Source organism: Zea mays, chromosome 3 (genome assembly GCF_902167145.1).
Source record: "Zea mays cultivar B73 chromosome 3, Zm-B73-REFERENCE-NAM-5.0, whole genome shotgun sequence".
NCBI lineage: Eukaryota > Viridiplantae > Streptophyta > Magnoliopsida > Poales > Poaceae > Zea > Zea mays.
In genome coordinates, this window is record NC_050098.1 from 221,019,258 (window position 1) to 221,091,346 (window position 72,089).

General features: G+C 44.0%; 2 protein-coding genes across 5 annotated transcripts; both read right to left on the minus strand.

Moving 5' to 3' along the window:
* Positions 1-16,634: 16,634 nt before the first annotated feature.
* On the minus strand, positions 16,635-19,349 carry LOC103651448 (protein FAR1-RELATED SEQUENCE 5-like). Its single transcript, XM_020551057.1, has 8 exons — positions 18,973-19,349; positions 18,491-18,874; positions 17,945-18,408; positions 17,596-17,863; positions 17,140-17,480; positions 16,990-17,061; positions 16,837-16,899; positions 16,635-16,742 (listed from the first exon to the last, which is right to left on the minus strand). Exons 2-8 carry the CDS (start codon positions 18,717-18,719, stop codon positions 16,635-16,637), a joined length of 1,545 nt encoding a protein of 514 aa, XP_020406646.1. The 5' UTR covers positions 18,720-18,874; positions 18,973-19,349.
* A 9,056-nt stretch (positions 19,350-28,405) lies between these two features.
* LOC100193433 (uncharacterized) lies at positions 28,406-37,854 on the minus strand. Of its 4 annotated transcripts, none has more exons than XR_004856882.1 (13): positions 37,365-37,854; positions 37,200-37,275; positions 35,434-35,639; positions 35,225-35,311; positions 35,043-35,135; positions 33,014-33,168; positions 32,786-32,870; positions 32,625-32,711; positions 32,433-32,552; positions 29,678-29,779; positions 29,419-29,587; positions 29,174-29,263; positions 28,406-29,053 (listed from the first exon to the last, which is right to left on the minus strand). XR_004856882.1 is itself a non-coding variant. In XM_035965644.1 (12 exons), the coding sequence occupies exons 1-11, from the start codon at positions 37,722-37,724 to the stop codon at positions 29,420-29,422; spliced, it is 1,539 nt and encodes a 512-aa protein (XP_035821537.1). In that variant the 5' UTR covers positions 37,725-37,854; the 3' UTR covers positions 28,406-29,053; position 29,419. The 4 variants fall into 4 exon arrangements, 2 of the variants coding, with proteins under 2 accessions (XP_035821537.1, NP_001353958.1); NR_159667.1 differs by having other exon boundaries at positions 28,699-29,053; positions 29,174-29,340; positions 37,365-37,579; XM_035965644.1 differs by lacking the exon at positions 29,174-29,263.
* Between the last annotated feature and the right edge of the window lie 34,235 nt (positions 37,855-72,089).

Consider the following 72,089-nt stretch of genomic DNA (forward strand, 5'->3'; position numbering starts at 1 on the left):
TTCCGGATAACCGTTAAGGTTAGGATGCACGAGTAAGGAAAGAGATCCGGCATTCGGGTCTCGCGACGGTGAGATCGCAGAAACCGGGCTAGTGGGTAAAGTGTACCCCTCTGCGCAGAGTTGAAATCTATTCGAATAGTCCGTGTCCACTGGTATGGATGGGTCTGGTATGGATGGGTCTGGTATGGTATGGCAATTAGAACTTTTTCTCTAAATTTCTTAACAAGGAAAAAGGTGTGTTTAAAAGGGTTTTGAAGAAGAAACAAAGCCACTGGAGCGGGAAGCTCAGTGGTGGTTGAGTTTTTGGTTACCTATAATATCATGGGAAAACCTTCAAGCAACTGCCTCTCTCTAAGAAAATGATGAGTGACTACAACTCCACCAAATTGAGCATGTACATCATAGGTCTCTTTCTCTCTACGGGAGCGGGGTGGGCTTGCGGAATACCTAGTGTATTCACCCAGATTTATTTATGTTTTTCAGCAGCCGAGGACTTCTTTTCTGCTATGCTTGATTAAAGGGGGCTGTGTCTGCACCCAGTTCTGCCTGTGGCTTGGGCTAGTGTATTTTCCTACTACGCTTCTCTATTTGGCTCTCTCTTGAGCTTGTACCCCGGTATTGTAATAAATTTATCTGAACTCTGTACTATTTGAAGTAAGGAATGTGTTTACTAGCCTCCTGGGACTAGTAATTGTATCACATTTGAGTCCCAAAGGATCGGGACGCTTCAGGTGGTATCAGAGCCCATAGGACTGGCCGTAGGTCGCAGCCCTGACCCTAAAACTTACCTTGGAAAGAAAATACCCCTTACCTCAGGAAAAGTTTTCTCTTCCCTTCCCCGGTTTTAACAAGACCCTTCTTTTCCTATTCCAGATGGAAGACTCTCTGGCCATTAAGTCATCCTACTGCTCAGAAGTGGAAGGGTTCCCCCGCCTCTTGCGAAGCTGTGCGCTCCGCATGGGAATCCGCAAGAAGCCGGAATACGTCTGGACGGAACATTTCGAGGGCGGAATGATAAGATGCTCTATGGCAGTCTACCTGGGGGAAAGTCAAAGCTATCCCAACCAACGTTCCTTCCAAGTCACTTTTACCGGAGTCCATTTCCTAGATGCTTGCCAAAATGTCGCCCGAAAAGCCCTCCGACAGCTGTGCCAGAACTACAACAAAGTAATCATTGAAACCCCCCTTCGCTACTTTCCACCCAGCAACAAGAATACCCCCACCTGGAGGAAAAGACTTCAGGCCCTATCAGGAGGAGATCCTATTGAGAATGATCCCACCATTGTCTACATGGCTGGATATCTTCATACCCTCGATAACCAATATGATGACCTCGCCCTCCACTGCACCTCCCTAACCTCCCAGGTGGAAAGCCTGGAACAGAAAGTCAGGGAACTGTCAGAAGAAAAAGCGTCCCTCCAAGAGAGCCTCTCGTTAGCTGAAGGCGAAGAGACCAACACCCGTGAAGCCTACCGCACCCTCAAAATGGACTACGACAAGGTACTGAAGAAGCTCGCCCCCGCAAGGAAAACCCGCAAGAAGACCAAAAGCCAAGGATGTCAGACTGAGCAGCAGGAAGAAAACCCTCCCAGAAACCAGTCCGACACCGAGGACATGTCCCTGGCCAGCCTTGATGACCTTCTCAAGGAATTTGGGGACACTTTAGAGAAAGAGTTCAGGGGTACCCTAGGTAGCACTCGTGTGTGACGAGCTTGTGGTAGTGGTATGCTATGTAATGTAATGGCTTGATGTAATGAATAAAATAACTAGTTAAAAAAAATGGCATGTGCATAATAGTGACTCTCTTCCCATGGCAGATGGCTTCGGATAGAACCACGCCTACCGCCTCCGGGATTGGAGCAAGACTTCCCCTAGGAGCTGAGGGAGAGGCTGGCGGAGAAGGGGGTGAGACCCACCTCCCCGCACCTCCAGAACTACCGCTAGACCTAGCCCAAATTCTGGCCAATCAAACCAGACTCATTGAAGTCCTCACTCGAAGTCTGGAGAACCAGCGCCCAGGCGGTGGAAGGCCCCAGGACAGGATGGGAGAATTCCTGAGACTGAAGCCGCCCACGTTCGCGGGGTCCAGCAATCCCCTCGATGCAGATGACTGGCTTCGCACAATCAAGAGGAAGTTGGACGCCATCGCTTGTCCTGAGAATCAACGTATTCAGCTGGCAGCTCATCAACTTTCAGGAATGGCTTTAGCATGGTGGGATACTTTCAGTGAAGCCATCAGAGACGCTACATGGGCAGAATTTGAAGCAGCCTTCCGTGAGCACCACGTACCCCAGGGGATAGTTCAACTTAAGGAGGATGAGTTCCGGGAGCTAACCCAAGGCGGAAGAACGGTCAGTGAATATGTGCACAAGTTCACAGAGTTGGCCCGCTACGCGCCCGAGGATGTCAGCACCGAGGCCAGAAAGATGGCTCGTTTTCTGAGAGGGTTAAGACCCGAGCTTAAGACCATCCTCGCCAGCCAGGACTTCCACAGCTTCTCTCACCTTTCCAACAAAGCTATTCAAGTGGAGAGAGCAAAAGAGGAAGAAAAAGGGCACATCAAGAGAAAGTTCCAGGTCCTCCGAGCACAACAGCAAGAACGTCACCAGAGAGCTCGACCCTTTGGGCTCCCACCCAGGGGTCCAAGCTTTCATAAACAATCTGGACCCTCTCCATCACGCTTCAGTCAGCAGAGTCAGAGCTCCCATCAGGCACCCTCCGTTGCAAGCAACCAGCCGCCTGCAAATGCCTGTTGGCACTGCGGGGACCCCAATCACTTCAAGAACAACTGCCCCCAGTTGAAGGCACCAGGACCAACTTACTCCAACTCGGTGAATGGCCCCAAGGTTCCATCAGCACCCACCCCCAAGGTGTTTCCTTCCAGCAGCCAGCAGAGCAGGGCTCAGTACCAGGGCAGGGCCCGGGTCAACCACGTCGACGCTCAGGAAGCCCAGCAAGCCCCGGGAGTAGTGCTCGGTGAGTTCCTAGTCGAATTTACTCCCGCTTCTGTGCTTTTTGATTCAGGAGCATCCCATTCATTTATAGCCGCTAAGTTTGTGGAAAAGCATGGCATACCCTCTACACCTCTAGCTATCCCCTTGGTCACCCGAACCCCGGGATCAGACCTCCTGTGCAAACTCAGGTGTTCCCAAGTCAGAATTCTTTTAAGTGGGGTAGTGTTCCTGGCAGACTTAACCATCTTGCCATCCCAAGGAATTGATGTAATTCTAGGAATGGATTGGCTAGCTAGGCACAAGGGTGTTATCAGCTGCGCAAGCAAGACTATTCTTCTCATAGATCACCAAGGAAAGGCAGTTTCCTGTCAAGCCCAACCGCCCGCAAATGATCCAATGATATTTAATCTGGCAGTAGAAAGCATGTCTGTAATCAAGGAGTTTGAAGATGTATTCCCAGAAGAGTTACCCGGGATGCCACCAGAAAGAGAAGTAGAGTTCTATATAGATCTCATTCCCGGCACCGCACCCATCGCAAAGAGACCATACCGCATGGCCCCCCACTGAGTTGACAGAATTGAAGCTTCAGATTTCAGAACTACAACAAAAAGGGTACATCCGTCCCAGTTCGTCTCCCTGGGGAGCACCCGTTCTTTTCGTTACCAAAAAGGATGGGAGTATGAGGATGTGTATTGATTATCGGTCCTTGAACGAGGTTACAATCAAGAATAAGTACCCTCTTCCCTGGATCGATGACCTATTCGACCAACTGCAAGGAGCCAAATACTTCTCCAAGATAGATCTCAGGTCAGGATATCACCAACTCAGGATTAAGGAAGCAGACATTCAGAAAACTGCATTCGTCACCAGATATGGGCAATATGAATTCACAGTAATGCCTTTTGGACTTACCAACGCACCCGCCTTTTTCATGAACCTCATGAATAAGGTATTTATGGAAGAATTGGATAAGTTTGTCGTGGTTTTTATCGACGACATCCTCATCTATTCCAAGAGTCGCAAGGACCATGAGCAGCACCTTCGAACCGTCCTCGGAAGACTCAGAACACATCAACTTTATGCTAAGCTCAGCAAATGTGAGTTCTGGTTAGAAAAGATAGCCTTCCTAGGGCATATCTTGACTGCTGAAGGGATAGAAGTGGACCCATCTAAGGTAGAAGCTGTTTCAAATTGGAAGCAACCATCCAACGTCAGTGAAGTTCGAAGCTTTCTGGGAATGGCAGGGTATTATCGCCGCTTCATCAAGGGATTCTCCAGCATAGCAAAGCCCATGACGGAACTCCTCAAAAGGACAATAAGTTTGTATGGACTCCCAAATGTGAAGAAAGTTTCCAAATCATCAAGGAGAAACTTACAACTGCACCAGTCCTGACCCTACCAGACATACACCAGGATTTCGTCATCTTTTGTGATGCTTCCAAGCAAGGCTTAGGATGTGTCTTAATGCAAAATGAGAAAGTCATTGCTTATGCATCCCGGTTGCTCAAGCCGCACGAGCAGAACTATCCTACCCACGATCTGGAATTGGCAGCCATAGTGCACGCCCTAAAAATTTGGAGGCATTATCTGATTGGGAACAAATGCCACATCTTCACTGATCACAAGAGTCTAAAGTACATCTTCACGCAACCAGACCTCAACCTCCGTCAAAGAAGGTGGCTCGAATTGATCAAAGATTATGACCTCGAAATCCACTACCACCCCGGAAAGGCCAACGTGGTAGCAGACGCCCTCAGCAGAAAACCTTTCGGGGTTAAAGGAGCAAACTTTTTGGAAGATTGGAAGAAAGAATCAGCTCAGCTAAATGCATGTCTGGGAGACAACGGTAGCCTGGAAGTCAAGCCAAATCTAGAAGACCTCATATGCAAGGCCCAACGCCTGGACGCAGAAACAACCAAGCTTATGGAAAGAGCACGAAAGGAGCAACTCCCGGACCTCAGGACAGATAATCAAGGAGCCCTCTGGTTCAAGGATCGCCTGTGCGTGCCAGTGGGAGAAACACGAGAGACCCTGCTCGATGAAGCCCACAACTCAGCTTACTCTATCCACCCAGGGACCACCAAGATGTACTTAGACCTTAAGACCAGGTATTGGTGGAAAGGGATGAAAAGGGAGATAGCACAGTATGTGGCCCGATGTGACACCTGCCAGCGAACAAAGGCCGAACATCAGAAGCCTGCAGGCCTGCTTCAACCCCTCCCAATACCCGAATGGAAGTGGGAAGAAATAGGCATGGATTTCGTCACCGGACTGCCCAGATCACAAAGAGGAAATGACTCCATATGGGTAATCATCGATCGTCTCACCAAGGTGGCCCATTTCATTCCAGTAAAGACCACTTTTGGAGGAGCAGCCCTTGCCCGATTATACCTTAAAGAGATAGTCAGGCTACATGGCATCCCACGGAAGATAGTATCAGATAGAGGAACACAGTTCACTTCAAAATTTTGGAAGGGCCTTCAACAAGCAATGGGCACCAAGCTAGATTTCAGCACTGCTTATCACCCCCAGTCAGATGGTCAAACAGAAAGAGTCAACAAGGTCCTTGAAGATTTACTCAGAGCCTGCGTATTGGCTTTCAACAAAGATTGGGAGTCTAGTTTACCGTACGCCGAATTCTCATACAACAACGGCTATCAGGCCAGCATCAAAATGTCACCATTCGAAGCACTGTATGGAAGAAAATGCCAGACTCCCCTAATGTGGTCCAATGTAGGGGAAAGAACACTAGAAGGACCCGACTTTGTTAAGGAAGCCGAAGAAAAAGTCGCTTTGATCCGCAGAAGGTTACTTGAAGCTCAGAGTCGACAGAAGAGTTACGCAGACAATAGGCGAAGGGAGCTCAGATTTGAGGAAGGAGATTTTGTTTATCTCAAGGTTTCCCCGATGCGTGGTGTCAAAAGGTTTCAGATGAAAGGAAAGCTAGCACCCCGTTTCGTCGGTCCTTACCCTGTCATTTCCCGAATAGGACCTGTGGCATACCGTCTTGAGCTACCAGAATCCATGTCAGATATTCACAATGTGTTCCATGTGTCTCAACTCCGCAAATGTCTAAAAGTACCAGAAACCCGTATCGAGGCAGAAGCAATTCAGATTCAAAAAGATCTCCAGTACCGGGAAAAGCCAGTGAAGATTCTCGACTCAGCAGTCAGAAGGACCCGCAATTCAGAAGTGAAGCTCTGTAAGGTTCAGTGGAGCAGAGATGGGGAAGAGGAAGCCACCTGGGAAAGTGAGGACTCTCTGAGGAAGGAATACCCTTACCTTTTCTCAAGCCCCGTCCGAATCTCGAGGGCGAGATTCCTTTAAGTGGGGTAGGTTTGTAGCATCCCAATTTCTAACCCAGGTTTGAAACCCTAATCTAACCCCCCCCTCTTATTATCTATCCCAAAACTCCCTTAGGTTCTTTCCAACATATGCATACACCTTGTTTGAATATGAGCACCTCACTTAGAAGTTATTTTTCAGCACCTAGATTATCTATTAAATTAATTGTTCAAAAGAAAAGGGTATAAAAAGATTTGGATATAGGAATTAGAAAATAAAAAGGGAAAAAGAGAAACCCCCCTCCTAGCTGGGCTGAATCCAGCCCACGCCGCGGCCGCCCTTTTCCCCCTTCCGCGCCCGCACCCCTCCTCTCGGCCCACTCCCGGCCCGCCTCCGCGCGCGCGCCAGCCCGCTCTGCACTCCGCCGCCCTCTCACTGACAAGCCAGCCCCACCTACCAGCCGCTCTCTCTTACGCGCTCGCTTCCACTGGCAGACCGGCCCCACCGGTCAGCCGCTTCGTCATCCTCCCCGCATACGACGCCCCGCCGTCCCTTCACCGCCGTCCTTCACCGCCGTCTCTTCATCGCCGTCTCCTCGCCGCACAGGGAAGTTTGGCACCGCCCCGTCCTCCTCCCCTTGACCAGCGTCCTCGCCAGTACTGCCCCGCCGTAGCGTCCCCTCGGCGGCGCTGTGCGCCATTAATGGCGGCACCGGGAAGCTCGCCGGAGTCAGGGAGCTCCACCGCTCCCCTCGCCCCCGCGCGCCTATAAAAAGCTCGCCCCGAGCCCCTTCTTCCTCGCACCAGCCTCGACCACCACCCTCCTCCCCTCGTCCGAGCCCAAGCCGCGAAGCGCCGCCGTCTTCCCCCTCTCCGGTGAGTCCCTCCCCCCCTTCTCTCTCCCTCTCGGTTAGCCCAGCAAGCAATTGAGTTAGCCTAGCAGCTTCCTCACCTTGCCGCGAACACAATACACCCCTCCCCCACCTCGACGGCTCGCCCAGAGCTCACCGGCGACAACCCCGCCGCGAAGCTCCGCCACCTCCCCGCGGGCAGCCCCCTCCCGACCTCCTCTGACCAAATTAAGCCCACCTCTAGGTCCGCCATCCCCTCCCCGTGCTAAGACACCTGCGCATTGTCCTAGAACCGGGCCACCGGCGGCGAACCGCCGCCGAGCTCACCGGCGGCCGGTCCTCCCCCGCGGACGGCCGGTTCACCCCCCCGTCAACCGTAACGCCGTTCCTTCTCTCCCCCCCCTCTCGCTGACAAGCGGGCCCCGCGCAACGCCGTCACCCCCTTCCACGGCCGCGCCGTTCTCCCCGCTCGTGGGCCGCCGCTGGGCCAAAAGCGCCTCAGCGCGCGCGCTCGCGCCCGGGGTGGGCCAAAATTCATGCCCCCGGCCCAGATAAGGGGAAATTCCTTCTCCTTTTTCTTTTCCACCCCTTTTTCCATTTAATTAGTATTCTTCAATATTTTATGCACCAAAAATTATCCAAATAATTTCTAAAGATCTCATACAACATTGATGTTAGAAAATGACACACTATAATTTGTAAATCCCTGTTGATGTATTGTTTTATTGCCTGTTTTCCTAGAAGAAGCGGGGATCGTTGATCCGGAACCCGTAGCCCCGGAAGAGGGACCAGAGCCTGAACTTCCGGAAGTAGGACTTCTGTGCCAGGAAAGCTTCGACGAAGGCAAGTCCATCCTTCCCTTGATGCATAAATTACCTATTCTCTCTACTACTGCCTAGGCCGGGAATCACGGGGGAATATTGCATTGTGAGTGAGAGATGGCCCGCATTAATATATACTTTCTGGATACGTAATGTGGTTTGGAAAGAAGGGCAAAGTGTGTCCCCTAATAAAGTCTCTTCTTGAAAAGTTTTGCGATGAAGGGTACTCACCCTCATCACCCTGGGAGTGGGATGATCAGGGACTCCCTGGTTTAGGGGAGGGCCTAAGGTGTTGGCTCAGCTGGTTTAGGCGTGAGCAGAAGGATTGTCCCCTCATATAAGGACCGGTTTGTCATTTTCACTACCTGTACTCCTTTGTCGTACAACCACTCGAGACTGTGTGGGCAGTCACTCAATCCGAACTCGTGCGGTCCAACCCCAGGGTTAAGAAGGCTGGGGAGCACCGGGAGGATAAGGAGGGGGAAAGTTTTGTCCGGTTTGGGCATGGTGGTGGCCTGACTCCTTCCGGATAACCGTTAAGGTTAGGATGCACGAGTAAGGAAAGAGATCCGGCATTCGGGTCTCGCGACGGTGAGATCGCAGAAACCGGGCTAGTGGGTAAAGTGTACCCCTCTGCGCAGAGTTGAAATCTATTCGAATAGTCCGTGTCCACTGGTATGGATGGGTCTGGTATGGATGGGTCTGGTATGGTATGGCAATTAGAACTTTTTCTCTAAATTTCTTAACAAGGAAAAAGGTGTGTTTAAAAGGGTTTTGAAGAAGAAACAAAGCCACTGGAGCGGGAAGCTCAGTGGTGGTTGAGTTTTTGGTTACCTATAATATCATGGGAAAACCTTCAAGCAACTGCCTCTCTCTAAGAAAATGATGAGTGACTACAACTCCACCAAATTGAGCATGTACATCATAGGTCTCTTTCTCTCTACGGGAGCGGGGTGGGCTTGCGGAATACCTAGTGTATTCACCCAGATTTATTTATGTTTTTCAGCAGCCGAGGACTTCTTTTCTGCTATGCTTGATTAAAGGGGGCTGTGTCTGCACCCAGTTCTGCCTGTGGCTTGGGCTAGTGTATTTTCCTACTACGCTTCTCTATTTGGCTCTCTCTTGAGCTTGTACCCCGGTATTGTAATAAATTTATCTGAACTCTGTACTATTTGAAGTAAGGAATGTGTTTACTAGCCTCCTGGGACTAGTAATTGTATCACATTTGAGTCCCAAAGGATCGGGACGCTTCAGGTTCGAACCCCACCTCTTGCACCGTTTTTAACATTTTACGCTGATTTAATCAAATGAGCCGACGGGCTAACGGGCTGGCCCGACACAGTCAGCAGATCGGCATGACGTGCATGGGCCAGAGTTGTGGCCTGTGGGCGTCTGACCCATGCTAGGCCGCCGTTTGGTCATGTATAGGCATGCAACGAATTAATTTGAAATAGCTGTGAGGGGTTATTTGTAAAAAAAATGACGCGAGACGACCGTTGAAACTGGTGCTTTAAGTATAGTATAAATATAGAAAAGGAAGGGTAAAAATGTAATTTCACATAAGATTGTACATGAGTTTGACGCTATATATATATATATAGTTTATATATTAAGAGCCCTGGGCTTCCAATAATAGAGGAAGCCCAGGCTAGTCAATATGGGCATTTTGGTTGAACCACACCGAGTCAACAGGTCCCAGTCACGGTGCCGTTACACCGTTTCCTCCGTCAGCCAGCCACCTCTCCCACGTTTCATGTTTCTAAAACCGTAGTCGCGCATTCAACGGAGACAAACCAGCGCCGATTTGAAAAAAACCCCAGCCGCGCAGATTTTCCTTTCGTCGGAGGCGACTCCCCAGGCGATTTCCGCGCCTCCAAACCAGCGCAGCGCCAATCCACCGCCGCTCCAATCCAGCGCCCTTCCATTCCAGCTTACATCCTTCAATCTCCCATCATTGGAGCCCGATTCAAGAAGTTCCAGGTAATCCAACATTGAAATACACCGAGTTTGCCGTCGATTTTTTGAAGCCTATCGGTCGACTGAAGTGGATTTGATTGTAACCCTTATTCTCCAGCTAAATGTGTGATTTGTATCCGTTTAGACATCACTATAATCGGGTCATTGCATCGTGCATTGCATCTCTTTTTTGTTTAGGAGCCCCGATATTATGGCATGTGTATTTATTCTATATTCCCACTATCGCCCGACATTCATAGATTTAGACAAAGGCTGTGAATTAGGTATTTACTGATGAGTTAGCATAGAGTACTCTTATACAACCCAAGTAACACATATATGCTTTTTGTATGTAATATATATGCATATCTTCAGTACTGTTTATGCACATTCACCTGAGTCATTTGTTTACACATTTGTTTTATTATATATGCATATAGTCAGTACTCTTTATGCACATTTACTTTAATGATTTGTTTTCACATCTATTTTATTATCAAATATGCTTATTTGTATTTGATATATATGCATATCCTCAGTACTGTTTATGCACATTCACTTGAGTCATTTGTTTACACATTTGTTTTATTATACATGCATATAGTCAGTATTCTTTATGCACATTTACTCTAATGATTTGTTTTCACATCTATTTTATTATCTAATATGCTTATTGTATTTCATTTATATGCATATCCTCAGTACTTTTTATGCCCATTCAATTAAATCATTTGTGTACACATCTGTTTTATTATATATAAAATATACTCATTGGATTTGATATATCTGCATATTGGCAGTAATGTGTATGCTCATTCATACACAAGTTTATGAACATTTCGCAATATATTAAGCATATTTGCATTGTTCTATTTACTTGTATAATTAGTTTACACTCATGTTCATTATATATAAATACATACAGATACTGTTATTTAAGCAAATGTTATTTAAATATTCATGTTATTTGAGCTAAATGTTTTTATTACTATGAACCAGTTATTAAAATATGTTGTATAGTTAGTTGATGCAAAAAGGCTCTTATTTTATCCTGATCCATTTACAATTATATGAAATATTAAATCAATTGTATATAACCATTGTTCATTAAATGCTATCGCATAAATGTAAAAGGTAGTTTAAGTTATGTAATTCCACTTAGCATTATATAGTATGCATTTCAGATAGTTATAGTAAAAATTAGTTCTTTTTTTGGCATATATTCATGCATAAATAAATGTATTTAAAAACAACTTCTTTTTCTACAGATCTATTCAGTATTTAATCATGAAGTCTGTTGATCGCCCGCCCAGTAATCCAAAAAGATTAACCATTGAATCCAGTCAGGAGGTTTTTTCAATTGACATTTTCAGACGTACAAGATCCAGCAGCTCAGCTCACCAAGATGATATTCCCCAAAATCAGGAGCAGAATGAGCCACAGCCAGCCCCAATCCATCGTTTTCGCAGAAAGGCTTTAGCTTGTCGTTTAAAAAGAAAACCTCCTGCTCCATCCACACTGTCCGACGACGATTTCATGGATGCTCCATCGTTGAAGCGCCAATTCAGATCTGCCTCACCTTCTCCTTCAGAACAAATCAGTGCAAAGAAGTTAAAAGTACCTTCTCCTCAAGTTCCTTGCGTGAAAAGAAGTCCAAAGTCTAATATCATTACAAAAAAACTCTCCTAAACAGAAGACTCCTAGAAAATCACAGGTAACATGTATATATTTATGTTTATTCATGTGTTAATTTTGGTGCCCAATCAAGTTTGTATTTCCCCCACTTTAAATTTATGTATATTATTATCAACAAATATGGTGTTTACTTTTTTTATTGTTGTAGACTAGTTATTTACAAGCATGTAATAATTATCCCTTGTATGTAAATATTGTATCATTAGTTCTAACTATATATATACTTTGTGTATTAATGCATATTCATTTATGCTTCCAGAAACTGAATATTCACTGCATTCCCTATGATGTTATTGTATCATCTTGGATAATGAGCGATCGACAGCGCGATGCTGTCGCTAGGTTGGGATTTTCAAGCATATTTGATTTGTGAACTGATGCCTTAGAGAGCAGATCACTCATCAGGTGGTTGATGGATAAATTAGATCCACATGACATGACCATACGCCCAGGGGCTGGCAAGGAACTGAAGATAACAAAAGATATGGTTCATCTGATTTTGGGTTTGCCATGTGCTGGAGGAGGCAGGGAGTTTACTGATTGGTATGGTGAAGTGGATGCTGCTGCAAAACTGAGACGTGATCTCAATGTTGGTAAAGAAGAATTTGATGTTGTCAAGCTTCAAGACAAGATAGTGCTTGGCAACGATGATGAGCTATCAATTAGATGCTTTTTTCTGATTCTATTCAATCGGCTTCTTTTTCCTTCTGCTTCTTGGGGCATTACAAACAATGAGGTACTCATGACTTCAAACATGGCCCGAATGTCTGATATTGACTGGTGTCAACTAGTTTACACGGATTTGTGTGATGCTGTCGCACGTTGGCATAAAAGGAACAAAACAAACACCACAGCAACAATATATGGATGCTCACTCATTGTTCTGGTAAGTATTTTTTTTGTTTAATGTGCATATATATGATATGCAAATATTTGTTATGTACTAATTTTATATATTTGTGCATTCCTTTTTTCAGATTTACTATCTTGATCACCTACATCACCATGCATCTCATGTTAACAAATATGGTACTCCACGCATTAAGTTTTTTTGATAATGAGACCATAAAAGAGTTGGCTCGTGGTGACAGACCCCCCCCCCCCCCCCCGTAAAACTGGTGAACCATTCGGATATGCAGAGGTTAGACATAAACAATTTTTGTCCTGTTATGCAGATGTTAAAATATTATTACTGCTAACTGTTCTATATGACTTTATACAGTTTCGTAGCCATTCAGAAACGTGTTACGTCATTGCTCCAGAACGGCCTGTTTCTGCCGTTTTTAACATATATGTGCCACATATCAAGAATTTGATTGGCAACAAGTTGCAATGTTTGCCCTCCCAGCAGCGGCCAATGTTTCAATCATTGTTTGATGCTCATGACAAAGAGGTGGATAAATACTGTGATTCCCTTCAGCTGAGCCATCAGATGATTGTTTCGAAGCAGATTGAACTCTCTGAAACATTTGGTGAAATGATCGATGAAGTACTGAGAGCTGCAACGCAGCGCGATTCACAGCTAGAAGGTTTTAGTATTTATGTTTATTTTTTAAAACTAATCAAGTTCACGAATTATTTCCTGGAAAATAATATATACTTATACGCTCTCAAATAATTTATTATATGCAGTTTTGTATATACAACTTATATATTAATTTATACTCATACAAGCAGCAACATATTTTTTCAGTGTATTTCATTTTTTGAAAACTGTATTTTATTTATGCATCCTGATAGTATACTGATGTAGTTTGCAAATGTGTATGTTTAACCATTTTTTTATAACGATACATTTATATTGCAGTTATATTTCAGTAACAACTACTATATTATTATATGTTCCAAATGTAGATAACCCTCCCACTACCTCAATGCCTCCAACAAATGATCCAGTATCCTCACCAACTGTTCCAACACCTGATAAACAGCAACATGATCAGGAAAGCCATGTTCCTACTGATCATATCAAAGTATCAGATGATGTAAGTTTTCTCATACAAACTATATATACAATGCATATATTCTATTCTGCATACAAGTTACTGTTTACTCAAATCTCAGTTGTTTCCATTATAGATTGTCAGTGGGAACGTCTACAAAAAAGATGAAGTTATGGATGCCCCTATTTTTGACAAGACTCCAAAATCTAATGTTTGACTTCCTTATATCACAATTATTATTATTTCATTTACAATGTATGCAAGTAACATTAATATATATGCATGCTTTATTTTTTTTAAATCCCCAGGCTCCCACAACAGACAAGCCTGCTGCTCCTAAGTTAACACCAGATATAAATAGTGTAAGTATTTACACCTTCATCATATTATGCTAATATTAATTATACCCTATGTTTCATTACGTTTATATTAATAAATTTATTGGTTACAGGAAGGACAAAAATCTGTTACACATGCTACTCCTGTATCTGGTGCACCTCAGTTCGATAAAACCCCACTGACAGATGTAAGACATGTTGTCATTTTCATATTTTTCCTATTTATACACTAAGACATACATATTTATGCAACTGTTTACTAACATATATTCATATATTAGGCAACTACTGACCTGGTTGCAAAGGATAGTTCCTGTAAAGCTGCAGTCGATGAACATCCCCACGTGTCACGTGAAGACTGTGCCCGCAACCTGCTTAAGTTCATTTTGTCAGGAAAACTAGATCCGAGCATGTATGTATTAGTTATTCAAATTCCAATTAAGTATAATTAGATGAATTGTAATCAAAGTTTTTTTCCAGGTTTATCATTAATTTTGGAGGATTTGGAGGGTCTGTCCTTGATGTTGTCCAGTCGTTTGGTCCCAACAAATGTCTTGAGAATACTTTCATGCAGGGATTTATCGACTGTATTCGTCAGGATGATGTATTATACAATCCAGATTCTGTAATCAACACTCTAATACTGAATGTCAACGTTGGGGTAATTTTTTCTCCACAACTTTGTATCTTATTGCAACACTTACTGTATAAATATATAATACTAATCAATTTATTTTTTTTGTCCAGACCATTTTGAATATCGAGGAGTTTGAACAGCACAGTTCAAATCCACAGCCCTTCTCAACATCACTTCTTAAAGAACAACTTGAACCGACCCTTCCTTCAGATGAAGTTCTGAACCAGATTAAATTGGTGAGCTCTAATCAGTTACATTTGTAAAAATGTTATAATGTTCTTTTGGTCACTAGTTTTATGTTGTATTAGTTTTAATTTTTCATATGCATAGTATAAATCATTCATAAATTTACATATATATTTAACAGATCCTGGTTCTTATGCTACGCCGAAGCCACTGGACCCTTTATGCAATCAATTTTGAACGTCGTCGAATAGACATCTTAGATTCAAATCCTTATGGTACATTGTTTGGAGGCACTACATGGAAACAAATCCATAATGATCAAATGATGATAAATGGAACGAAGATACCTTGGTCCAGATTAATAATGAGAAGACTTAGCATTGCCTTACATGAAGCTCGACCTGAGTCAACTGTACCAAAGTTTGGCAACTACAAGATTGAGCTCCTTCCCAATTGTCCAACCATGACACCAGGGTCAAATGATTGTGGTTTTTTTGTCGCAAACTTCCTCCGCTACTACGATTTTGATGATGGCGACTTATCAGAATTTTATACTCCGGTATGTCACTAAATTAGTCTTCTAATCTTGCATATATTACTCCTTCAGATTTAATCCTACCATTAATTTGATATTATGGCTATTTCAGGATGAACCATTGGACCAACGTGCCTTTGTTCTGCATTACCTTACCTTTCATCGCAACAACATGGTTGCCCCCCTTCCTGCAGAACTGCCGCCTTTCAAGTATGCTCCAAGGAGACGCCGCTGTTTGAAAGCCAAGACTTAGATAGCATAGCTGAACATGATTCCCTGTGGGATCCACAAAACTGTTTATGTTACTTGTTAAGTCACTTATGTCAGGCCTCTGATCATGTGTTTGATACTCCGTGTGCCACTTATGTTCAATGTGTCTAATGTCTATGCTACTTCGCATCAGTTTTTATTTGAAGTGTGTCAAACATAAGTGTTACCAGAATGTCTATTTATGTTATCTGTTAACAAATTCTATGCTGTTTTCATCTCCAGTTTGTGAGATGGTTAATCGTTTTGCTTCCAATGTTTGGCTTATTTGTATTATCATATTGTTTCAATATTCAAGTTTTATGCATAATATATACTTCCTTATTTTATATACACTAGGTTCATCTTTTATACATTTTTCACGCTAATTATGCTAATTGTAACAAGTGTTTATGCTATATCATGTTTGTTGTATTTGAAGTGCGAAACCGACGTATGCACTCCCATTTGATTAGTATTGTTAAGTGTATACAGTTTTATATACCATTAATGTCCAGACCTTCCGATTGCTAAACGTTCAATGCCAATTTGTTGTACATATTCAGTTACATAATTTGTGTAATTGTCTATATTTACGCAACATTTTATAGTTTTATATCAACGCATTATATAACCCTTTCATTCAAACTATTGAATTTCCAACAAAATAAAGCATAAGTCATTGTGCTATTACAAGTTTCTACTAAATCGACCACTCTTTAGTCACACTTCAAATTATTCGCCCAAATCCATATGCTCATCGGCTTCTTCATTTTCCACTTCTTCATCAATACGATGTTTTTTTGCAGTCGATGTTTCATTCCACTGTGGAGCAGTTGTTTTATTGTTTAGTCTTGATCCGGCTGGCCGTCCTCTCTTTCGATTAGACAGTTTTGCTAGCCTTGCCCTGTTCTCTTCCACAGACAGACATGTTTTGCTGTTATGCCCATCTGCTATTCCACACAAATGGCATCTCCTATTCTTCTTTTTCTCTCCTTTCGCACCTAGTCTCATAATCCTATCTTCTGAATTTTTGATTGTCCGTCCTTTTGGTCTTGCACGATCCGGCATACTCATATTTATAACATCCACATTAAAATTCAACCTCTGCATAATAATAGAAGTTACTATTTAGTATACGCATATTTACATATATTTATACCAATCAGTAAAATCATTTATCAATGCTCACTTTTTAGCTTCTAAGGATGCAATAATATGTTCCATTTGTTCATGTGCTACGTGACACGGAGAACTTGTATCACCAACCTTATGTGAAATTCTCATGTTGTCCTCCTTTAGAGCCCAACCCAAATACATCAACATTTACATGCAGCATAAATATATATTTTCATTTTAGACAAATGAACAATATTATTTTAATATGTACCTGGTTACCAGTTGTTATTATTGTTAACGCATGTTCACATCCAGTCCTGGTGTTATGCGAATCCTACAAAATATTATTTGCTTATTACATTGATTTTATATATTCATTATGTACAATAATTCATGCAAGCTTATATATCTATCTTTTACATACCTTATTATGACATGTAATTGTATTGTCATCTTCCATCCCATCGCCAGCATTATTTTTATTCAACTCTTCTTCCTGGTACAAAATAACATGTTACTATGCATAATTTATGTTACAAATAGTATAACACTAAAACATCTGGAATATTATTACCTTGTCTTTCTCATTATCACTAACATCTGTTGACTCATTACATCCAATATCTGGCTCTAATCGACTTAGAACGACATCGAGCTCATCCAACACATCCATCGCCTTATCGTACCCTGCTTTTGACATACACGCCTGGCGAACTACTTTCATTGTTTTCGTTAACAACATTTTCTGTCTGTATGATTTAGTAACTCCATCCTCCCCCCTGAAGCTCTTATCAATTCTTTCAAACGGAACATCTTTTCTTGATGAGACAGTGTACCTTTGCAATATATACTTTGAAGGTATCTTTTCAACTTGAAGATGCATGAAGGCTCTTAAAAGATGAACACACAATAGACCTGAAAACATGAAAACGAACGTCATTATTTCAAAGATATACATTAATTTGTACTACAATCATCAAATTCCCTAGTATGCAAATTTTTTATGCTAACCAACATAATACGTACAAACCTGTATGTTCCCACTGTTTGCACTCGCATGTATACTCCCCAGCTTCTATGTCTGTTGTTATCTTGAATTGATGTTGTCCCCACACAATTTTATTAGACCGTTTTGTATGCTGTACGATCCATTCATTATCACATCCGTCTGGGTCCTTTAATATTTTGTATGCAGTGGCGTATTTCATTGATTCCTCAAATCTATTCATAACAGCTCTGGTGTATGCTCTAGAGACTCTCACTTTGAACCTATATAATGTATTTGTTGTCCTTGGTGCCTATAACACATTATTATCATAATTAAACAAATTATTTACATAAATGTATGCAAAACGTTATTGCTAACAAGCACGGCATACCTTGCTCACCAATGCCTCCTTTGATTCTTTCATTTTCCTGCTGTGCAACATTTTCATCATTTGTTTAGCGAACTCATGCAGTGGGGTGTTCGCATCTACATGTGATTGCTTCACTAATCTGTTCATGCTCTCACTTCGTTGTGTAGATACCATTACCCCACAGAAGTCATTTTTAAAAAATGCAGGTATCCATTCTTTTCTTATTTCATATAATTTGCGTAGAGTCATATCTTCATGAAGATTGAACTCCTCTAGCATCATTTCCCAGGCACATTCAAACTCATGAGGAGTTAATGGATGATGTATAATAGACTGGAATGTTGTTTTAAAATCCTTAACAGCAAACCTTGCATATATCTCATTTAGGAATGGCATAAATCTGTTCTGTACATGCCATAAGCACAATCTGTGAACTGTTTTTGGAAATACAGTTCTCAGAGCAATTGGCATTGCAGGATCTTGATCTGCAATTGCTCACAGATTATTCAGTTATTTTCACAATAAATTAATTCACTGTTTTGCATAACAAATTTATATATCACATACCTGTAAGCATAACTCTTGGACCCTCGCATCCCATACATGTTTTGAATGAATTGAAAGCCCATTCAAAAGTATGTACAGTTTCATCTCCCAACAAAACAAACCCAAACACTGTACACTGCAGATGGCTGTTAGCTCCAACAAACATGCCCAGCGGTTTATCATATATATTTGTCTTGTGTGTTGTATCAAATGTCACAGCATCACCATAATCTGCGTATTCCCCCTGCATACTTGCGTGTGACCAAAAAATACTAACTATTTTCCCATCATTGTCTAGCTGGAAATCACAAAAAATATTGTGGATTCTGTTTCTTGCATTCTCTAAAGAAAGCCAAAAGTTTGGCTACATCATTTGAGCAATTTTCTCTTCTCCTGGCTGCCCTCCTACATTTGTTTGCACAAAAAATTATTACACACACATTTACGATAGTAATATTCATGGCTCTTGATATATACACATGTAACAAAAAAGTATTGCTTACATGTTTTCAGATCTTGAGCAGTTACCGGTACGTTCTCCGGCCCATCATGCATTTCTGATATAAAATCAACTATGCAATGCTGCGGCACTCGGCTATCATGCATTGCATCCACAAAATTTATGAACTCAGCATCCCTAATTTTGTTGCAACGTAAATGTTGTTTCTCTGCTTCGTCAGTTATGAACTCATGGTTATGCTCCAAGTTTACCAGTTCAATTTTTGTAGCTACAACCATTTTGTTTTCATCATCATATATATTTTTTAATTTTATTCCAGCTTTGCATTGCGTACGCCCCGATGATATATTCCTCATCCTAGGTGTATCATTTGATTTAGCTGCACTTTTACCTTCACGTGAACAATTTATCCACTTACTGAATGTCTTCTCTCTGTATTTCTTCAGTGGAAATCCAACTTCATATGCATACCTTTTATAGAATTTATATGCATCATCAACATCCTTGAAAGTCATCCCTACCGTTGGCACTATAGTTGGATCAATGTTTTTGCCTGCTATTTCATTGTTATTGTTGTTTGTACCATGGAATATGTTCACAACAATATAATCAATCAATAATCAAATACAGCGATTGGACTTACATGTGAATGCAGTATCTGTGGCGTATCCATCTCCCTGGAGCTAATATTGGACATAGGAGGTCGAACCCTTTGTTCTCCTTCTTCCCCTATGCTCATCTCGGCGATCTCAGGACCCATTAGAGCAGGAGGTGGTGTCACCAGTGAGTTACCACCAACTCCTCCCTCTATCTTTGGATCAAGACGAACGCCATCTCCTTCCATCGCCGGCGACCCTCCAGAGTCGGCCATCTCCAACTCCGATTAGTTATGCAGGCTTAGTGGTCTTTTTTCGAATGAAAGTAAATCTCGGATACTATAAAAGTAACCGCATCCACGTTTACAGGGTCTCCCCATTATTTCCGAAACTGTCCCGATATTATGGTGACGTCTTTGTCAAACTAAAATTCATAATAAAAAATTTACGCACAATGACTCAACGTTTTACGTCAAACGGTATATACTGTTTATGCAACTATTATGCCGTTTCGGTTTTATGCCATATCTTTCAACATCTTATGCTTCATTTTTTTACCTTCCGCACATTACTTCCCATGCAAGATCCATAATTTACGCGCCCACGTATCACAGTAATCACGTTTGCATGTGGAATCTATTCCTTTTAATTCCGCGCAATTCCCTTACCATTCAAACAACCGCGTCACGGCGCCGTCTGTCCTGCATGCCGCCTCTCAGCCCCACGTTAAAACACAGGCGCGCCTGTTCCATCGACCAGACCTCGGGAACCGACCTGGGCTTCCTTTAATATCCGAAGCCCAGGGCTCCCGTTATACCTGCCCTATATATATATATATATATATATATATATATATATATATATATATATATATATATATATATATATATAATGTAGACCAGATTCGTGCCCCCGTACATGCAAGCTCCGTCCTCTGCGTACATGCAAGCCACGCCAGTCGCGCATGCAACTAATGCAACTAAAGCTGTGCATGCAACCGTGCATGCAAATGCCACCACTACATGCAAAAGCCTGCATGTGCACAAGCGTGAATGCAAAGTCTGCTGCTGCGCATGTGTTTAATACTCGGTAGGAATTATATGTTAAAAATAAATGCGCTAATCAGCACATGTGTTTGGACAGTTTCAAGAAACTAAACGGTAAAAATAAGATAAAATATATGTAAATAGGATTTGAACCATGGTTATTTGCTTTAAACTCACGTTCACATCCACCTAGCCACCAGAACACACACATTTTTTTTTATTTTAAACTCTATACTCAAATATAATATAGAGACTTATGAAAAATAGGGGAAAATAAAACCGGGTCATGCTCAGGCCAACCATGAAACTTTTTACGTGAATTTGCTACCTCGATGATCTGTATTATTTTCTTTGCATTTAATATCAGATATAACTATGACAACTAATTTTTAGTCGTTTTGGACCGAAAAATATAGATTGGTCAAGCCGTTTAGTAAAGCAACATATCACACATACTTGCAAATTGTTTTCACATATTAATGAAATATATATCCGTATGCAAATTAGCAAGTCAGTTTTTAGAATAGTTCATAGCCATCGGTTTAGAACTTTATACGAAAGAATGTTGGCTCTACGCCTGCTTATGCGAAAGAATGTTGTCTCTTCCCTTTCCTATAGAAGGGTGAAATAAGTTTTACCAGCAGCGTCGTACCGGAGGTGCCAGTAGCCTTAGTGTACCAGTCGCTCCTCAAAATGGACTCACTGACAGCAAAATGTTCTCTAACGAGTTGACTCGCGTGCTCGACTAGGATTGTACTTTGTCTCTTCTGTCAACTGAGTTATGGTGAATTCTATCGACATCAACGTTAGCATGATGGTTCGCCCAACTGAGCATGTCCCTGGTCCACAAAACTATGTAGTTGAGAATCTCACATGTAGATTCATATTAGTTAACAGTTTGCTTGAACAAACTAACACAGTTGTTTGATCTATATATATGCAAAAGATGGCACTGATTGTTTGATCTAAATGTTGCGAGATGCTCTCCAATAAAAATTACATGGTTACCTCATGGTCTATTTAAGGAAACCTTAAATTTGAATGCGTAAAGCTTCAGTTGCTCTAACTGCTTTTAGAGAATTCGTCTTTAGATAGGTTGAATATTGTTATATTACTTGTCTTTATGTAGTAATGTAGAAATCATGCCACAACACATTTTCCCACAACATAAAAGATAAGAGGTTCATATTTGTGTGCTAAAATAATTTTGATAATTACAACTCACCATCCTCTTTCAATAGACTTAGGATCTCTTTTTTATTTTTCACCTGCAATGCAAAATTGTTATATGGAGGCTATGGTATATCGTTATATCATGTATTATCAGTTTAGGATTTGCCTATTTCAATTAATAGTGGCATTGAGCCAATTTTGGTTGTTTGAAATGACAGATTTCGATGTTTGTTATGATTGCTGAGTTGATTATTGATAGTATCACTAAATAGTGACCTATGCGTGACAAGTGTCCCTGTTACAACGCACAGGTATATACCTAGTCAATATACTAAGATATAACAGAAGGAGGGTCACGGGAACGAGGCCCACATTGCCTCCATCCGCGCCTACTGCACCAAGGTCGAGGCTAAGCTCACACTTTGACCACAATGCCACCATCACACCATGGATGTCACCGCTGCCACCGCAACAGCTTAGCACAGGGAGACTTTTTATTATTTACGACTCCAAATAAGTGGTTTCAGGAAAATAACACAACTATGTCAGATTCGTTAAAATGGCACAAATAATGTTGTGTTCCTTGATATTTTTAGACTTTACTTGTTTCCAAATTAAATTTTATTGTCTTTTACAAATTTGAAAGGTTTCTACTCACTAGTAAAAAGATGAAGAGTTCAACCCCAAGAGCGGTTGACCATTTTCCCCTCTTAAGGCTAATTTGGAAACCCCATTTTCTCAAGTGATTTCTATTTTCCTAAGGAAATTAGTTCTTAGGGCTAGTTTAAAAACTACATTTTCCCAAAGAGATTTCTATTTTCCCAAGGGAAAAATAAACTATGATAAAATTGTAGCAAAATGTATAGGTAACTAACTAGTTAATATTATAATTGTTTCATTCGGTTATTGTTCTTTCATAATTACGATAGACTCCAATAAATAGTTTCTTCTTTCACATTTCAAAGTGGTCTATTTTGCTAGACTAGTACAATGCTCGTGCGTTGTGATGACACCCAACCATATTTGATGGTACAATGCAACTGGTGTACAATACGCGAGGGCCCGGCGGCAAGCCAATGTGATAGACCCTCCCAGGAAAATAAAATTAAAGTGGAAATATTGCCCAAATACCAGATATTAAATTATAGTACATTTTATCTTAGTCAAAAGATCGAGAAAGATATGGGTTGAAACAAGACATGTCCCTTTTATAGCTAACTTGGCCGCTCGTTCTCTTTCAGCTAGTGCGGTGGTACTTTCTGTGAGCGCTACCGCTGTATAAGACTTCGTGTCGTGTTAGGCTTCAGTTTTTTCTTACGGTCTATCTTGATGACACACGATAATGATGATTGATGAACTACATGTTAGATCAAAAAGAAGTATGAAGACTTTTTTTTACAATCAGAACCACGGTACAAACCAGAAAAACTGGTAGTACTCTATATAAGTAGAGAAGGGGAGACAAGCTTCGGTGGACGAATCATTTTAGCGGCAACTCCTTTCGGCTTTGCACGCTTGGGGTCACTCAGGCATTCTTGGTACTCGTCGTGGTTGGTAAAAGCTTTTTGCTTGGAAAGCTATGAAGACCGACGGCTCTTGATATCCTAGCTTGTTGCAATCTGTTGGACACCAAATGTGTCTCGCGGACGGTCCGACCCTGAGGCCGGACGGTCCGCGGTCCGGACTGTCCGCGGTGGTGGCGCGGACGGTCCGCGCGTGCGCAGAATCAGTTAGGGTTCCTAGTTTCTCGCGGGATTGGTTACCTAAAACCACGGGATTAACTCGGAAATCAGTTGGAAGCGGATCCAGACCTCCCCCTTTATATAGATGAAGGGCTACGGCCGATTGAACCCCCCAACAATCGAACAAATCAAGTCTATTACTCGTTTTTACCTTATGCATTAGGAGTAGTTCTAGTCTAGCTCTAGTTTAGCCCTAGTTTAGTATTCCAATCCCCAAATTCTCCGTCTCTCCTCGACTCTACGTCGATTAGAGGAGTCTAGGTCGGCCTGCCCGAGCCTAGACAACTCCTAGGATCTCTCCTCCCCGACGGGGTCCCTCCCGGGAGCGAGATCCAGGCGCCGTCGGCGATCTACCGCCGCCCCTGCGCACGCGCGGACCGTCCGGCCCTAGGGCGCGGACCGTCCGACCGTCAGGCAGAGAATTCTAGCTCCTGCACCAGGTCGCGGACCGTCCGGCCCTGTGCCGCGGATCGTCCGCGTCTGACCAGAGAGCACCGCCGCCTCGCACCAGGCCGTGGACCGTCCGGCCCCTGCGCGCGGACCGTCCGCCCCTGTGCAGAGGGCACCGCCACCGGTTCTTCTTGAGTGATTGGCGCTCCGAAAAAGCGTCAACATACTTTTGGCGACTCCGCTGGGGAAGGTGTTTAGATCTACTAAAAATCAGGCCCTCAAATGGCCGGTTCTAAAGATCACACCGATATCTCCCCGGACAATATCCTGAAGCCGGCTGTTGAAAGTCTGACGGCCGATGAGCAACAGCAATACGAGGACTACATGCGTCAAGCGAGGGAGAAATTCTTATCACAATACACGGTGGATCGCCACCAGAAAGTTGTCAAACATGGAGAGACCGACGTCGCATCTCTTCTATCTTCGCTTCAAGTCCCCAACGTAAGTAAACCCGACGACATCCAATTTATTAAACAGTATGTAGATCAGCAGCAGGATCAAATGAAACAACAGATTGTAGGGTTAGAAGAGTCAATTAGAAAATTAACGTGTACGTTGGAGAAGTCTGTTGCTCCTAGTTTTCCATCATATGCGACTAGTAACAGGATATCTATGTCTAATACATCGGCAATAAATGGGGATTTGCAGCCCCAGCCATTATATGGTATGCCGATGAACTCATATACAGGACAAGTACCACCACCGCCATCCCTGCTTGGTAGATCGGCACCCATGAACACGGTCGGACCGTCCGAGCTTCTGCCCGGACCGTCCGGCCCATATGCAGACCGTCCGGCTTGCTCTGCCGGACAGTCTGGGGCCGCCTTAGGACCACCGCCGTCCCTGCTTGGCAGACCGGTGACCCTGGACGCGGTCGGACCGTCCGAGCTTCTGCCCGGACCGTCCGGCCCTTACGCGGACCGTCCGGCTTTCCCTGCCGGACAGTCCGGACCCGCACCAGGACTACCACATGGCGTCCCAATAATGGCGAACGCAACCGGTCAGTTCGGATTTACCACCGGGCAAGCTGGATATGCATACGCAGAACCTGTTGTTGCACACCATGCACCAAATTATTACACACCACAGCAGCAGTATGTTTCGCCCTCTACATATTTAAACCATAACGTACCATACAACCACAGACCGATCAACACTATCGATCGGTCACGGCAAGAAGGTCGGTATACTAATACCCGACCAAATGAGCCCCATAGCCCAGGATCCGGTGGTCTGCCACCGGGTGCAATGGAAAAAATTAGGGAAGAGATGACTGAACTATTTCGAGATAAGTTCGGAGTTAGTGTAGCCAGAGTAGGGCAATCATACCAAAAGCCGTATAATCACCGGTTTGACAATGTCCCATATCCACAAGGGGCAAGGATACCAGAATTTTCCAAGTTTTCTGGTGAGAATGGGAGGAGCACACACGAACACATAGGCCAGTTCCTAGCACACCTAGGTGAATTGGCCGATGGAGAAGCATTTCGTGTTCGGTTATTTTCTCTATCCCTTACTGGTACCGCTTTTGCATGGTACGCCGCCCTGCCTCCTAATTCCATTAATTCCTGGAATGAGTTAGAAAGTAAATTTCATGAACATTTCTTTGCCGGGGAATATGAATTAGGACTAGCTGACTTAGCTTCAGTTCGACAAGGACGCGAAGAATCGGTTAATGATTATATCCGGAGGTTCCGGGACACTAGAAACCGATGCTTTCGGATCCATGTCGCAGACAAAGAGCTAGCAGGGTTAGCTTTTAATGGGTTGCTATCCTACTTAAGAGACAAATTAGATGGGACCAAGTTCTTTTCGATAGCCCAGCTACATCAGCGGGCTTTAGCCTGTGAAAGCCGATTTAAAGAGACATCAAAATCGGTCGCCCGTACTATACATCTAATAGAGCGTGATAGTTCAGATGATGAATCCGCAGATGTATATACCGCTGAGTTTATTTGGCCAACAAAGGCCAAATCTTCAGCATGTTCTTCTTTACAGCCGATTCAAAAGAATCGGCAAGAAGAGATTAAATTTACCTTTAATGTTGCCAAATGCGATAAGATATTTGATGAGCTACTTAAAAATGGCAACATTAAATTAACTCATACTATCCCTCCTATAGATGAATTAAAGAGACGTGCTTATTGTAAGTGGCATAATTCTTTTTCTCATGCCACCAATGACTGTAATGTTTTTCGTCGACAGGTACAATCGACCATAAATGAGGGCCGATTGACTTTTCAGGAAATGCAAGTGGACACACAACCATTTCCTGTTAATACAATAGATATCGCATGCAAAAAGATCTTAGTTCGGCCTGAAATGGCCGATAAAGGCAAAAGCAAAGACATCATCATTGGTAGTCCTCGCACGTCGAATATATCACAAAAGGAGATTGTTCGAAAGGCTCCGGATGATAAGGCTAAAAAGTCCGGAGGCACCGGGGGGCAGGCACAATTAATAAGTCAAGCACGACAGCCTGTCCTGAGCATCACGGACGATCTGGCACCTACGTGCGGACGGTCCGGTGTTCAGATAGACGGTTCGGCTAACTCTGCCGGAAAGTCCGCCTATGCCCAAAGGTGTCAGCCTCCACACAAAACCTTAAAAGGGAAGGAGACACAACGGCGAAGCACAAATGGTCGGCTGATCAAAGCTGACTCTACTGTTGATCAGTTGCTCTCCAAGAATACTAGCGAGAAGACCGTTCTACGTGATCGGTCAACGAAGAAACCTCGGTCACCTACTAAAACGAAACGGGTAAACAAAACGGCCCGAAAGGCGACACAACAAGCATCGCCTATTCATCCTATAAGACCAGGGTACTTTCCACCCGTTTACTCATCGTCAGTATATTATCCTGTTCAAACATGGAATGGTACGATGATGAATCCATGGTACATGTATAGTCCCTTTGTCTATCCATACTGGGGGGCACCTCCATTCTATTCCTTTTGATTCAGTGATTAAACGGTCATGGCCGAGAAAGGTAAAATCTGAAACGGCTGTTATACATTGATGCTTTATTAAATAATCTCAATATTGAAAAACCGGTGATTTACATCAGGTTTAGTTCATATGCTTTTGGTTCGTCAACCTTCACCAAAAGGCAGGGGGGCATATGTTGGACACCAAATGTGTCTCGCGGACGGTCCGGCCCTGAGGCCGGACGGTCCGCGGTCCGGACTGTCCGCGGTGGTGGCGCGGACGATCCGCGCGTGCGCAGAATCAGTTAGGGTTCCTAGTTTCTCGCGGGATTGGTTACCTAAAACCACGGGATTAACTCGGAAATCAGTTGGAAGCGGATCCAGACCTCCCCCTTTATATAGATGAAGGGCTACGGCCGATTGAACCCCCCAACAATCGAACAAATCAAGTCTATTACTCGTTTTTACCTTATGCATTAGGAGTAGTTCTAGTCTAGCTCTAGTTTAGCCCTAGTTTAGTATTCCAATCCCCAAATTCTCCGTCTCTCCTCGACTCTACGTCGATTAGAGGAGTCTAGGTCGGCCTGCCCGAGCCTAGACAACTCATAGGATCTCTCCTCCCCGACGGGGTCCCTCCCGGGAGCGAGATCCAGGCGCCGTCGGCGATCTACCGCCGCCCCTGCGCACGCGCGGACCGTCCGGCCCTAGGGCGCGGACCGTCCGGCCGTCAGGCAGGGAATTCTAGCTCCTGCACCAGGTCGCGGACCGTCCGGCCCTGTGCCGCGGACCGTCCGCGTCTGACCAGAGAGCACCGCCGCCTCGCACCAGGCCGTGGACCGTCCGCCCCTGTGCAGAGGGCACCGCCACCGGTTCTTCTTGAGTGATTGGCGCTCCGAAAAAGCGTCAACACAATCCATGCATGTTCCCTCTTCCGGTTGCCAAATTATGTCCTCGGATTTCGTCGAAGGATTACTGCAGCCCGAAGCATCAACTATGTTGTAGCGGTTTTCGAACAACCCCTCCAAATACAACCATTCTTACCCCTAAGGGCTAGTTTGGGAACCTCAATTTTTCAAGAAATTTCTATTTTCCCAAAGAAAATTAATGAAAAAATAGAAATCCCTTGGAAAATTGAGGTTACCAAACTAGCCCTAAATAACAATTTCACTGTAGCTAAATTGACCAGGGTCTTTTTCTTTGATATACATACCAATTGCATCAGTTGCCCAATATCATCTCGAACAAAGATAAGATATTTAAGCCAATTGGGGCAGGAACTCTTTCTTCTCGCTGGAGTCACTCTCAAGGACATGTCCAATGGAGATATACTAAAACAGTTCTCCAAGTATAAAAAACAACTAAAGTCTAGTTTGGGAACACCATTTTTCTAAAGGATTCTAATTTTTTCCGAGGAAAATTAGTTTATTTTCCCTTGGAAAAATAAAAATCCCTTAGAAAAATAGGGTTCTCAAACTAGCCCCAAAGGACTCTATTATATAATAGTGTATATAAATATAGTCTACTAATAAATATAGAAGTAAATGTGTCTATAAAGCATCGAATCAATATAGCAGACGATGTATTAGTAAGAGAAGTGAAGACATCTGTGATCTGTTACTACTTGACTACTTGAGTTACGAGCTAGAGATGTCTCTTTACGACAAGACGACTCCACAATTTTTTTACAAATACCTATTTAGACACCTCAAAAGCCTCTAACAGATCGGGTAAATCAATGCTAAGAAACTTCTCTACGCTACTTTGTATTCGCTTCCAAGTTCCAACCCGAAATAGCTGTAGCCATACAATGCCTCAGAAGGAGTAGTGCCCAATCTAGAATGAAAACTGGCATAGCAGCATGGCCGATTGAATCCAGTTCTGCCCAAATTCGGTTTCTGTAAGTAATCCTAAAGACAACTACAACAATAACTACTGACCATCTCGTGAAAAAAAAAGTGATCAGTCAGCAATCATGTACATGAATCATGATTGTTGATTGGCATTCCTGCCCAAGATTATCAGCAAAAGGAGGTTGTTAATACAACACCAACTAGATTAACAAAAGTGATACCTTCTGTGCATCGCAACTAACTACAACATGACCACATCCCTTTCGAGACCATAGCCATATCCCGCTGGAGACCAATCATATCCTTATTAACTTGAACGAACAGCAAGAAATGCGATTTCCTGGAACACGCAAGTTGTAACCATAAGCACGTTCGGATCAATGAACAGTAAATTTGTATTATATGTAGCAGGCTTTTTGGCATGATATAATTTAATACAACTTCGGTCTGCCTCATTTACCTTCTAGCATGCAATTAAGATCTGTAATCTCTAAAGGAAACAAGCAGCAGATTCTTTCAAATAGTATATCCACCTTGCAGCATATATGGTCTTCATATAGATATGCAAATTGATCAAATTTTGACATTCTTAATGGTATGACCATCTGGGAAAAGAAAACATGCAATCTGCCAGAAAAATGGAAATTACATGCTACAGCATTATAATTGATAAACTGATAAAATGTAGATCATCGCCAGTGGTACCTCATTTCAATTCAGGGGCATATGGAGCAGGGCAAGGTGACACTGTGTGGTCTGGCAAGTCGTTTATAAACTCATTTGTGGCCTGCAGACAGGCATGGAGCATCTTCTTCTCCAACCTTACAAGCCTAGTAGCAACTTCCTTCTTTGGTTCCAAATTGCCATCTGCCAACTGGCAATGACCAAAGCAATGATATACCATTCAGCATGTCCATAGAGTGACCAAGAAACAACTTAAAAACACACACACAAAGCTCATTACCATAGCTTCATCTTCATCCAAAGTTGTTGGATATCCAGCCAATCGAGATTCCAGGTAACCAACAAGTTGATCAAGTACAGCTCGCTCTGTACATGGACTAACCTAGAGAAGTACAGCAGATGTAAGCAAAATGCTAAACCTATACCTAATATTGAAGAGGCAAAAATTCTTTCCACCAATTTTTTCGTCCACTTCCACATACTAACCGGGCAGTGGAGAGTTTCTCCCATCCCGCTTTTTTTACTTCACAAACTGCGCTTACGCCCTATGTCTCAGATGTCCCAAACTCATCACTCATACTACTATGGGTTAGAATAACTCGCGACTAGTGATGATAAATAAGGAGCCCGATTTCAATATATATCAAGTTGCGCCATAAGGGCTTGTTTGGGAGCAAGTGGAATGGACGGGGTTGAAGGGCTAGAATCCCTACATCAATATAGCCTTTTAGTCCCAAGCAAGCAATGTTTTCAAGTCGTCTAATTAATCGTGATTCGTCCAAGTCGGTTTGGACCAATCACGATTAATCGCCCAAGTCGTCCGACTAATCGCGATTAATCGCCCTAGTCGGTCAGTTAAAACGACCAGCAAGTTGTCCGACTTGAAAACATTGCAAGCAAGTTGGGGTGAGCTAGAGTTGAAACCCAACAAGAAGTCACCCAAAAAGAGAAAGAGAGAGAAATGGGAGGGGAAAAGGCTTTTGAGAGCACTAAAAGGGAAAAGGCATAATAACGGTTCGGGCACGTGAATAACTTCTTTCCAAGCACTTCTATCCAAAGTTCCAAACACAACTTCTTTGGGATATTTCATTCCTTCAAGTCCCTTTTGATTGCCTCCAATGTCTTCGCGGCATTGTTTTCAAGTCGGACGACTTGCTAGTCATTCTGGATGACCGATTTGGGCGATTAATCGCGATCAATCACGATTAGTCAGATGACTTGGGCGATTAATCGTGATTGGTCCAAACCAACTTGGACGATAATCGGACAACTTGGAAACAGTGGTTTGGCCGCCCTCTACGTCTCTTCACATTATTGCCCGTCTTATGATGCCTCTGTGCACCGGTGCCTCTAGGGTCTCCGGTGGACATGCCCAAACCATCTCAATCGGTGTTGAATAAGCTTTTCTTCAATTGGCGTTATTCCTAGCCGATCGTGTATGTCATCGTTTCTCAACCGTTCCAATTGTGTGCCCACATATCCAACACAACATACGCATCTCTGTGACACTTAGTTGTTGGATATGTCGTCTCTTAGTAGGCCAACACTCGGCCCCATATAACATGGCAGGCCTAATCGTCATCCTGTAGAACTTGCCTTTCAACTTCTGTGGCACTCTCTTGTCACATAGGACTCCCGATGCTTGACGTCATTTCATCCACCCAACTTTGATCCTATGGCTAACATCTTCATCAATATCACCATCTCTCTATAACATCGATCCCAAATAACGAAAGGTGTCCTTCTTTGGTACTATCTGGCCTCCCAAGCTTACATCTCCATCCTCACTAATTGTAGTACCAAGTCACATCTCATATACTCGGTGTTTTGGTCCTGCTAATTCTAAATCCTTTTGACTCTAGGGTATGACGTCATAACTCTAGCTTTCTATTTACTCCTTCCCGGCTTTTATCTACTAGAACTACATCGTTAACAAAAAGCATACACAAAGGGATATCTCCTTGTATATCCCTCGTGGCATCATCTATCACTAAGGCAAATAGATAAGGACTCAAAGCTAAACCTTGATGTAGTCCTATGTTAATCGGGAAAACATTTGTATCACCATCAGTTGTTCGGACGCTAGTCACAACCTTGTCATACATGTCCTTGATGAGCGTAACATACTTTAGTGAGGGATTTTAGCCCCCTCAATCCCCTCCATTACTCTTGCTCCCAAACAAGCCCTAAGTATATCACATGTGACCCAAACTACTTGCACTCATATGAATTAGAACAATTCACATCTACCAATGATAGAGTCTGATTCTTATACGTACTGAGTTTTGTTGCAACGCACGGGCACGTTTGTTAGTCTGACTAAAGCATCATGCTTTTAGATATGATGAAATTTACATTTTGCATCTTCCTAGAGTTGATAAAAAAAACATACCCTAGGTTATCAGCAGTTTTATACCCAAGCTAATGTCTACAACAAGTAATGGCATGCAGGTACTCAAATACGATCATTCGGTTGGATCACAACCCAAAATATACTTGGCTACGATCAAATGCATAGAAAACTACCAACGGAATGCTTGAAGGAAATCTCTAATGCAACCAAATTGTCAAAATTGATGCAACAAGGGTACATATGCTGCCTTCTGTCACTGAGTCCATGCCAAAAAAAAAAGTATTTCAGTGTAACTCGAGAATTGTCAAGATATAGGTCTTGTTCATCTAGCTACCTTCAATCTATTGATTTAGGTGCAATGATAGGGGACAAATAGGTGACATGTTTTCAGTTTAGGTTCAATCAATAAGCTGATGATCCAAAGTTCTCCAGTCATACAGAACCACCAGAAGAATTGAATCTAAATTGATTAGCTAGATTTATGACCAGAAATCACGAAATTGGGCCATACAGAAACAATAAAAAAACTAGGTAAAAAAGGTACTAATTGCAATTCTAAAAAGGAAAATATGTTAAATAAGTATCAGGACAAGTGTTTTCGTGCATATATCCATCATTTTAGAAGCACCCAACCAAATCAATGAAGAAATAGGTAGCAACATCAAGGAAGAGGCAAACTTACTGGACATGTATCTCCTTCAGAAGAGAGTATAGACTGCATTTCATCAGGATTTGATATGTAACCTAGTCTCAAATAAGGCAGCATTTCTGCAACAGTTTGTTTCTCTTTACCTACATAGACCTGATTCAACGAGGCATATCAGCATATAACATTTAATAATTTCAGTAGAAAAGGAAAGGGGAAAATTCTCACATTAAAATTTTGGATAGCAAGTTTTCCATTCCTCTGAGCAACCATTCTCTTTTCTTGGTATTGAGGATCTTCTGTATTTAAAGATGCCTGTAATAGTGATTCAAACAGAGTTATACCAACCGCACAGTAAACAAGACTGCTGCATAATGAAGATTATCTACCTCAATTGCTACACGATCAAAGGGATTATCTTCATCAACAAAACCATAATTCAGAACAAGCCTGGAGTTTGTTTGGGGCCCACACCTGTATAATCTACATGATTTGAGGTTCTTGAATGGATGTACCAAAATAATGCACAAAAACTGCACTAAGTGATCAGCACCTCAGACTGCAAAACATGATGAGGAAGGACAAGAATGTTGATGCAACTAAAGAAAACAAAGTACCAGATGATTATTGGCTCTCCAGCTTTATATGGCCGATCCACCACCAATCGAACAGAATCACCATCAGCTGTCAACATCGCTTTGCAGTTGCTCCTGTAAGTCAGTAGTGGCGGTCCCAAGGGAACAAGCGCGAACCTTCGAGCTAGACTAACTTTCTGCTCTTGAATAAGACGTATAACCGAGTCAATTGGGAGCATTTCCATACTTCTCCAACAACCAAATGTTCAGCAGACTAAGGGGGTGTTGAATGCACTAGAGCTAATAGTTAGTGACTAAAAATTAGCTGAAGACATCCAAATACCCTAGCTAATAGTTTAACTATTAGCTATTTTTAGTAAATTAGTTAATAGTTAGCTAGTTAATTCTTTAGTAATTTTTTAGCCAACTAACTATTAGCTCTAGTGCATTCAGACACCCCCTAAGCACTATTGGTCTCACACAAAATATGATAACATAGTAATACTTTCTTCGGTTAAAGACTGTTTTTCTCCACATATAGGCCGTTCTGTCCTTTGCAGTGCATCAGCTTACTTCTTCCTATCAGACACTAGTTACATAATTGAATACATGAACAGATGAGACATCCTCTGAGTCTGAGGCTCCATTCTTGCAACACATATTAGCATATGTAAAAGTAAAACAAAAAAAACTGAAAACAAATGGGCATCAAGGTCATTGTACGCTGGACCATAATTCCTGGGGGCAAGACTAAATGATCTATATTTGCATTCTATAGAATCTGAAAGTCTAAACAGAATATGCGCAAAAGAACAAAAACTACAAAATCCAGAGGAACCACGTTTGGTGGCAAGAAAACATTGTCAGGTTTTTGCAAGCGGTGAGTATGGCAATGTTGAACACTTCAGCACTAAATTTTTCAACACTTCATGCTAACTGCAGAACAAATTCTAAGAATCGAATTTCACACAGGAATAAGATGGATATGGCTGCAAAAAAAGAGCCAAACCGTCCTTGGCTCATCTCCCAGTTCTTGTTCCTGACCAGGTGAAAGCCTTCTTTGTGGTGGCTACTATCTTTGAAGTTCGTGGAGGCAAATGTACAGGATTTCTTTCCCCCTCCTTTTATCTTTAATAAAGATGTGTAGTTCTCTTGCATGTTTGAGGAAAAAAACCTTAACTTCACATTTCTCTCGTTATTTCTGATTTTATCCTAGTATAAGTTTGCCAAAATTTTGCCTGAATTAGCAATCTTAGTTGGTTGAAGAGTGGGCCTGGTTCAGTGATGAGAGCTGACTCACTGAATCACTAGGTCGCGGGTTTGATGCAGCCTCTCTGCATTTGAGGGGGAAAGCTTGCCTTTTTTATCCCTTCCTCATGCCCCACTCAAGCGGGAGCCTCCGGCTCTCGGTGCTACAGAAATTTTGCTAAGACAGGTCGGACTTCAGGCCTTATCCCCACAACCAACTGAAAACTCCTTCCTTGGGTGGATGCTAGGGAATTTTGGTGAGAGAGAGCTAGTAATGCTACTTCTGAGTTGGTGAGGCGAGGTGTTAATTCCCTAATCATTCTTGGGGCTTGGTTTGGATTCTTTGGAACCATCGCAAGTGTGGCTGGGGCTTTAGTCTTGGCTGAGGAATGCCGGATGGCGGCCATGACAAGGGCTCGAGGACTATCCCTCTTGTAGTCTTGTCCACCCCCTCCCAGATAATAGTTTTTGAGTCTGTGGGTAGACCTTCAGCCCAAAGGCGCGGCTGTGTTTAAGTCTGCTGTAGCGTTGTGTTGTGATGTGTGTGTGTGGTGTAAGTGTTGTTGGGTTCTTACACCCATTTTCTTAATATAAGATTGTTTCCAGTAGAGTGTGTAAAATAGGGGACGCGGAACTGTAGATGTCACTATTTGATACTGTTTACAGAAAGAAGTTTGAAATAGAGGATAAGATAGGGGATGTGATAGACTGATAGGAGATCTGCTGGAGATAGCCTAAGGATGCACAAATCTCCTGCGTTTTTTAGGGAAAAAAGATTTCAGAACCATACTTGTTTAAACATAATTCCATCACAGCACGTTACCTGCAAATGAACCACACAAGACTGTACTGCAACAAAAGCCTGCTTGAATATTTCAAACGGAAAAGCCTCAGTAGGTATGTCAAAAGGATATTGCTGAAAACAAAAATCGCTGTGAGAAAGAGGATCAGTTGATGATATAGCCAATCCTAGAAAGAAAATATGCTTGAAAGATCAAGGAATACCTGAAATAGTGAACCTGCCATAAACCACAATGTGTCAAGCTCATTATACTCTCTCCTTATTGCCTCATCTCTAGCAACAACTTCATCCTGCAAATATATCAGCTATGTTAGGATATTAATGTTCTTACAGAATATCGTGTAATCCTTCAATATCAAAAAGCAATAATGTTATATTGAGAATTGAGATGCAACATAGTAAAACCACTAACCTTCAAGGGGCTTCCAGTAAGGTAATCCAGTTCACTTTCAGTCCATAAAAGTGGTGATTCAACAGCTAGCTGCCCCCTTCCTCGATGTCGGTCAAGTTCCTTAATGTAGGGGTACCAAAATGAATCCTTTCCTTGTTTTTTCTCATACATGAGATACAATGCCAAGCATGCCAGCTCAGATAACTTGTTATTTGTTAACAACTCAGCTGCATGGTTCAAAAATATCAACAAACTGAGAAACATATCTGTGGCATATAGATCAGATACTTTTATCTTTGTCTGTGCAAATGGCACAATATTGTTGTCACAGGTGGGTAATTGTTACCATTGAAGTAGTTATTCGCTTTAGGAACAAAAAATTTATAAAGAGAGAAATCGTTAACAACTTAACATAAAGCACAGAGAAGAATTACTGAACCAGAATCAGTGGTGGATCGCACACTTCACACAAGTAAAATATACTAGCACAAATGCATTTACAAGGATGAAACAGAAATAACACATCGATTTTTAATGCATCCATGCTTCAACTACCTGTGATCTTGACTAATAACAAAAAAATCCTGATGAAAGATGCAGACAACAAATGCAACGTCATGAAAAAAACTATGAAAACCAAAACAGGAAAAAAGAGGTAAATCCGTTTTGCATTTCCAGTTAGCTTCCAAGTTCCAAGTCAAGGTACAAAATTTTAAAACATGATAGATGTTTCCATGGATGTCAAGTTACATATAGGACCTAATGCCTCCTGCCCTCTTCTTTCTTACTTTGTGCAAGCACTTGATTACTTGAATCTGAACTAAAAGTGCCATGCATGATGCCAGTGGCTGCAAACTAGAGTGCTAAATAACACAAGGGAATGCCCAAATGCTTGGACATAGCAATGCAAAACATGAAAATGGGGCAAGTAGCCTATATTTTGGGGAAAGCCCTAAATGTTTAGAGCAGTCCCGCTTATATCTTGATTATCGTAAACATTCCTCTAAATGTTCAAAAATGCAACAGAGCCGTGTTCAAGACATCTACTCAAGAGTCTAGACATGAATGAGAAGGCTGAAGGAATCTTAGAGCAAAGTATGATCACCATTAGCAGAAAATTACGAACAGCTCAGTTATTGACTTATTCAAATACTAAGGGGGTGTTTGGTTACATGGACTAATTTTTAGTCCCTGCAATTTAGTCCCTTTTAGTCTCTAATTTACCAAACATAAAGACTAAAGAAGGGACTAAACCAATTTAGTCCCTAGTCCCTTAAGGGGTGACTAAAGGGGACTAAACCTGATTTTTCCTTAGCTGCCCTTATCCCTAACCTTCCGCCGCCACCAGCTCTCTTTCCTCCCCAACCTTCCGCCGGCTCGCGTTCCAGCATTCCAGCGCTCCAGCGTCCAATGGCTTGTGTTTGCCAGCATTCCAGCGCCGCCAGCGTTCCGCGTCCAACTGTTGTTCTACCATTACTTTCCTCCCCAACCTTCATCGCATTCCAGCGTTCCAGCTAATGTTGTGACAGTGTATTCCAAGGGCATTTGAGGCTTTAGACAGTGTATTTAATGACTTTAGAATCTGCTTAGTCTCTAGAACCAAACAGGTATGGACTAAAGTTAAGCCCTATGACTAATTGAAACCAAACATGGCCTAAATCAAATTATCATAGCCCAATGTACGTCCACGAAATGGAACTTCCCAATTTGCCAATTTGTAGGAGTCATAGAACTGAATAATCAATAGAACCACATATGTAGATAACTAGAGCCAGAGGCTATCTCACCGATTGATTCATCCCCGAGCACCCGCTCAAGCGTAACGACGAGGGACATTGACACCTCGAATGCCACATCCCCCGCCTGCGCCACAAACGAGCCAGCCAACAAAATCCAGGTCATGATACCGTCATACACTGCAGGAAATGAAAATCACGTGCTGCCACATCAACCTGGAGGTCGACGACAGCGGAGACGTAGCGCAGCGGCTGGTCCTTGCCGTCGCGCAAGCAGGGCACCGGGCGCTCCCGGATGTCCACTTTGCCCGGGGGAAGGCCGCGCGCGCGCAGCCAATCGACGAAGCAGTCGGTGGCAGATTCGGAGGAAGGCTCCACCGCAGGGCCTGGCGCCGCACGGGCCTCCGATGAGGAGGAGGGGAGGAGGGTGTCGGCGTGGCAGGCGGCGAGGCGAAGGTGCGGACGAGAGCGCGGGCGGGGCCTGGGGAGGCGGCGCGGGGACGACGGGAGGAGGTGGCGGCCGTGGTGAGAGGCCGAGACCGCGGCGGCGGCGGCCGCGGGGGAGACGGGGGCCATGGGCGTTAGAGATTCTGGCAATCGTGCGGGGAGAAGCGCGGCGACGATTGGGAGTTGGGACGGCCGGACGGGGGAGAGGAGTGACGGGCTGACGGCGAAGAGCGGCAGAGGTTTGGTGGTGTAGATGAGCAGAGTGCGGATTGGGCCAGGTGGACGGATATTTATGCCGTAGGTTTCACATCATTTTCGTCTCAAAATAGTTTCTATTCGAACTTTTTATTTGTCATACCGTATAGAGCAGCACAGTTTTCATGTTCCACGACAGAAGTGTAAGTGCTTCATATTCATATTTATACTAAGCAATAGAATATATGTTTATATTTTATTAAAACAAAATCTAAAGAGTAACTAATATTATTACGGAACAGAGTCATAAACATCATCTATATCAAAGTGCACAGAATAGAAACATAGCTACCGTAAATTAAACCCTCCACATGCAGCTGACTCAGAGAGGTAACTAGCCTAATCTTCGATACAATCGTCGAAGTTTAGAACTCCTGTAGATCTGCTTGTACGCCTTCTTCTTCACGTGAGCAATGGTTGCATCGGGACCAACGTGGTGTTTATGTGAAGGCAAGGGTGAGTGAAAGGGAAATAGGGTTTAACCTTTTCCTATAAATGATTTTAGTGGTTGAATGTCCAACACAAATAATTGCACTAACTAGTTTGTTCTAGATTATATATTCTACGGGTGCCAAAGGTTCAACACAAACCAATAAAAAGATCAAAGTTAGGGTTCAAAAGAAAGGAGCAAAAGAAACCGAAAAGAACCCTAGTCTGGCGCACCGGACTGTCCGGTGCACCACTGGACAGTGTCTAGTGCACCACTGGACAGTGTCCGGTGCCCCAGGGGCCGCACACTCTGAACTCCTCACCTTCGAGTTTCTGAGGGCGCACTCCGCTATAATTCACCGGACCGTCTGGTGTGCCACCGGAATGTCCGGTGTGCCAGCGGAGTAACGACTACCCAGCGCAACGGTCGTCTGCAAAAGCGTGAACAGTACGTGACCAGTGCATGCAGAAGTCAGAGCAGGCGTCAGAAGCGCACCAGACAGTGAACAGCACCTGTCCGGTGCCGCACCGGATTGTCCGGTGCGACATGAAGTCAGCGCTCCAACGGTCAGAATCTTCAGAACCCTAACGGTTGGGTGACGTGGCTGGCGCACCGGACCGCCCATCGACAGACAGCCTCCCCAACGGCTATGTGGTGGTTGAGGGCTATAAATACCCCCCAACAACCACCACTCCAAGTATCCAAGTTTTTCAGACATCTCATTCAATACAAGAGCTAGTGCAATCAATACAAGACACAATTCAAAAGAATCAAAGCCTCTTCAAGTCCCAAATTCACTCCAAACTCCTAGTGACTAGAGAGAGAGTTTTTGCTCGTGTTCTTTGAGCTCTTGTTCTTGGATCGCTTTCTTCTTCCTCATTCTTGTTCTCTAAGTGACTTGTAATCAAGGCAAGAGACACTAAGTGTGTAGTGGTCCTTGCGGGGTCTAAGTGACCCGATTGATTAAGAAGAAAGCTCACTCGATCTAAGTGACCGTTTGAGACAGGGAAAGGGTTGAAAGAGACCCGGTCTTCGTGACCACCTCAACGGGGACTAGGTTCTTTGGAACCGAACCTCGGTAAAACAATTCACCATGCCATCCGCTTTATTTTCTTGGTTGATTTGTTTTCCCCTCTCCCACAGACTTGATATTTATTCTAACGCTAACTCCGGCTTGAAGTGTGCTTAAAGTTTGTAAATTTTAGTTTCCGCCTATCCACCTCCATCTAGGCGACTTTCAATTGGTATCAGAGTCCGATACTTCATTTAGAGTTTAACCACTCGAAGTGATGTCGGGAGGATCCGTCAAGAGGGAGATGGAAATGGGCACAAGCCACGGGAAGGCTCCATCAAGGGAATCTGGCGCCAAAGGAAGGGAGGAATCATCTCCCCGCGTCAAGTCACATCAGAGTGGCGACAAGAAGAAGAAGATGAAGAAAGTGGTCTACTACGAGATTGACTCTTCGTCGCCATCCACCTCCGGCTCCGACGCTCCGTCCGTCACTTCTAAGCGCCATGAGCGCAAAAAGTTTAGTAAGATCCCCCTACGCTATCCCCGCATTTCTAAACACACTCCTTTACTTTTCGTCCCATTAGGCAAACCACCAGTTTTTGACGATGAAGATTATTGTACGTGGAGTGATAAAATGAGGCATCATCTAACCTCACTCCACGCTAGCATTTGGGACATTGTTGAGTTTGGAGCGCAGGTACCATCTGTGGGGGATGAAGGATATGATTCGGATGAGGTCGCCCAAATCTGGCACTTCAATTCCCAAGCCACTACTATACTCCTCGCCTCTCTATGTCGAGAGGAGTATAGTAAGGTGCAAGGGTTGAAGAGTGCCAAGGAGATTTGGGACGTGCTAAAGACCGCGCACGAAGGGGATGAGGTGACCAAGATCACCAAGCGGGAGACGATCGAGGGGGAGCTCGGTCGATTCGTCCTCAACCAAGGAGAGGAGCCACAAGCAATGTACAACCGGCTCAAGACCTTGGTCAACCAAGTGTGTAACCTCGGGAGCACCAAATGGCATGACCATGAAATGGTCAAGGTTATTCTAAGATCACTTATTTTTTGCAATCCTATACAAGTTCAATTAATACGTGGTGATCCTAGATATAAGCTAATATCTCCCGAGAAATTGATAGGAAAGTTTGTGAGCTTTGAGTTGATGATCAAAGGCTCCAAACAAATCGTCGAGCAAGGCGCCACCTCCACACCCGAGGTGCAACCCTTCGCATTCAAAGCGACGGAAGAGAAGAAAGAAGAGTCTACATCAAGTAGGCTCCCCATCGACGCCTCCAAGCTCGACAACGAGGAGATGGCGCTCATCATCAAGAGCTTTCGCCAAATTCTCAAACAAAGGAGGGGGAGGATTACAAACCCCACTCCAAGAAGGTGTGCTATAAGTGTGGTAAGCCTGGTCACTTTATAGCTAAATGTCCTATATCAAGTGATAGTGACAGGGGCGACAACAAGAAGGGAAAGAGGAAGGAAAAGAAGAAGTACTACAAGAAGAAGGGCGGCGATGCCCACGTGTGTCGGGAATGGGACTCCGACGAGAGCTCCACCGACTCCACCTCCGATGAGGATGCCGCCAACAACGCCGTCAACAAGGGACTCCTCTTCCCCAACGTCGGCCACAAGTGCCTCATGGCAAAAGACAGCAAAAAGAAGAAGGTAGAATCTAGAGCCTCCACTAAATACACAACATCTAGTGATGAGGGTAGCTCTAGTGAAGATAAGGATAATTTGCTCAACCTTTTTGCCAACCTTAACATGCAACAAAAAGAGAAATTAAACGAATTGATAGGTGCTATTCATGAGAAGGATGAACTCTTGGATAGCCAAGAGGAATTCCTTATTAAGGAAAATAAAAAGCATGTTAAAGTTAAAAATGCTTATGCTCAGGAGATAGAAAAATGTGAAAACTTGACTAAAGAGCTTAGCATTTGCCAAGACACTATTTCCAACCTTAGAGCTGAGAATGTTAGCTTAATTTCTAAGGTTGAAAAGTTAAATGTTTGTGATGATTCAATTGTCAGTCTTAGAAATGAAAATGCTAGTTTAATTGCTAAGATTGATAAATTGAATGAATCAATTCCTAGCCTCAAAACTGAGAATGATAAGTTAATTTCTAAGGCTAAAGATTTAAATGTTTGCAATGCTTCCATTTCTAATCTTAGAAATGAGAATGTTATTTTACATGCTAAGATTGATGAATAAAATGCTTGCAAACCCTCTAATGAATTAAATGCTTGCAAACCCTCTACATCTATTGTTGGTCATGTCTTTATTTGTACTAGATGTAGAGATATAAATGTTGATGCTATTAATGATCACATTGCTTTAATTAAACAACAAAATGATCACATAGCTCAACTTACTGCTAAAATTAATGAGCATGAGATAGAGAATGAAAAAATTAAATTTGCTAGAAGCATGCTCTATAGTGGGAGACGCCCTGACATTAAGGATGGTATTGGTTTCCAACAGGGAAGCAATGTCAAAATTAATGCCCCCAAAAGATTGTCTAATTTTGTAAATGGCAAGGCTCCCATGGCTCAGGATAACGAGGGTTACATTTTATATCTTGCTGGTTATCCTGAGCACAAGATTAGGAGAATTAATGCTAGGAAGTCTCATTCTGTTTCTCACCATGCTTGTATGTATAAGAATGATGCATCTAGCTCTATGCATTCCACTCATATTAAAATGCCTAAAAATAAAACTCCTACTGCATCAAATGAACCTAATGTTTCATTTAAAACTTTTGATGCTTCATATGTGCTTACTAACAAATCTGGCAAAGTAGGGCCAAATATGTTGGGCGCAAACACAAGGGGTCAAAGACTTGTGTTTGGGTACCCAAGGTGCTTGTTTCTAACATCAAAGGACCCAAGACTGTTTGGGTACCTAAGAACAAGGCATAAATTGTTTTGCAGGTTTATGCATCCGAGGGCTCAAGTTGGATCATTGATAGCGGATTTACAAACCACATGACAGGGGAGAAAAAGATGTTTTCCTCCTACGAGAAAAACGAAGATCCCCAAAGAGTTATCACATTCGGGGATGGAAATCAAGGTTTGGTCAAAGGACTTGGTAAAATTGTTATATCACCTGACTATTCTATTTTCAATGTTTTTCTTGTAGATTCTTTAGATTACAAATTGTTTTATGTTTCTCAATTATGTAAAATGGGCTACAACTGTCTTTTTACGGATATAGGTGTTACTGTCTTTAGAAGAAGTGATGATTCAGTAGCATTTAAGGGAGTATTAGAGGGTCAGCTATACTTAGTTGATTTATAGAGCTGTACTCGACACTTGCTTAATTGCTAAGACTAATATGGGTTGGCTCTGGCACCGCCGACTAGCTCATGTTGGGATGAAGAATCTTCATAAGCTTCTAAAGGGAGAGCACATTTTGGGACTAACCAATGTTCATTTTGAGAAAGATAGGGTTTGTAGCGCATGTCAAGCAGGGAAGCAAGTTGGTGTTCATCATCCACACAAGAACATCATGACGACCGACAGACCGCTTGAGCTACTCCACATGGACCTATTCGGCCCGATCGCTTACATAAGCATCGGCGGGAGTAAGTATTGTCTTGTTATTGTGGATGATTATTCTCGCTTCACTTGGGTATTCTTTTTACAGGAAAAATCTCAAACCCAAGAGACTTTAAAGGGATTCTTGAGATGGGCTCAAAATGAGTTCGGCTTAAGAATAAAAAAGATTAGAAGCGACAACGAGATGGAGTTCAAGAACTCTCAAATTGAAGGCTTCCTTGAGGAGGAGGGCATCAAGCATGAGTTATCTTCTCCCTACACGCCACAACAAAATGGTGTAGTGTAGAGGAAGAATAGAACTCTATTGGACATGGCAAGGACCATGCTTGATGAGTACAAGACTTCAGGCCGGTTTTGGGCAGAAGCGGTCAACACCGCTTGCTACGCCATCAACCGATTATATCTTCACCGAATCCTCAAGAAGACATCTTATGAACTCCTAACCGGTAAAAAGCCCAATGTTTCATATTTTAGAGTATTTGGTAGCAAATGCTTTATTCTTGTTAAAAGAGGTAGAAAATCTAAATATGCTCCTAAGGCTGTAGAAGGCTTTTTACTAGGATATGATTCAAACACAAGGGCATATAGAGTCTTTAACAAGTCCACTGGACTAGTTGAAGTTTCTTGTGACATTGTGTTTGATGATACTAACGGCTCTCAAGTAGAGCAAGTTGATCTTGATGAGCTAGATGATGAAGAGGCTCCGTGCGTCGCGCTAAGGAACGTGTCCATTGGGGATGTGTGTCCTAAGGAATCCGAAGAGCCTCCACAAGCACAAGATCAACCATCTTCCTCCATGCAAGCATCTCCACCAACCCAAGATGAGGATCAAGCTCAAGATGATGAAGATGAGGATCAAGAAGATGAGCCACCTCAAAAGGAGGTCAATGATCAAGGGGGAGATGCTAATGATCAAGACAAGAAAGATGATGAGAGTCCAAGACCGCCACACCCAAGAGTCCACCAAGCAATACAACGAGATCACCCCGTGAACTCCATCATCAGCGATATCCATAAGGGGGTAACTACTCGATCTCGTGTTGCTCATTTTTGTGAACATTATTCTTTTGTTTCCTCTATTGAGCCACACAGGATAGAGGAAGCACTTCAAGATTCAGATTGGGTGTTGGCGATGCAAGAGGAGCTCAACAACTTCACAAGGAATGAGGTATGGCATTTAGTTCCACGTCCTAACCAAAATGTTGTAGGAACCAAGTGGGTCTTCCGCAACAAGCAAGATGAGCATGGTGTGGTGACAAGGAACAAAGCCCGACTTGTGGCAAAGGGATATTCACAAGTCGAAGGTTTGGATTTTGGTGAAACCTATGCACCCATAGATAGGCTCGAGTCAATTCGTATATTACTTGCCTATGCTACTTACCATGGCTTTAAGCTTTATCAAATGGACGTGAAAAGTGCCTTCCTCAATAGACCAATCAAGGAGGAGGTTTATGTTGAGCAACCTCCCGGCTTTGAAGATAGTGAGTATCCTAACCATGTTTATAAACTCTCTAAGGCGCTTTATGGGCTCAAGAAAGCCCCAAGAGCATGGTATGAATGTCTAAGGGATTTTCTTATCGCTAATGGCTTCAAAGTCGGAAAAGCCGATCCTAACTCTCTTTACAAAAACACTTGCAAATGATTTGTTTGTATGCCAAATTTATGTTGATGATATCATATTTGGGTCTACTAACGAATCTACATGTGAAGAGTTTAGTAGGATCATGACTCAAAAATTCGAGATGTCTATGATGGGAGAGTTGAAGTATTTCTTAGGATTTCAAGTGAAGCAACTCCAAGAGGGCACCTTCATTAGCCAAACGAAGTACATTCAAGACATACTCACCAAGTTTGGGATGAAGGATGTCAAGCCCATCAAGACACCCATAGGAACTAATGGGCATCTCGACCTCGACACGGGAGGTAAATCCGTAGATCAAAAGGTATACCGGTCGATGATAGGTTCTTTACTCTATTTATGTGCTTCACGACCGAATATTATGCTTTTTGTATGCATGTGTGCAAGATTCCAAGCCGATCCTAAGGAAGTTCACCTTAGGGCCATAAAACGAATCTTGAGATATTTAGTTTATACTCCTAAGTTTGGCCTTTGGTACCCCAGGGGATCCACATTTGATTTAATTGGTTATTCCGATGCTGATTGGGCATAGTGTAAAATTAATAGAAAGAGCACATCAGGGACTTGCCCGTTCTTGGGAAGATCTCTAGTGTCTTGGGCTTCAAAGAAGCAAAATTTTGTTGCTCTTTCTACTGCCGAAGTCGAGTACATTTCCGCAGGCCATTGTTGCACGCAATTGCTTTGGATGAGGCAAACCCTTAGGGACTATGGCTACAAATTAACCAAAGTTCCTCTTCTATGTGATAATGAGAGTGCAATCTGCATGGCGGATAATCCCGTTGAGCATAGCCGCACTAAACACATAGTCATTCAGTATCATTTTTAAGGGATCACCAACAAAAGGGGGATATCGAGATTTCTTATGTTAACACCAAAGAACAATTAGCCGATATCCTTACCAAGCCACTAGATGAGCAAACATTTACCAAACTTAGGCATGAGCTCAATATTCTTGATTCTAGGAATTTTGATTGATATTTTGCACCCATAGCTCATTTATATACCTTTGATCATATCTCTTTCATGTGCTATGACTAATGTGTTTTCAAGAGAATATTTTGCTAAGTCATAGATTGAAAGGAAAATGGAGTCTTCGGCGAAGACAAGGCTTCCACTCCATTCCATCGAATTATTCATCCTTCGCCGTCGCTCCACACCACTCTCCAATTTGGTATAATCTTCACTCATATATTATTTACCATAGGGGGAGAAAGTAGTTACAAGGGCTTATATTTCACTCACAAGTATCCGTTTTTGGCGATTCATGCCAAAGGGGGAGAAAGTATTAGCCCAAAGCAAAAGGACCGCACCATCACCAATTTCAAAAAAAATATAGTCTTCAAATTTGGTTAAGAAAAGATTTTCTCAATTGGTATCCTTTTTGGTTTGTTTTTCAATTGGTATCTTATTTTTTATATAATTTCAAATTAGTATACCCTCTTCAAAAATAATATCTAAAACCCTCTTGAACACTAAGAGGAGGATTTCATTAAGGGGGAGTTTTGTTTAGTCAAAGGAAAAGCATTTGAAACAGGGGGAGAAAATTTCAAATCTTGAAAATGCTTCTCAAAATCTTATTCATATACCTTTGACTATTTGCAAAAGATTTTGAAAAAGAGTTTCAAAAGAGGTTGCAAAAACAAAACATGTGGTGCAAGCGTGGTCCAAAATTTTAAAATTAGAAGAAAGCCATCCATGCATATCTAGTAGAAATAATTATTGGTTTCATTCCAAGTAACCTTTGCACTTACATTATGCAAACTAGTTCAATTCTGCACTTTTATATTTGCTTTGGTTTGTGTTGGCATCAATCACCAAAAAGGGGGAGATTGAAAGGGAAATAGGCTTACACCTTTTCCTAATTGATTTTGGTGGTTGAATTGCCCAACACAAATAATTGGACTAACTAGTTTGCTCTAGATTATAAGTTTTACAGGTGCCAAAGGTTCACAACAAACCAATAAAAAGACCAAGAAAGGGTTCAAACAAAGAGAGCAAAAGACAACCGGAGTGTGCCCTAGTCTAGCGCACCGGACTGTCCGGTGTGCCACCGGACAGTGTCCGGTGCACCAGGGAACCCAACTCTGAACTTGCCACCTTCGGGAATTCTGGGAGCCGCTCCGCTATAATTTACCGGACTGTCCGGTGTAGCACCAGACTGTCCGGTGTAGCACCAGACTGTCCGGTGTAGCACCAGACTGTCCGGTGTAGCACCAGACTGTCCGGTGTAGCACCAGACTGTCCGGTGCGCCAGCGGAGCAACGACTACTTCGCGCCAACGGTCGTCTGCAAAGGACATTAAATGCGCTACAGTGCGCGCAGAAGTCAGAGCACGCGCCAGAAGGCGCACCGGATAGTCTACAGGACCTGTCTGGTGCACCACCGGACTGTCCGGTGGCCCAGAAGACAGAAGCTCCAATGGTCGAACCCTAACGGTCGGGTGATGTGGCTGGCGCACCGGACTGTCCGGTGCGCCATGCGACAGCAGCCTCCACCAACGACTCATTTGGTGGTTGGGGATATAAATACCCCCAACCACCCACCATTCATTGCATCCAAGTTTTCAGCCTTCACATCTCATACAAGAGTTATAGCATTCAATACAAGACACAACCAAAGAGATCAAATCCTCTCCCAAGTCCAAAGACAATCCCAATCAAATAGTGACTAGTGAGAGAGAGATACTTGTGTTTTATTGAGCTCTTGCACTTGGATTGCTTTTCTTCATTCTTTCTTGATTCCAACTCAATTGTAACCAAGGCAAGAGACACCAATTGTGTGGTGGTCCTTGTGGGGACTTAGTGTCCCGTTTGATTGAGAAGAGAAGCTCACTCAGTCTAGGTGACCGTTTGAGAGAGGGAAAGGGTTGAAAGAGACCCGGTCTTTGTGACCACCTCAACGGGGAGTAGGTTTGCAAGAACCGAACCTCGGTAAAACAAATCACTGTGTCATCCACCTTATTTGCTTGTGATTTGTTTTTCACCCTCTCTTTCGGACTCGTTTATATTTCTAACGCTAACCCCGGCTTGTAGTTGTGCTTAAAGTTTGTAAATTTCAGATTCGCCCTATTCACCTCCCCTCTAGGCGACTTTCACATTGTTGTGCGCAATTACTTTGGATGAGGCAAACCCTTAGGGACTATGGCTACAAATTGAGCAAAGTCCCTCTCCTATGTGACAATGAGAGTGCAATCCGCATGGCGGATAATCCCGTTGAACACAGCCGCACTAAGCACATAGACATTCGATATCATTTTTGAGGGATCACCAACAAAGGGGGGATATCGAGATAGCTTATGTTAGCACCAAAGAACAACTAGCCGATATCTTTACCAAGCCATTAGATGAGAAAACCTTTACCAAACTTTGGAATGAGCTAAACATTCTTGATTCTCGGAACTTTGATTGAAACTTTGCATACATAGCTCATTTATATACCTTTGACCATCTCTCTTTTATGTCTACGACTAATGTGTTTTGAAGTGTGTTTTTATGCTAAGTCATAGATTGAAAGGGAAATGGAGTCTTCGGCGAAGACAAGGCCATCACTCCACATCACTCTCACTTTGGTATAATCTTTCACTCATATTTACTTGTACCAATGGGGGAGAAAGTAAAAAAGGGCTCACAAAGTCTCCGTTTTTGGCGATTCATACCAAAGGGGGAGAGAGTATTAGCTCAAAGCAAAAGGACCGCACCACCACCAAAAAAATTAAATTTTTCGAAATTAAGCTTTCAGTTGGTATCTTGTTTTTAATATATTTCAAATTGGAATGATTTTCAATTGGTTAGTATTTTCAAATTGGTATCTAAATATATTTCCAATTGATATTTATTAAAAACCCTCTTGAAAGCTAAGAGGAGAATTTCATTCAGGGGGAGTTTTGTTTAGTTAAAGGAAAAGCATTTGAAACAGGGGGAGAAAATTTCAAATCTTCAAAATGCTTCTCAAAATCTTATTCACATACCTTTGACTATTTGCAAAAAGACTTTGAAAGAATTTTCCAAAAGAAGTTGCAAAAACAAAACCATTGGTGCAAATGTGGTCAAAAATGTTAAATAAAAGAAAGCAACCATGCATATCTAATAAAAGTATAAATTGGTTTAATTCTAAGTAACCTATGCACTTACCTTATGCAAACTAGTTCAATTCTGCACTTATATATTTGCTTTGGTTTGTGTTGGCATCAATCACCAAAAAGGGGGAGATTGAAAGGGAAATAGGGTTTAACCTTTTCCTATAAATGATTTTGGTGGTTGAATGCCCAACACAAATAATTGGACTAACTAGTTTGCTCTAGATTATATATTCTACAGGTGCCAAAGGTTCAACACAAACCAATAAAAAGATCAAAGTTATGGTTCAAAAGAAAGGAGCAAAGAAACCGAAGAGAACCCTGGTCTGGCGCACCTGAATGTCATGTGCACCACCGGACAGTGTCCGGTGCACCAGGTGTCGTACACTCTGAACTCCTCACCTTCGGGTTTCTGAGGGCGCACTCTGCTATAATTCACCGGACCATCCGATGTGCCACCGGATTGTCCGGTGTGCCAGCAGAGTAACGGCTACCCAGCGCAATGGTCGTCTGCAAAAGCGTGAACAGTGCGTGCAGAAGTCAGAGCAGGCGTCAGAAGCGCACCGGACAGTGAACAACACATGTTCGGTGCCGCACCGAACTGTCCGGTGCGACATGAAGTCAGGGCTCCAACATTCAGAATCTTTAGAACCCTAACGGTTGGGTGACGTGGCTAGCGCACCGGACAGTGTCCGGTGGCGCAACGAACTGTCTGGTGCGCCCATCGACGGACAGCCTCCCCAACGGCTATGTGGTGGTTGAGGGCTATAAATACCCCCCAACAACCACCACTCCAAGTATCCAAGTTTTTCAGACATCTCATTCAATACAAGAGCTAGTGCAATCAATACAAGACACAATTCAAAAGAATCAAAGCCTCTCCAAGTCCCAAATTCACTCCAAACTCCTAGTGACTAGAGAGAGTTTTTGCTCGTGTTCTTTGAGCTCTTGTTTTTACGAATGGTCATCCAACGAACCGGCCTTTACGGAGAAGCACTCGAGGCACAACCCGAGTCTCCTTTAGTATCACAAGTTCATAATTATATCCAAAATATAAGAATTGTGTCATAATCAGTCTCATCATGTTCATTAGTTAAGTTCAAGAACTAGCATAAAACTAATCATTGTAGCTCAACCCAATCTGTAAACAAGACATGATAAATAGAGAGCTAGTCAATCCTAAGGTCGAATCATGTTGTGTGGGAATGTAAGTTCCATGTGAATAGGACATAAGTAGGTCAGATAACACTTGCCTTCACCAAACATATGTGCAAGGTCTTAAACCTTATAGAACTTGAAGAGCTTAATCTCTTGATCACTAAAGCTTGATTATCGGTTCACTGAAGCTTGGGAATAGATCGTGCTCTATTCGTGACATGCATCCAACATGAACAAACACGAGCAAACAAAATATACATGCATAAGAATATTACACTAAACAAGGAAAAATATTATAAAAACATGCAATACGAAATAGAGTTCACTTCTACGACCATGCGAGGAAAAATGCAATAGTCGGAGCTACGGTCGAGAAGATATCACGTTTATCCTAAACAAGTATTAATTAAAAACATTTGAATAAGTATAATCATATCAACAGGTATTTATAAAGTTTAAATTAAAACTACCACTTAGTTTTGATTAACTTGTTATTCTAATAGTCGGCGGATAAACAAGTAGTTAATTAATTAGCATGTGTGATATAGTGAAGCGGTTTAGTAATAGCAAATGGCGAGGTGAACTCGACGACGAGGCAAACGGTTAGGGGGTAGATGGGGGGTAGACGACCTCACCTTCAAGACAATGCACGACGAATGACGAGGTGAACTCGGTGACGGGGCAGACAGTTCCGATGTGGACGCGGACGACGAGATGCTACGCAGCAAAGCGAGGCGCGACGATGGCGAAGCTTGAGCGAGGAATTCGGCGCGTGACGACGGCGAAGCTCGAGCGAGGAATCTGGTGCGTGACGAACGATGGCGGCATACGTGGTGAGTGCCTCCTGCGTGACGATGGTGAGCACAACGACAAGGCGTTCAGTGGGGCTCCAGGTGTGAACGGGGCAAGCTCGAGGCAAGGCACAAGTGAGCATGCGAACGCGACAGTTGCACGGCGAGGGCGAGGCGCGGCAAGGCGGGCGTGCGATAGTTGGCGAGGTGAGGCGTGGCAAGGCACGGTGAGGCGGGCACGATGCACAGGTGGTTGTGAGAAGGCGAGATGAGGGAGGGGAGAGCGGAGCACGGACAACTGTTGTGGAGGTGGTGAGATGTGGGCGTCGGTTTTTGAAACAGAGGCGGTGTGGGCACATACCGAGCAAGGAGGCAGTTATGAAGACGAGGACCAGGAACGACTATGGTGGGCGTTGGGCAGCTCACACGTGGGGCACGCGTTGCAGCAGATACTAGCGGGGATGGGTGGAGTGTGGGACCCTACGCTTGCACGTGCACGCGTCAGCGGCTAGGCATGGGCGTGGGCCGTCGAAGGGATGTTGAGTCGAGGGGCCATTGAGGGAGGGGGTGCACTGGGTTGGGGGCAACACTAGGTCGGGGGGGGGCTGGGCTGAGAGGCCGGGGCAAGCTATGGGCCGAGAGGGGGGAGGGGAGGGCTGCTAGTTGGGCTTTTCCCTTTTTGTTTTCCTTTTCTCTTTTCTTTTTCTATTTATCTTCTTAATGATTTCAACCTCGAGCGCACTCACAAATTAAATGAATGGGCATCAAGCAAATTTATCACTCAATAAATATATGCTCCAGCATGATGCAACATCACACAACTCCCTTAGGGTTTAATTCTCCAGCTTTATACACGTACCCAAAATAACTCTCTTTTCTCAAACAAGGAAGAAACAAAACAGGAGAGAATGAAGAAGGGAGGGTAACACCTAAATTTTTTATGGGTATTTAGAAAAGAAAATTTATACACCAAATTTCAAGGTGTTACATTGTCCATCATATTTATGATAAGAGGCGATGTAGAAGTTAAAGACATGCTATAGTAATGCCTCTTATCATAGTTATACCCGCGAGCACTATACAGTGTGTGTGTATTCAACGACTACCAACTACATTGTATTGGATGACATGGACACCTATTTCTACCACTGTGGCATGTCACACTCATCGTTAGGGCATGTTGGAGGCATGCTCTACGTAGGGTACAAGAACTACAATAAGATAGAAGCAGTTAGACCTCTGTTGGGCAAGGCTTGCTATCCATACTCGGATGTAACTCTATGATTCATTATGCTAAAAAAGGGAATAGAGAGTAGCATAAAAATGGTTCAAGTTCATAAGTTCTAGCTTTGATCTTAGGTTTTGGAAGCTTCGATCTTTAGTTAAAGACAAGTTAGCGTTTAGTGTACTCTAGATTCTAGCCACTGTAAGGAGGTTGTGTTGTACTTGGTCCACTTTGTTCCATTTTTCCATCTAAATATAATGATACACAACTCTCCTACGTATTCGAGAAAAACGATAGCACATAGTATAAGTTATTGTTTGAGTTTGAGCTCCCTTGCTCGGCTCAGTAGTAGATATTATAAGGGGAAGGTAGGGCTATTCCCACTCACTAGCTCAGATGTCATCTGAGTATGTAGCCTCTGCTCACACTTATATTTAAACACCAAGTAGGACACAAGGTATTGCGTGTAGGCATCTCAAACCTTTATAAATCATGTGTGTGCATACAACCATGTACATGTCATGGTCCAGTTGTTTCCGCCGTATGCCCCCTCTCTCTTTCTCTCTGATTTTCTATAGTACCCTTAGTATCGTGGTGTCACAACATAGCGACACTTGGCACGCCAAGTAGGGGCTTGGGTACACTTTGTTGTGTTGCATCGAGATGGCTTCACTAGTGCTCTCGGTCAATGGAGTTGTGTCCTCTAACATCAGCTCTAGCATTATTGACCATGAATTGTGTCATGAGCGACGCAACAATCTTGCTTAGTCCAGCCCTATACTACCTCAACTGTAGTTGAATCAAGATGATCCCCCTCTTCTGATGTTGCCCAAACATCTTTCTCAATCAGTTTAGTTCGGCAACCCCTTAGTGGGCCATGTGGTGCTGTCGCTACTAGCCCCGCTCATGTCGGCGATCCTCCCAACATGCATAAACTTCAAGAACCTCACAATGGACACCTCCATGAGCGATAGGAGCACATCGTCCTTCAATACATGCATGTCACTCATCTAGCCATGTTTTGAAGCTCTATTAAGGTGGCCTCTATCTTGGTGTCCCACCTCAACGATGGAAATTGCAATGGGCATGTCGGTGGCTCAATTTTGGCGCTATTATCCTCATTAGGTCTCTAGATGATGCGGAGTCCCATTTCTGTAATCCTCTAGCATCTTACACCGAAAAGGCGGTGATACATCATCAAGTTTGTAATCATGGCGTAGGTTAACCCTAGGTCGTCTTAAGGCATATGACCTCATTACACTAGGCCTGCAACCAAGCACGATGCACCATTCGCATGCACCCATGCATCACCTATCGGTTGAAGCTTTAGATGAAGCACATGATTCATCCCCATGAGATATTATTTTCTTTTTTCATTATTAGTTAACAAAAGATTATAGGTGTTGGGGGCTTTCGTCTTTCGAAGGTCCTCAAAAATACACTTAACCATTGGTTGTCAACTGTTTCTAAGTGTTGTAGGGGCTTCGGTATCAAGTACCTTTGGAACAGGATAAGAACAAAGATGAAGATGTTAAGCTTCATCACAATACCATATGGAAACGAAGGTGAACAATGTCGAGAGAAGGTGTCCATGATTCCGGATCCAAGATGATACAGGCAGAAGTCGATATTGCCCTCACATTGTTTTGTAAATCATATGTTTAAGTCTTGTGGGCATATTTATAATTTCATACGGAGTTGTACAATCCCTTATAAATAGATGAACTGTGCCCTGCATAAAATACCTTTTGGTGAATCGGATAATTGCCTCATGTAATCTCTTCCCTAGAGCACCTTCGTTCTAGCTCGCTTTGTGGAACCAAAGTACGACTGTAAATATATTATATGAAAGGGGAGAAGTCATATATTGAAATATCTGAGACAAGTCATCGTGTTTAACTTCTTTACATTCCTTGTGTATCCATTTGCATACTATTGTATGATTTTATTTGAATAAAATAACATCCTTCGTCTTCGAAAGGGTTATTACGAAGAGATAATTATTTGAGGACAAAGGTTGATTATCTTTTTAACATTGTGTTGCCTTGTTTTCAATTGTGTATAGCAATTGAGAACAAGTGACCAACATTGGCGCCCACCTCCTGTGAACTCACTTGCGACCACCTTCATCATGCATCCGAAGAAGACAACGGTGCCATGGGTTGTTCTTGGTCCTCTGGATACCAACCAAGACGAAATTCTCTTAAGAGAATCCCGAAGATAGAAAAGGAAGGCTTCCAATCCAACCCCATAAGATGAGGACCTAGATCAAGAGATCAGCAACCTTGAAGCTATACACCAACAAGTAGAACAAAGAAGAGAAAAAATGTTTCGATTGTCTGAGTTGCAGAAGAAGATTGATGAAGCACCTGAAGAGATGCGACACATCACGCATGATCCTGAGCACCAGGAGTATCGACAACACCAAAGAGACCATCGCCAAGAGGGTCCCAAGAATGAAGACATGTGGTACGAAGCTTTTCACCATGACAATATTGCTTTTGGTGACACCTCTCCTTTAGCTACAGAGCTGCAGGCAGTACCATGACCATCTTCATATAAGCCACCTTAGTTGCCCATGTATGACGGTCATTTTGACCCGAAGCAATTTCTCATGTGTTATAAAGCGACGAAATCATCCTATGGTGGCAATACAACCGTCATGGACAAGTCATTCATTATGGTAGTCAGGAGTGTTGCTCAGACTTGGTACTCCTCTCTCGGGCTAGGGACAATAACATCCTGGTAGAAATTGAAAGACATGTTGATCACAAGATTCAAAGTTTATATAAATTAGAGAAGCAATCCGGTTAAGAATCGTTCCAACCCACCAATTCGTAACAACCGAACGACGCCTAAAGTAACTAGAATATGACTAACTCAACCTAGTTTGCTATGCAATATGAGATAAAAGCTGCAATTTGAAGTTCAAATCAATATAGAATGAAAAATTTGAAGTTTTTCAACGATTTGGCATATTTGGACCCTTTAGCCATCAATTGCTTTTATTTTTCCAAACTAAGACATTTTAAACATTTTCACCTTTCCAAGTCAAATAAAACTTTGAGTTTTGCAAATCAAAACTGTTTGACTTAGAGTAGCTCTTTTTTATCAAAACTAAACTTTTAGCAATGTTCACATTGAGAGGGCTCCTCTTTGCTGTAAAGAGGGTTTTGGAGCAAAAGACAAGTTTAAAACTCAAAACTCTTTTTAAAACTTAAGTGGTGGACGGTCCAGTTGCTTTGGCCTCTATTTTCTCCCCCTTTGGCATTAAGCACTAAAATAGAGAAACTAAGTGGCCTAACCCCTTTGCCTCACCAAAAACAACGAATGAAAGCCAGAAGCAATAAAAAAACCAAGGGAATTGAGACAAAGAACCTTGATACCTTTATGCATTGAAGCATCTTTCTTTGTCCAAATTCACCATTTCTCTTTCTAACTCCTTGAGACTACACACATGATCAACTCGAAAGCATTGCTAGTCTAAAAAGGTCAAGTTGTAGACTACCCTCCCCTAAATGTGTGCATCATTACACCTATACTTGTGAGGTCCGGGGATGGCATTCCACAACTTGAGCCACAACATAAGCATGAATATGAATAAAAGCACAAGAAAGCATCATGATCAAAGGTATAACAAAATATATAAGTGTGCAACACCTCAATCCACGTTCCGAGAGTCTAAGATGTTTAGCTCACTCCTCAACTAACAAAATATTATCTCATGGTCTAACATGGTCTATAATTGAAAGGGAGATGGCCTTAACCATTTTCTATAATTGATTTTGGTGCTTGACGACCATCACAAATCTTATGGACTAACTAGTTTGGCTAGTTGATTAATTCTCAGGTGCATAAGTCCATCTATCTCAATTCTAAGTCGATTGTCCGGAATACCATAGAATATTTCGGATACAAAAAGCTTTTGGAGAATTAACCTATGCACGGACCGTCTAGGCCCTTCTGGGGACCGTCCGCGATACCAAGGTGTGCCTTGGACAGGAACTATGCAAAACTCACATTTACACTACGGACTGTCCGAAAGAGAAGAGAGCACCATCTAGGACCAAGCTCGTATCGTCCGGCCTCAAACGCGGACCGTCCGCCCATTGAAAACCAAAGAAACCCGAAGATGACGGGGTTCGGTAAAATCATTTTTAGCATCCTCACGGACCGTCCGGGGTGCACGGTCGAACCGTCCAAGGTGCACGTCCAAACCGTCCGTGACTGCTTTATCTGACATCTGACGATGCATTTAATGCACTTAGAGCCGTTGATATAGTCGTTACTGCTGACCGTTGCGATTTCAGTCGTTGATGTGCACGGGTGGACCGTCCGTACCAGGAGCATGGACCGTCCGCGGTTGGCAGAAAGGAGGCAACGAGTAGGAAGTGATTGGTGGCTATAAATACAACCCCAACCACCTCTATTTATTTCATCCAAACATCTCATTCACTCGCATTCAATATAAGAGCAAGCACTTCATCCTAAGACACATTCAAAGCTTCCAAGCCTCTCCAAGTGCCATAATTTTGACTAGTGATCATTAGTGATAAATGCCTTGGAAAGTCTAGAGAGAGTATGATCTTGTGTTTCACTTGTTGCTCTTGTTGCTTGGTTTTCTTATTTGTGTTTTTCTTCATCTCCTTCTAAACTCTCAAGTGACTTGTAAAGCCAGCAAGAGACACCTAATTGTGTGGTGATACTTGCGGGGTCTAAGTGACCCTAGAGATTAAGGAGAAGCACTCAACCGGTCTAAGTGGCCGTTTAAGAGAGAGAAAGGGTTGAAAGAGACCCGGTCTAAGTGGTCTCCTCAACGAGGAGTAGGTTCTTTAAAATCGAACATTGGGAAACAAATTGTTGTGTTTATTTGTGTTGATCATTACCTTATGATTTAATTCTTCCTCTCCTCTCTCTCTCTCTAAGTTCTCTTGCTTACATTATTTTTGAGTTAACTCCCAAAGTTATATGTATTGATTGAGCAACTCACAGCAAGAAGAACTCTCTTTTGCACTCCGATTTCATTATTACTCATTTCTAATCCTAACCCTGGGTGAAGTTCGTGTTCAAAGTCTATAATTTTCAGGTTTCGCCTATTCACCCCCCTCTAGACGACTTTCAATAATGATATCTTCCCTTTGTTGGTGGTCTCTGAGGAAGTGATATCGGATGTCTGTGTGCTTTCGTTGGAGCCTCCTCATCATCTAAATCATAAAGGTCAACTTGCTCAGTTTGAGAGTCATTAGTCTCATCAAACACAACATCACAATAAACTTCAATACATCTAGAGGATTTATTGAAGACTCTATATATTTTTGTATTTGAATCATAATCAAGTAAAAACCCTTCAACAACTTTAGGAGCGAATTTAGAATTCCTACCCCTCTTTACCAAAATGTAGCATTTGCTCCCAAAGACTCTAAAATAAGAATCATTGGGTTTGTTACCAGTTAGGAGTTCGTATGACATCTTCTTGAGGAGGTGATGTAGGTACAACCAGTTTATGGCGTAGCAAGCTATGTTAACAACTTTTGCCCAAAATCGAGCTGGTGTCTTTTATTCTTCAAGCAATCAAGCATAGTCCTCGCCATGTCGATGAGCGTCTTGTTCTACCTTTCCACCATGCCATTTTATTGTGGTGTGTAAGGAGACGAGAACTCGTGCTTAATGCCTTCCTCATCAAGGTACTTTTCAACTTGTAGGTTCTTGAACTCGGATCCATTATCGCTTCACAACTTCTTGATTCTCAAGTCGAACTCATTTTAAGCTTTCCTTATGAATTTCTTAAGGGTCCTATGGGTTTCACTTTTATCCTGCAAGAAAAATATCCAAGTGAAGTGTGTATAACCATCAACAATTACAAGACCATACTTACTGCTACCGATGCTAAGACAAGCAATGGGGCTGAAGAGATCCATATGTAGAAGCTCCAGTGGTCTTGATGTAGTCATTACGTTCTTTGGATGATGAAAGGGAAATAGGGTCAAACCTTTTCCTAAATAATTTTGGTGGTTGAATTGCCCAACACAAATAATTGGACTAACTATTTTGCTCTAGATTATATGTTCTACAGGTGCCAAAGGTTCAACACAAACCAATAAAAAGATACGAAATAGGGTTCAAAAGAAAGGAGCAATAGAAACCGAAGAGGACCCTGGTCTGGCGCATCAGACTGTCCGGTGCACTAGGATGGATCGACCTCAAACTCTTCACCTTCGGGTTTCTCCAGGCACACTCCGCTATAATTCACCGGACTATCCGGTGTGCCACCGGACTGTCCGGTGCGCCAAGCGGAGCAACGCCTATTCGCGCAACGATCGACTGCACAGTGCCCTGACAGAGCTACAGTTCGCAACAGAAGTCAGAGCAGGCGCCAGAGGCGCACCGAACAGTGAACAGTTCCTGTCCGGTGCGACACTGGATTGTCTGATGCACCAAGATGTCAGAGCTCCAACGGTCGAAACCGTCAGAACCCTAACGATTGGGTGACGTGGTTGGCGCACCGGATTGTGTCCGGTGGCGCACAGCCCAACCCCAACGGTTGGTTTGGTGGTTGGGGCTATAAATACCCCCAATCACCACCATTCATTGCATCCAAGTTTTCAGCCATTTGCATTCAATACAAGAGCTCTAGACTTCACTCCAAGACACAAACAAGAGATCAAATCCTCTCCCAAGTCCGAAATCACTCCAAACACTTAGTGGCTAGTGAGAGAGAGATTTTTGTGTTCATTTGAGTTCTTGTCGCTTGGATCGCTTTTCTTATTCCTCATTCTTATTCTCAAGGCACTTGTAATCAAAGCAAGAGACACCAATTGTGTGGTGGTCCTTGTGGGGTCTAAGTGACCCATTTGATTGAGAAGAAAAGCTCACTCGGTCTAGGTGACCGTTTGAGAGAGGGAAAGGGTTGAAAGAGACCCGGTCTTTGTGACCACCTCAACGGGGAGTAGGTTTGCAAGAACCGAACCTCGGTAAAACAAATCACTGTGTCATCTGCTCTATTTCTTTGGTTGATTTGTTTTCGCCCTCTCTTTCGGACTCGGTTTTATTTCTAATGCTAACCCGGCTTGTAGTTGTGCTTAAAGTTTATAAATTTCAGATTTGCCTATTCACCCCCTCTGGGCGACTTTCAGATGATGACTTGAATCAACCTGCTTCCTTACTTGACAAGCTGCACAAGGCTTCTCTTTCTTGAAATAGGCATTCATTTGTCCTAACACATGTATGCACGTTAAAAGCTTATGAAGGTTATTCATCCCAACATGTGCTAGTCTACGGTGCCACAACCAGCCCATGTTGGTCTTAACAATTAAGCATGCATCAAGTTCAACATTATCGTTCGAAAATCTACTAGATAAAGTTTTCCCTTTAATACACCTTTAAATGCAACTGAACCATCACTTCGTCTAAACATTGTAATATCAATATCAGTAAATAAACAATTATATACAATAGAGCAACATTAGCGTTATAAGCATCAACATCCTTACATCTAGGCCTAGACTTCGGTCTAAACCGAAATTACAGTTCGGTCCTTTCTGTTTTTTAATTTCGTTTTATACAGAATGGGAACCAAATCAGTGACTCAAATGTTGAAAACCGACAGTTTGGGTACCTAAACTATCAGTTCGGTTTTCGATCCTAACTGAACAGAACGGATGCAGGTCAGCAACACAGAACAACATGCGGTCTGCTAGGCGGTTGGGCTGTATCTTCACTTCAGGCTTCAACAACAGCAAGTCAACAAATAACAGGTGGCAACCAGATTGCAAACCGAGCTTGCATGAAGCCTGGGCGCTAGGCAACCAGCAAGCATAAAAAATACAACATTAATAAGAACAGTTCATACTTCATGGCAATAGGCACACAACAGAAGTGTATGCTCGAAATTTTACATAGCTGACAAAGTGACAAGCCACAAGCCCACAAAGCTAACAGTTTTGTCTCACAAAGTCACAAATAACATATTTCTGAATAACAGAATAAGTCCATAATCAACAAGGACACAAGTCTTCACTGAGACACAAGTAGCATCAGGAAAATAGTCAACCATAGTTTAGAAAGTAGCAACAGGAAGATATCACTTGAATCTGTTGAAGATCAAACTTCAATTCCTCAGTCAATCAGGCCATAGCAACTCCACAATCCACCACGCCATAGCAGCTAGCAAATAGAAACAACATATATGGTTTAAGCCATAGCAACTCCACAATCCGCATATTTTTATCATTTTATAACAAGGGCAACTCACAAATATTTAGGAACTAGGATGTGGTTTGGTGTGTCGACTTGCTAGCTTTGCTTGATTATGACTATGCAACAGAGCCATCCTGCTCATTAACCCTACGTTTGCCTTTCCCTTTTTCACCATGTTCTTCAATCAACTCTGAAAGTGTGATGGATTAATTTGGATTAGAACCAACATATATGGCTATAAAGTACAATAAATAAGATTAAAACATGGTTACCTTTGTCTAATTCAACCAATTGCTCCATGTCCTTCTGGACATTAATGGGAGTAGTCCTTCACAGTCAATCCTGAATACAAACAAATGCTTCCACCACAAATGGAGTAAGAGAGGTCCTAAAGTCATCAAGGATTTGTTACCTTGGTGCCATTTGTTTTCTGGCATGTTTTTCTTTGTCAACTTCCTCATCTCCTTCAGTTCCATTTTGCTCTCCTTCATTACCTTGGATAATCACATTCTCATCAGCCCTTACCACCACACCCTCCACCTCTATATTCTCAGTTTTAGTTCCTGCATCAAACTCTTCTCCAGGTTCAGAGGAGAAATGATAATGAAAATCAGTTTGATATTGAGAAGAAACAGGTTCTGAAGAAAATGCAAACTAGAAGATTCTTATCAGCTCTTAACACCACACCTCCACCTCTATATTTTAAGTTTTAGTTCGATATTATCTAGAAGCTTATTATCCAAAAGCAGCAAGTCTTGAAGCTATGGTGGAAGCTGCAAGCGATAAAGAAAACAAACTTATGGAGACATTGAGCCAAATAACTGAATAAAAGAACAAACTTTATTAACTGAAGAACAAATAACTGAAGAAAATAACTTATGGAGACATTGAGCCAAATAACTGAAGAAAACTCTATTACATATGCTGCTAGGAAAAATAAACTTGATAAAAGAACAAACTTTATTAACCGAAGAAAATGACTTATGGAGACATTGAGCCAAATAATTGAAGAAAACTCTTGTTGTCGCCGATCTGGGCGCCAAACACTAGAAATGATTGCCTGGCGGTGCTCTCTGCGAAGGGACGGACGGTCCGCGGCACAGGGCCGGACGGTCCGCGACCTGGTGCAGGAGCGTCTCCTCTGCGTACGTTCGAACGGTCCGCGCCTAGGGCTCAGACGATCCGCGATGGCTGAGAGGGTCTTCTTCACGACAAGCCTAGATCTCTCCTCCCGGGAGGGACCCTGTCGGGGAGGAGAGATCCTAGGGTGTCTCTTGGCGTCGACAGGCCACCCAAGACGCCTCTAGTCGACGTAGAGCCGAACAGAGGTGAAGATTTGAGGTAAAGGGAGGCTAAACTAAGCTAAACTATAACTACCCCTAATGCATAAGGAAAAATGATAAGTAGATTTGATATGATCGATTGTGGGGGGTTCAATCGGTCGTAGCCTTTTATCTATATAAAGGGGAGGTCTGGACCCGTTACTAGTCGTTTCCCGAGTTAATCCGCAGATTTAGCTAACAAATATCATAATAAACTCATAATCCTAACTGATTCTGCGCACGCGCGGACCGTCGACCCACCACCGCGGACCGTCCGGCCTATAGGGCCGGAGTGCCGGACCGTCCGTCTGCCATAAGCAGGCTCGACAACTCTATTATAGATGTTGTTAGGAAAATTAAACCGAATAAAAGAACAAACTTTATTAACTGAAGAAAATAACTTATGGAGACATTGACCCAATTAACTGAAGAAAACTCTATTACAGATGCTGCTAGGAAAAATAAACCGAATAAAAGAACAAACTCTATTGCATACTGAATACTTTGGAGTTTGGATGCTATTGAGTATTGACCTCAAACTTGTGGGCGTGAGGCACTTGAAACCGCATACTGCTAGTTCTACTAACATACTGCTAGCTGCCAGGTGAGGGCGTGAGACACTTGCCTTCTCAGATTTGAAGTAAAAACAACTAAGAAACATCTAGTTGTACTAAGTACTAACTCATTGTGTCACTATATAGCAAAAAAATAAATTGGAGAGACATATAAGTGTCATACTTACGTTGCAATTGCAAGACTCAAAAGACTTCGTTGTGGGTTGAGGCCTTTGAGCATTGTAGAGGGGATTGCAGCAGCACGCAACCAGGCGGCGGGGCCACGCCGGCAATCGATGAGGCTTGCAGTTGGAGATTTGGAGGCTTGGAGCTGTTGGGGGCGTCAACAACAGACGAGGTGACCTGCACTCCGGCTCCGGCAAGCGGTAGTCGTCGAGGTTCCACAGGAGGCGTCGCGAGCTGCAGTTGTATTGAGCCACCGAGGGACAAATCTGGTGAGCAACGATGCCTAACTCCCTAGTGGTTAGTGGATAGCAGCTTGCCGGCGTCCGGCGCGACATGGGAGTGGGAGTGCGATGCACCACCGCCACTCCTAGGGGGCTGGAGAAGTTATGGTTACAAACTACAATGTTTGATGGAGTATTGGAGTGGGTCGTGGACTCATGGATAATTGGGTTGTTCGGTTGGATTGGGTACCCTGTGTCTATAACTGAATAACCGAATAAAATATCGGTTTTTAGCAACTATGAACCAAATGTAAGACCTAGACGAGATTTCGGTCCAATCGGGTCCGGATTCAGTCCAGTCGGGTTCGAATTCGGTCTCGAGATTTTTTAGTCTACTTACATCTAGTATAAATAGTAACATACCCAACAAAGTATACAGATATATAACATTCATTTAATTTTACTAGCTTAGCATTTAAATCATCATTAGCGATCTTAAGACAAAAAATAGAAGAATGATAGTCATTAAGCTCCCGAGACAATAATTTATTCTTTCAACTTCAAGAGCAAGAGCCTTTTCTCCACTAACAAATTTATTATGTTCCTCATAAATGAGATTTTTTTTGTTTTTCCAAAAGTATATCCTTCTCGAATAAATTAATTCATTAATTTTAGTAATTGTTGTCCTATCAAGGCCCTTAAACAACATGTTAATATCGTTTTCATCATCGCTAGACTCTTCATCACTAGAGGAAGTATATTTTAGCATTGATCTAGAAATTACCTTTCTCTCCTTTGCCATTAAGCATGTATGTAGTTCGTTTGGGATGAGAGAAGACTTGTTGAAGGCGATGGTGGCGAGTCCCTCGTCGTCAGAGTCAGAGGAGCTGCATTTCGAATCCCACTCCTTGCCAATATGTGTTCTTTTCTCCACCTTCTTCCCCTTCTTGTTCTTCTCCTAGTCATCACCATTAACAGGGCAATTTGCTATAAAGTGACTAGTCTTACCGCACTTGAAGTAGGCACGCCTTCCCTTGGATTTGTTGTCGTTGTTCTTGTGCCCCTTTAGTGTGGTCTTGAGGCGCTTGATGACGAGGGCCATCTTCTTGTCGTTGAGGGCGATAGCCTCCACTTGCGCCACCTTGTTGGGAAGTGCCTCTTATCATTTGTTGCTTTGAAAGCAACAACTTGCGGCTCGGTGAAGGTGTGAATCATCTAGTCCCCTTAGTGATGTTTTGGTAAGTAATGACAACTGTTTGTGGACTAATTGTTCTTGGAGAAATAAGAATGCAGGGTTGGACAACATAGAACAGAAAATCTTAGAGATTTATAAGAATTGGTTGTGGATCAAGTGAAGGCAAAGGTATAACATAGGTTTTGTTTTTGCCGGTCTCCAGGAGTTTAGAGAAGATACTTGAGCGGATTAGTAGGCTAGATAGTCGTACTATTAAAAGGGGTCAATGACTTTGATCTGTGTAAAACTTAGTGCCTCATAGAGCATCTAGTGGTTGCATTTGCATGAGGACTGTCGGCGTTTCGACCCCGGGGGGTCCCTGGACCGACGAGTAAATTGTCGCCGCGTGTCCCAGCCCAGATGGGTCGGCGCGAGACGGAGCACGAAGGGGGGAAAAGGAGACAGGCAAAAGGGGAAACTCGCGGCCTTCGTGTTGTCCTGCGCCCAGGTCGGGTGCGCTTGCAGTAGGGGGTTACAAGCGTCTGCGTGGGAGAGAGCGAGGGACTTTACGCGTCGGCCCGTTCTCCCACGCGGCCAACCTTCTCGTACGAGAGCCCTGGACCTTCCTTTTATAGGCATAAGGAGAGGGTCCAGGTGTACAATGGGGGGTGTCGCAGTGTGCAAACGTGTCTAGCAGAGAGGAGCTAGAGCCCTAAGTACATGTCGTTGTGGCAGTCGGAGAGGTTTTGGCACCCTGTTCATGTGATGTCGTGGCCGTCGGAGGAGCGCTGGAGCCTTGCGGAAGGACAGCTGTCAGGGCTGTCGAGTCCTTGCTGACGTCTCCTTGCTTCTGTAAGGGGCTGAGAGCCGCCGTCGTCATGGAGCACGCGGGGCGCCATCATTATTTGTTTACCGGGGCGAGCCAGATGGGACGCCGGTCTTGTTCCCCGTAGCCTGAGCTAGCTAGGGGTAGGGTAATGATGGCCCCCCTGTGACGTGGTCGGTCCGAGCCCTGGGTCGGACGAGGCGGAGGCTCCTCCGAGGTCGAGGTCGAGTCCGAGCCCCGGGTCGGGCGAGGCGGAGACCGTCGTCCGAGGCTAAGGCTAAGTCCGAGCCCTGGGCTCGAGCGAGGCGGATTTCGTCGTCTTCCGGAGCCGAGGCTGAGTCCGAGCCCTGGGGTCGGGCGAGGCGGAGTTCGTCGTCTTCCGGAGCCGAGGCTGAGTCCGAGCCCTGGGGTCGGGCGAGGCGAAGTTCGTCGTCCGAGGCCGAGACGAGGGCCGAGCCCTGGGGTCAGGCGAGGCGGAGCTTCCTATAGCGCCCGAGGCCGGACTTGGCTGCTGTCAGCCTCACTCTGTCGAGTGGCACAACAGTCGGAGCAACGCAGGCGGCACTGTCTTTTTGTCAGGTCGGTCAGTGGAGCGGCGAAGTGACTGCGGTCACTTCGGCTCTGTCGACTGAAGAGCGCGCGTCAGGATAAGGTGTCAGGCCATCCTCGCATTAAATGCTCCTGCGATACGGTCGGTTGGCGTGGCGATCTGGCCAAGGTTGCTTCTCTGCGAAGACTGGGCCTCGGGCGAGCCGAAGGTGTGCCCGTTGCTTGAGGGGGCCCTCGGGCGAGACGTGAATCCTCCGGGGTCGGCTGCCCTTGCCTGAGGCTGGGCTCGGGCGAGGCGAGATCGTGTCCCTTGAGTGGACCGAGCCTTGACCTTAATCGCACCCATCAGGCCTTTGCAGCTTTGTGCTGATGGGGGTTACTAGCTGAGATTAGGAGTCTTGGGGGTACCCCTAATTATGGTCCCCGACAGTAGCCCCCGAGCCTCGAAGGGAGTGTTGATACTCGCTTGGAGGCTTTTGTCGCACTTTTTTGCAAGGGGACCGGCCTTTCTCGGTTGCGTTTCGTTCCGGTGGGTGCGCGCGAGCGCACCCGCCGGGTGTAGCCCCCGAGGCCTCGGAGGAGTGGTTTGACTCCTTCGAGGTCTTAGCGCGTTTCGTGATGCTTCGGCCGGTCTGGTTGTTCCCTCATGCGAACTGGCCGTAGCCCGGGTGCATAGTCGAGTCCCAAGTTCTCGGGCTGGTATGTTGACGCTGTCAACGGTTTGACCGGAGCCGGGTTTGCGAGAGCAGCCCCCGAGCCTCCGCACAGAGCGAGAGGACGGTCAGGGACAGACTCGGCTTTTTTCATACGCCCCTATGTCGTCTTTCCGCAAGGAGGAGGGGGGAAAGCGCCATGTTGCCCTCGGAGGGCGCCGAACATGGTGTCTCCAGTGAGTTGCTAATGGGTAATCCGAGTGGACGCCCGTGCCCCATTCGTTAGGGGTCGGCTAGTGGCCCGGAGGCGCGCTCCAAAAGTACCTGCGGGTGATTTGCCGGACCCGGTCCCCTTTTGATGGGGTCCGAGGGCTCGATGCCTCCCTCTAGTGGGATTCCGTTACAAAATCGTTCTCGTCGGTCTCGAAAATGTCCTAGGGTACCTCGGGAGCGTAGCCCGAGCCTTGGTTATGTATCGAACGTACCCAGGGTCATCTCTCGCTCTGCGTGCTCTGAGGCGGCTATCAGAACCCTTCGAGGGCAGCCTACGAACCCCTGATCAGTAGTGGGCGCGGAGCCCGAGTGGCCTGAGGTGGCTGTTGAACCCTTTCGAGGGGCCAGCCTTCGAACCTCTGACCAGTAGCGGGCGCGGAGCCCGAGTGCTCTGAGGCGGCTGTTGAACCCTTCCGAGGGGCCAGCCTTCGAACCTCTTATCAGTAGGTGGGGCTCGGGGCCCGCTTCCTTCGCGGAGAAGGATCCCTTTTAGAGTATCCCCTTTCCCGGTCCCTGTGGCAAGAGAGAGAAAGAGGAAGTGGAAAAGGATACAAAATCGAATGACGTGGCGTACCTTTTTTGACGCGGTCATTATGGCTGAGGTGAAGTGTCGCCTGCTTCGCCTGCCAAAGGTGCCGCCTGTCCTGCCGCAGAGTTAACGCAACGGGATGAGTGGCTTGCGGGGCGGCCATTGTGCGTGCGCGAGCCGTTCGAGGAACGGGCGTCTCGCTTTGAGTTTTGAATCTCGCGGCGGGTTCGGGCGAAGTGTTGAACGGGTCTCGCCTGGGCCTTTATATATTCAGGAGAGGGACCGGTGACGGTTCTTTACTCTGCTGCTCGCCTCTCACTTTCACTTTCATATTATTTTTTCGAAAACGATAGCAGTACGATATTTGACGGTAACGAAAACGGCGACGGTATTTAACGATAACAAAAACGATAACTAAAGGATCGAAGACGCATCGAAATCGATCGAAAACCATCAAAACGATATTTAAAAACGATAAACTCATAAACATGTCATGCTGTAGAACATGATAATATCTATAAATCTTGATCATATAACAATACTTACTATTACGGCATAATCACAATACCTATATATTATATAGCATCCAAAAAAGTGAAATAGTCATTAGTCCATACAACCGTAGCACAAACACAAGCACATATACCATAAATATCATAATCCATATTCCATAACCATAGCTAGAAATAAAATGATACACTGCAAGTCCACAACCACAAGTGGCAAGACAATCCACAAAGACCAGAAGTTCATCTCACTAAACATCAAGCACAGAAGCACTCACTGACTCATTCAGACAACCAGATACAAACTGGCATACATAGATACATAGCATAGTGCATTGCAATACTTATAGCTGAATCTCTGGAATGTCGTCATCATCTTCCGCCTGATCACGTCCCAATTCTGAAAATTCATCCTAATTTTGAAACAAATATGTGTTAGCACTCATATAATCCAAATCTAAGATAAACATGTAGCAGTTCTGAATTTTATTACCTCAAACTCACTGGCCAAATTGTTCTTAATGGCGTCAAGAACCTCAAGGTCGGTAGGCAGCGAAGAAATATTTCTAGAACCTGAAAATTAACAGGCAATGAATGAATAAAACTATAAAAGTACATTGAGAACTAAGAATCAGTTTACAACTTTTACCTTTTCTAGATGCAACTATCCAATCTTTAGTGCACACAAGTGCTTCTACAATGTCAGGATCAAGGCGGCTTCGATATGGATCGATAACACGACCACCGGCACTAAATGCCGACTCAGATGCAACCGTTGAAACTTGCATTGCCAACACATCACGAGCAAGTAGTGAGAGGATTGGATATTCATCAGCTTGATTTTTCCACCATGCTAGGATATCAAATGCATTCAGGTTGGCTTTAGAAGTCTTCAATGGTGGTTGTGATAAATACCTATCTAATTCAGTTGATTCCGCACCAGCACCACATGACTCATTGTCAAATAGATAGTTATCAAGCTCCTCATCCATGTTGTTCACAAACTGATTTAAAATTGGAGGTGCATATCCTTGATCGGTATTGTTCTGTGAAATAGGTGCAGCCGAAACATAGCACTGAAACAAGTTCTTTAGGACACCAATAAACTTGTCAATTTCAGACTGGTAGGTAATCCTATAGATCCTTTTCAAGTAAAATTCCACCATTTTTTTCTTGAACCTAGGATCAAGAACATTTGCTACAGCAAGAGCAATATTGGACTTCTTCCAATACTTATCAAACTTGAAAGTCATAGCAATTGCCATTTCACAAATAATATTATCACTACTATTGCACCAATCAGATAGCAAAAGCTTAACCTCACAAAAGCCTCTAAAAAACATATTGGCAGTTGGATATGTTGTACCAGAAAATATCTCAGTTAGCTCAAAGAATTTTTTCAAGAAAGGAATCAACATAGCAGCCTTGTCCCATTCATTAGGTGAAGGTGCAATACTACCATACCTCCGACGATCAATAGAAGTGAGCCTCTCAAAAGCATCCTTGTAGTAGAGAGCATCCCTCAACATTAAAAAAGTTGAATTCCAACGTGTAGACACATCAACTGAGAGAGAAGGTTTGGTGTCCAACCCACATTCAGTGGCACATTTCATAAACTCCTCCCATTGAAGTGGTGATCCCTTAACAGCAACAACAAAAGCTCTAATCTTTTCAGTTGCAGAGGCAATCACACGCATACCATCTTTAACTACCAAATTCAGAATGTGATTAGCACATCTCACGTGAAAAATAGCCCATCACATACTAAAGGACTGTGCTTCTTGAGTTCTATAATTAAATCCTTAACAGCCACTTCATTTGCAGAGGCATTATCCAAAGTCAAAGAGAACATTTTTTTCTCAACATACCATTTCAATAGACAAGAACTCACTGTATAAGACAACCTCTCACCTGTATGTCGCCCTTGAACATGAAAGAAATTGATAATTCTTTTCTGAATTTTCCATTCATCATCAATCCAATGAAGAGTGGCACACATGTAACCCTTGTTCTGGTTGGATGTCCACATATCCATAGTTGCACTAAAGCGGCTTCGGATGGTTTTGAAGTATGCATACAACTTATCCTTCTCAGCTAAATAGTAGTCCATTATATCCTTTCTAACAGTGACACGAGACTTTAAAGGAAAATGTGGGCGCATCGATTTGACCCATTCTACAAATACTTCATGCTCAACCATATTGAAAGGATATTCATGAACAATCATAGCTTCATAGAACTTTTTCAAGCTAGCTTCTTGATCATACTTGTAAGGTTTAACTATAGCAATTCCTGTCTCACTATCCTTACCGGTTGTGAGCTGCTGTTGTCCTTTCTTTACATGGTGGTAATTATTCAGATGTGTCCAAAAACCAGTTGTTCCAAATTTTCCCTCAGCTCTATGCTTGCTAGTCTTGGTCTGACACCCTTTGAAATTGCACTTTGCCCACCTCTGTCTCTCTTGCTTGCCATCCACCTCCACTGTCACCCAATACTTGGTGAAATATTGCCAGACTTCAGATGTGCTCTTCTTTGCCCTTTTGCCAGAAGGCTCATCATCATCGTCGTCACTGTACATGTCCACATCTACATCAATTGTGTCATCACGATTTGCACCACCAATTGGCACTACACTGGATGGTGTTGCAGACGATGTGGATACAATACGCTGTCGCTGACTCTGACTTGCTGCCGCTGCTACAAATAATTAGAGGACTCTTATACACTTAGCAATACATACACACACATGGCTAATAGAGAACCTAAGATGTTTACCAGAGGCAGAGGAGGCCACGACTGCTGCCGTAGAAGCCTGAGAGCCGGATCCGTTGATGTCGCGGACCTGAGGTTGTGCACCGCCACCAGATGCATCCATCGTTGCAGGGAGCTGGGTGGTTGGCGGGCTGGTCGCTGGCGGACTGGTCGCTGGCGAGCGGCAGGGAGCTGAGCGATTGGCCATAGGCGGGTGGCTGGCCATAGGGGAGCTGGGCGGTTAGCAGGCGCGCCGCGGCGGTGCCCTGGTGGTGGCGCGGCGGACGTGCGGTGGTGCCTGGGGTGGCTGCCGGTGGGGACTGGGGACTGCGATTCGGCGGCGTTGCGCTGCTGCTCTGGTGACTGGCTGCGAGCGGCGAGCCTGTGACTGTGACTGGTCACAGCGGCTTTGGCGGAGTGCTCTGCGGCTTGCCTGCGGCGTGCCCTAGCGGCCTCGCGGCTGGTGGACGAGGACTGCCGTGGTGGTGCGTGACTGCGTGGTGACGTGGTGTACTGGTGTGGAGGATGCTGGACTCTGGAATCTGGATGATACGAATTAGGGTTGCTTGATGGGCTTTTGGCTGGGCCTCCACAGTTGGGCTGGACTGTAATTCAAATTATCGAATAAATTATCGACGATAAATTATCAAATAATATCGAAAATTATCGAAAACGGTCGGAAAAAAGAATATCGATTTTGGTTTCGGTTTCGTATTATTTTTACCGATACCGATTTCGAATTGTCAATAACCGTAACCGTTTTCGTTTACACTGAAAAATCGAGAAAAAGTCAAAAACGATTTCGAAAATTCGACAATTACCATTCTCGTTTTCATCCCTAGGCAAAAGGGGAAACCCGCGGCCTTCGTGTTGTCCTGCGCCCAGGTCGGGTGCGCTTGCAGTAGGGGGTTACAAGCGTCTGCGTGGGAGAGAGCGAGGGACTTTACGCGTCGGCCTGTTCTCCCACGCGGCCAACTTTCTCGTACGAGAGCCCTGGACCTTCCTTTTATAGGCATAAGGAGAGGGTCCAGGTGTACAATGGGGGGTGTCGCAGTGTGCAAACGTGTCTAGCAGAGAGGAGCTAGAGCCCTAAGTACATGTCGTTGTGGCAGTCGGAGAGGTTTTGGCACCCTGTTCATGTGATGTCGTGGCCGTCGGAGGAGCGCTGGAGCCTTGCGGAAGGACAGCTGTCAGGGCTGTCGAGTCCTTGCTGACGTCTCCTTGCTTCTGTAAGGGGCTGAGAGCCGCCGTCCTCATGGAGCACGCGGGGCGCCATCATTATTTGTTTACTGGGGCGAGCCAGATGGGACGCCGGTCTTGTTCCCCGTAGCCTGAGCTAGCTAGGGGTAGGGTAATGATGGCCCCCCTGTGACGTGGTCGGTCCGAGCCCTGGGTCGAACGAGGCGGAGGCTCCTCCGAGGTCGAGGTCGAGTCCGAGCCCCGGGTCGGGCGAGGCGGAGACCGTCGTCCGAGGCTAAGGCTGAGTCCGAGCCCTGGGCTCGGGCGAGGCGGATTTCGTCGTCTTCCGGAGCCGAGGCTGAGTCCGAGCCCTGGGGTCGGGCGAGGCGGAGTTCGTCGTCTTCCGGAGCCGAGGCTGAGTCCGAGCCCTGGGGTCGGGCGAGGCGGAGTTCGTCGTCCGAGGCCGAGACGAGGGCCGAGCCCTGGGGTCGGGCGAGGCGGAGCTTCCTATAGCGCCCGAGGCCGGACTTGGCTGCTGTCAGCCTCACTCTGTCGAGTGGCACAACAGTCGGAGCAACGCAGGCGGCACTGTCTTTTTGTCAGGTCGGTCAGTGGAGCGGCGAAGTGACTACGGTCACTTCGGCTCTGTCGACTGAAGAGCGCGCGTCAGGATAAGGTGTCAGGCCATCCTCGCATTAAATGCTCCTGCGATACGGTCGGTTGGCGTGGCGATCTGGCCAAGGTTGCTTCTCTGCGAAGACTGGGCCTCGGGCGAGCCGAAGGTGTGCCCGTTGCTTGAGGGGGCCCTCGGGCGAGACGTGAATCCTCCGGGGTCGGCTGCCCTTGCCTGAGGCTGGGCTCGGGCGAGGCGAGATCGTGTCCCTTGAGTGGACCGAGCCTTGACCTTAATCGCACCCATCAGGCCTTTGCAGCTTTGTGCTGATGGGGGTTACTAGCTGAGATTAGGAGTCTTGGGGGTACCCCTAATTATGGTCCCCGACAGTAGCCCCCGAGCCTCGAAGGGAGTGTTGATACTCGCTTGGAGGCTTTTGTCGCACTTTTTTGCAAGGGGACCGGCCTTTCTCGGTTGCGTTTCGTTCCGGTGGGTGCGCGCGAGCGCACCCGCCGGGTGTAGCCCCCGAGGCCTCGGAGGAGTGGTTTGACTCCTTCGAGGTCTTAGCGCGTTTCGTGATGCTTCGGCCGGTCTGGTTGTTCCCTCATGCGAACTGGCCGTAGCCCGGGTGCATAGTCGAGTCCCAAGTTCTCGGGCTGGTATGTTGACGCTGTCAACGGTTTGACCGGAGCCGGGTTTGCGAGAGCAGCCCCCGAGCCTCCGCACAGAGCGAGAGGACGGTCAGGGACAGACTCGGCTTTTTTCATACGCCCCTATGTCGTCTTTCCGCAAGGAGGAGGGGGGAAAGCGCCAT

Coding starts and splice junctions, on each gene's coding strand:
- LOC103651448 (XM_020551057.1), bottom strand. CDS start 18,719: ATGCAGGGGGAATACGCAGATTATGGTGATGCTGTGACATTTGATACA. Junction 18,409..18,490: donor TCCAAGAGTTATGCTTACAG/GTATGTGATATA, acceptor GAGCAATTGCAG/ATCAAGATCCTGCAATGCCA. Junction 16,900..16,989: donor CAATTACATGTCATAATAAG/GTATGTAAAAGA, acceptor AATATTTTGTAG/GATTCGCATAACACCAGGAC.
- LOC100193433 (XM_035965644.1), bottom strand. CDS start 37,724: ATGGCCCCCGTCTCCCCCGCGGCCGCCGCCGCCGCGGTCTCGGCCTCT. Junction 37,276..37,364: donor CCGCTGTCGTCGACCTCCAG/GTTGATGTGGCA, acceptor TTTGTGGCGCAG/GCGGGGGATGTGGCATTCGA. Junction 35,640..37,199: donor GCTCGGGGATGAATCAATCG/GTGAGATAGCCT, acceptor TGAACCATGCAG/CTGAGTTGTTAACAAATAAC.